The 58,525-nt window shown below is 44.4% G+C and overlaps 2 protein-coding genes across 2 annotated transcripts in view; both read left to right on the top strand.

Annotated features, from left to right (window-relative positions):
* Positions 1 to 19,433: 19,433 nt before the first annotated feature.
* LOC8033409 lies at positions 19,434 to 40,239 on the top strand. The gene is made up of 9 exons (XM_042294509.1): positions 19,434 to 19,486; positions 24,017 to 24,061; positions 26,922 to 26,942; positions 30,263 to 30,362; positions 33,408 to 33,556; positions 35,466 to 35,507; positions 37,960 to 37,995; positions 39,713 to 39,869; positions 40,206 to 40,239. The coding sequence occupies exons 1-9, from the start codon at positions 19,454 to 19,456 to the stop codon at positions 40,214 to 40,216; spliced, it is 594 nt and encodes a 197-aa protein (XP_042150443.1). The 5' UTR covers positions 19,434 to 19,453; the 3' UTR covers positions 40,217 to 40,239.
* Positions 40,240 to 56,319: 16,080 nt separating this feature from the next.
* The window catches only part of LOC8033435, a 16,850-nt gene continuing 14,644 nt past the window's right edge, over positions 56,320 to 58,525 (top strand). Inside the window, exon 1 of the mRNA XM_042286068.1 lies at positions 56,320 to 56,490. Coding sequence (XP_042142002.1) covers positions 56,451 to 56,490 — 40 coding nt within the window. The 5' untranslated portion in view covers positions 56,320 to 56,450. The remainder of the gene's footprint in view (positions 56,491 to 58,525) is intronic.

Here is a 58,525-nt window from a genome sequence, read left to right as displayed (position 1 = left end):
CTAAACAATCAGGAAGTCTGTCGCCCTGTCGTTCGAACGCCATTGGAGTTAGATAAGCGGCGCTATGCCTAAGTGTAATAAAGAGAACGGCTAAGTTTTAACTCTGGAGATAGCAGACGCCCACTGCGGCAGACGAATAAATAAGTTTTTTTGCGCGACACAAGGGCCGCGCACGGGAACATAAATTGTCAATCAGGAATAAAGGTAACGCACACTTGCCAACTCACTGTGCGACTGTGGGTGTGATGCGCGATTTCAAGAGATCAGGACCTTGGGTAGAAGCAAAGATAGCACAGCCAGGGAACTGATGGAAGCGTTTTATATAAAGAAGGGACGTAACTGTGTTAGGGATACCTCGGTTTCTTTGTTTGAGAGTGAAGTCCAGTTTTTATCCGGGTTGCTGGTGTGATAATGACTATCAGGGAGTGCGTCTTGGTGGGTGACTTTTCAATCTGTTTCCTGTTTCCTTTTTTCTTCTATGTCGCGTGCTGCGCATGCTCTTTCTGGATGTTCGTGGTCGATCGAGCACGAATAAACTACACTCTAAGAAAAAAAAGATGGTCTCAAAGGACTAACGGCAGCATTTGGTCCTCTGAACTCCCATTTGCTCCCCGAAGAAACCGGCAAAACTTGCTTTCGACGAATTGTGCCTTCTTCCTGCGACACTGCGTTTTCGTAAAAATTTCCACGTGTCCTATATATATAAAAAAAGTGGGTATTCAGAGCTAATCAAAGTCGCCGGACGTAAACAAACGGGAAGCGCACTACACGTTGCTACCGAGGAGCTGCTGATTGGTTCAGCAGCCGGGCGACTCGGCGACCGGTCCGAAAAACTGTTCTGCCCCTTTTCGACAAAAAAAAAAAAAAAATCTTGCGCGACAGTTTTGATTTTGAATGTAAACGCGCTTTTCTTCCTCAACCTTCCAGCTTTCAACACATTGTCTCGATACATCCTTTAATTTTGTTTCATTTTACGCCCATGGCTAAACAATCAGGAAGTCTGTCGCCCTGTCGTTCGAACGCCATTGGAGTTAGATAAGCGGCGCTATGCCTAAGTGTAATAAAGAGGACGGCTAAGTTTTAACTCTGGAGACAGCAGACTCCCACTGCGGCTAACTAATGCATCATTCACACTGACGGTTGAACTGCATATGCGAGGTGGTGGCGAACGTGGCTGCCTAAAGATCCAATAGAAATGATCGCGCGTTTGATGACAAAAACGAGCGGATCGGCATTGCGGTGGCGATTCGAACGCCAGTGTGGATGCACCATAATAACCGCTGTCTGAACATAAAACACAATATTTTTTTTAAAATTTTATTTTGTTTTACGGGAAAGCATTATCGATGTGTTCTCGCGATGCCAGTGCGTCCCCGAGAAAGGAGAACTGTTTCTTTGGTCATGGATGAAGAAAGAATAAACAATTAAAACAGGGACAACACAACCACATCTTTCAACTAGCAACAGACGAGTAAACTTTCAACAGCGAGCAGCCGACTATACCCAGTAGGAGTAGGGGAGAGAAGTGGAGAGAAGGAAAGATAAAACACGCGAAGTGCAAGTCAGGGTGGTAGGGTTATCTCAGATTTTAAAAATTCAACCTCAGTTTTTGTCAGCAGGAGGGAAGGGTTTGACACGTTATTTTTTGCTGTGGTCATGGCGAATGATTCTATGATTTCCCTGCCGTTTTGTTTAATTGTTTATTCTTTCTTCATCCATGACCTAAACCAACACGCTCTTCTACCAAGCAAGTGTTTCTATGGCACACGTAAGTAAACAATGGATCGCAGAGAGTTCAAACTCCGCGAGAACTTGACGCTATGGCGGCTGGGATAGAACGCGAAAGTTTGAGAATTTGAGACATGACGTCGCACGGATCAAGAGATAACTGAGAAAGACAAAAGTTCTCTGTGAACCGACGTCCCCCTAAGCCTGATACGGTCAAAACAAGAAATGACATTGTAGGCACCTGTAGTCCCATCTATTCCAGTAAAAAAATAACAACTTGTTGGTAAGAAGAGACAAACGAACAAAAAACACCGATGTCCTCTTTTGTGTTGAGAAATGATTTTCTTTTATATAAAGCGCACGACGAGTGTGAAAAGGCGGACACATGGAACCACGAGGTCCTCATGCTGCGAATACTTAGAAGAAAACTGAAAAGAGGAGGGCGTCTCCTTAGGATCTGCTGGATACCAGGTCATTCCAGCGTTCCAGGGAACGAAGTCGCCCACCAAGCGGCTAGGGCGTTAGGAGAAAGAAGCGACACCACCTCGAGCCCGAGCACACAGGAGCCGTGTCACGATGGAGATGTCCCCCCTCTTACCCTTCGATTCGAACAGGTTCCTGGCCCCGGGCTCGGGCGCGGAGGCGCGATGCTTTCCATGCCCTTATTCCGAGAGACGAACAGGACCACATCCCTGAAAATTTCGCCTGAGCCGACAGAATCATACTCGTGAGATTCCGAACAAATACAGCAATCACTCGAGCCATAAAGACGAAGATGGCGGCAACGAAAGGAGCTGCAGCTGCGCCAGGCGGTCCCGGGGGCAGGCGGCACGTGTAAGATGTGCAGAACAGGATGGATGGCAACCATGCACCCGGCACGTCTCTTCTAACTCCCCAATCCCCTTTCCTACACATGACCTCGAGTGTGAAGGTGGTGGATAAAGAAGAACCAATAAAGACGTTTGCTCTCACTCTCTCCCTCTCTCTTGTATAAACCTCACATGCGTCCACGCTGTCAGTTCTTGTTTGAACAATATATAGGCTTAGGTGGACGTTGGGTCATCGAGACATTTCGTATTTCTCCATTATCTTTTGATCCAGGTGTTCTCAAGCTTTGGCGTTCTTTCCCAAGCTTTAGCGTCACAATCTCGCGGAGTTTGAGCTTTCCTCTATGCATATTTTTTTTCTTTTACGCGGGCCTAGAGACACAGTTCTTTTTTCACAGTAACACCCGGTATATGTACCTCATGCAATACGTCTACAAAACAGCCCAGCCAGACGTATGTTTTTTTTTGTTTTTTTTAAAAACTTTACTAGGCGGCGTCACCTCATTCTGGCTTTCAATATCAACGGCTTCTCGCAACAAAAAGAAGATAGGCGGAAACAGGTGCTTGCATTTCTTTTCCTGTTTTCAGGAATAAAATATATTGTATACGAGCAGGCTTGTGCTCGTTACTTGAAAAATTACCGAGCCTCAAATGCAAATTATGTAGTGGATTACCGTTACAAATTACTTTGGCTGAAAAGTAACGAATTACTTTACTCGTTACGTTAAAAATTACTTTCACGTTACTTTTTCCGTACGCTTACCCAGAAAACAATAGAAACAATTTTGATATTTTTCAAAAATGTTCTGCAACACCACTTCTCGTTTCTCATACGCCCGTATTCTGGTTGCCCTTGTAAAAATAAAATATTGTAATTAAGAGAAAGAGTGTAGGTGCACTCTGTTCACCTGTTAGCTGACAAGGCACCGAAAGCTGCAACCACAACCGCCATCCCGCTAGGTTACGGCCTCAGGAAATGATCCCTGGAATTGTGCAGACAAAGCTAGCGGTGCGCATGCTCAGTAGCAGTGTTGCGGAATGGGCACCCCCATTCCATTTCAATTCCATTCCGGGGAATTTGAGTTTTCGATAATTCAATTCCTTTCAACTCCTAGGAATGGGGACACTGAGCCCATTCCCACTCCTGGAATGGCTGAATCGTTCCATTCCATTCCTCTAGTTCCTAAAAGTATAAATTGACACTTGACAGCTATATTTTGTTGCCGCGGCATAAGCAGCATAAAGCTGACATTATCGAATGCAGAGACAATTGCAAAAAAAGAAAAGCTAAATTCCTCAAAAAAAGCACCGATTTTTACTAAGCGGACCGCTGGCGACCGAAAGTGTTTATTTAAAATGTACTGCAAACATCGAGAACGCCCCTTGATATGTCGACGCTCGCGACCGCGTGGCTCGCAACAAACAGGAAAACTTAAATACACTAATTTTTTTTGGCAAACTTTTTGGCATTTGTCTTATAGGACATACACATACGGCCAGCGTGTTTGTTTAATAAGAGCATAAAAATACCCAGTTCGTGCGTGGCGCAGAAATAAGCTATATTACTGTGTTCTTTAAATACCTGCACAGCAACACGGCTGGTGCACTGCTGGAAGCGACTCCATGCACAGCGGCAAGAACACATCCTCTGACAAAATGCAACCTCTGCGGCGCAGCACGAGGGACCGTATAGACCATGTCACGAAACCTGTTTTAAAACGCGTAAGTTCACGCTTGCTTTAGGAATCTCGATATTTCTTGTTTATTTTCTTCGCGACTAATGTAGAAAAATGTCTTTTACGATGCCATGACTCGATTTGTATTTATCTTGTCTTCTCGTCCGAATTGTGAAGTTCCTCTTCGCGCTGATCGAGTGGCGGGTTCAGGCAGCAGACGGTACCGACCGATCCATTCTTCTACCTCGGTGTCGGTTGTTCGCGTTGTGGCGACGGGTCGGGAAGTCAGCGTTGACAAAGCTCTTCACATCAAGATACAATTAACGGGGTAATACCGCACCGTTCGAATCGACATTCCCCGTGTTTCCTCAACAACACCGTCCAACTGACTTCTCACCGCCTCAAATAGGGTCCAGGACAAGGAGCACAAATGCAGACCGGACAGCCGAGACGCGCAAAAACCTCAGTGGCAGCTAGCACCCAGCTCTCCTTCTCAGTTGCCCTCACAGCAACGGTCGCGCCTCGTCTGGCGCGGGACGATCTTTCTGCAAGTCTAGTCAGTTCGGTCACACCAAGAGCGGTGACGATAATCTACTTCACCTTACGATGGACCTCAACAGGCAGCACGAGAGCCATCGAAAGTGCTTTCCGAGTGTCGCGTGACCCTGCAGTCCCGCTCACGGTGCTGGATTGCCTAGGGTGACTCGTAGCGTCCGCAGCGGTCCATAGCAAGGTGAAACGAAGTATGCAGAGACTAAAGTCAAAGGAAATGAGCGGGAATCCGCTAGCTTGCTTGTAACCCCAACCCACTAAAATATATAACACAGAAAACAAGCATCGGAACAAAGACCAAGTAATAGGCGGACTTACCCTACAAATGCAGCATAAAAAAACAAGCCTCGGAGCAAAGCGCAAGAGGAGAAGAGGGAAGTGAATCTCGCTTTGTTTTAATGCCGAAGCAAACCGACATTTCGCGCTTCAAAGGAGTGCGCACGAATGAACGTGGAAGGCTGCAGGGTTGGCTGCCTGCTAAACAACGCGCCTCGAACTATAAGAAAACAATACCTGATCACCTTTCGACGGCGCCCGAGTCAACGAGTTATCAGAGCTCTGCGAGTTATGAGTCGCTTCCGCTCCCAGATCTCAGTCTGTGCGCGCGCGTGCATTCTGCAAACCGTCGCGACAACAACAAAAAAAGCATGACAAGAAGGACGATGAGGAGTTGTGCACGGCGGTTTCTTTCTTTGCCGCTCCCTTTTCTTTTGCTTGGTGCTTTGTTTCTTCTTTCGCTCTCGTGTAACGCCATTGAAGCCCGACGCCTGCGCGTCCGTGAAAGGCGCCACGCTACCCCTCTTTCCCCCTTTGCTCTTTGCTTTGACGCTTGTTTTTTCTGTTGCATTTTTTGGCGTATAAGTCTGTTAGGCCCGCTTCAGACGGGGCAACTTTTCCAGCAATTTTGAGGTTGCTGGCGGGTTGTTCTCTAGCTTTCCCTAGATCAGTGCGAATTGCTGAGATCGGGTCCGGCTCGAACAAGCGAGCAACTCGGAGCAATTCGAAGACGGTTGAAGCGGCTGCAGCCAATCAGAGACGCGATATTTTCACGTGACACCCCTGTGCTGGTGATGGTGACACCCCTGTGCTGGTGACACCATCGGGATGGCGCACTCACCGTCACTGTACTTACAGATCCTGTTCCTCATCACAACCCCTACCTTTGATACGGCTCCGCCGCCGACAGTACCAGCGGCGCCTGACGTTCTTGGCCAACAGCAAGCAGCGGAGGATTACCCGGCACACCCGCCAAAACTGGACTCATCGCTACCTTTTCACTGGCAACCTACGGCCACAGCGTCGGCAACAGGCAGCGTATATAACGAGGACCCACGCGCCTATCTATTGGGGCGTGACACCATCGGGATGGCGCACTCACCGTCACTGTACTTACAGATCCTGTTCCTCATCACAACCCCTACCTTTGATACGGCTCCGCCGCCGACAGTACCAGCGGCGCCTGACGTTCTTGGCCAACAGCAAGCAGCGGAGGATTACCCGACACACCCGCCAAAACTGGACTCATCGCTACCTTTTCACTGGCAACCTACGGCCACAGCGTCGGCAACAGGCAGCGTATATAACGAGGACCCACGCGCCTATCTATTGGGGCGTGACACCATCGGGATGGCGCACTCACCGTCACTGTACTTACAGATCCTGTTCCTCATCACAACCCCTACCTTTGATACGGCTCCGCCGCCGACAGTACCAGCGGCGCCTGACGTTCTTGGCCAACAGCAAGCAGCGGAGGATTACCCGACACACCCGCCAAAACTGGACTCATCGCTACCTTTTCACTGGCAACCTACGGCCACAGCGTCGGCAACAGGCAGCGTATATAACGAGGACCCACGCGCCTATCTATTGGGGCGTGACACCATCGGGATGGCGCACTCACCGTCACTGTACTTACAGATCCTGTTCCTCATCACAACCCCTACCTTTGATACGGCTCCGCCGCCGACAGTACCAGCGGCGCCTGACGTTCTTGGCCAACAGCAAGCAGCGGAGGATTACCCGACACACCCGCCAAAACTGGACTCATCGCTACCTTTTCACTGGCAACCTACGGCCACAGCGTCGGCAACAGGCAGCGTATATAACGAGGACCCACGCGCCTATCTATTGGGGCGTGACACCATCGGGATGGCGCACTCACCGTCACTGTACTTACAGATCCTGTTCCTCATCACAACCCCTACCTTTGATACGGCTCCGCCGCCGACAGTACCAGCGGCGCCTGACGTTCTTGGCCAACAGCAAGCAGCGGAGGATTACCCGACACACCCGCCAAAACTGGACTCATCGCTACCTTTTCACTGGCAACCTACGGCCACAGCGTCGGCAACAGGCAGCGTATATAACGAGGACCCACGCGCCTATCTATTGGGGCGTGACACCATCGGGATGGCGCACTCACCGTCACTGTACTTACAGATCCTGTTCCTCATCACAACCCCTACCTTTGATACGGCTCCGCCGCCGACAGTACCAGCGGCGCCTGACGTTCTTGGCCAACAGCAAGCAGCGGAGGATTACCCGACACACCCGCCAAAACTGGACTCATCGCTACCTTTTCACTGGCAACCTACGGCCACAGCGTCGGCAACAGGCAGCGTATATAACGAGGACCCACGCGCCTATCTATTGGGGCGTGACACCATCGGGATGGCGCACTCACCGTCACTGTACTTACAGATCCTGTTCCTCATCACAACCCCTACCTTTGATACGGCTCCGCCGCCGACAGTACCAGCGGCGCCTGACGTTCTTGGCCAACAGCAAGCAGCGGAGGATTACCCGACACACCCGCCAAAACTGGACTCATCGCTACCTTTTCACTGGCAACCTACGGCCACAGCGTCGGCAACAGGCAGCGTATATAACGAGGACCCACGCGCCTATCTATTGGGGCGTGACACCATCGGGATGGCGCACTCACCGTCACTGTACTTACAGATCCTGTTCCTCATCACAACCCCTACCTTTGATACGGCTCCGCCGCCGACAGTACCAGCGGCGCCTGACGTTCTTGGCCAACAGCAAGCAGCGGAGGATTACCCGACACACCCGCCAAAACTGGACTCATCGCTACCTTTTCACTGGCAACCTACGGCCACAGCGTCGGCAACAGGCAGCGTATATAACGAGGACCCACGCGCCTATCTATTGGGGCGTGACACCATCGGGATGGCGCACTCACCGTCACTGTACTTACAGATCCTGTTCCTCATCACAACCCCTACCTTTGATACGGCTCCGCCGCCGACAGTACCAGCGGCGCCTGACGTTCTTGGCCAACAGCAAGCAGCGGAGGATTACCCGACACACCCGCCAAAACTGGACTCATCGCTACCTTTTCACTGGCAACCTACGGCCACAGCGTCGGCAACAGGCAGCGTATATAACGAGGACCCACGCGCCTATCTATTGGGGCGTGACACCATCGGGATGGCGCACTCACCGTCACTGTACTTACAGATCCTGTTCCTCATCACAACCCCTACCTTTGATACGGCTCCGCCGCCGACAGTACCAGCGGCGCCTGACGTTCTTGGCCAACAGCAAGCAGCGGAGGATTACCCGACACACCCGCCAAAACTGGACTCATCGCTACCTTTTCACTGGCAACCTACGGCCACAGCGTCGGCAACAGGCAGCGTATATAACGAGGACCCACGCGCCTATCTATTGGGGCGTGACACCATCGGGATGGCGCACTCACCGTCACTGTACTTACAGATCCTGTTCCTCATCACAACCCCTACCTTTGATACGGCTCCGCCGCCGACAGTACCAGCGGCGCCTGACGTTCTTGGCCAACAGCAAGCAGCGGAGGATTACCCGACACACCCGCCAAAACTGGACTCATCGCTACCTTTTCACTGGCAACCTACGGCCACAGCGTCGGCAACAGGCAGCGTATATAACGAGGACCCACGCGCCTATCTATTGGGGCGTGACACCATCGGGATGGCGCACTCACCGTCACTGTACTTACAGATCCTGTTCCTCATCACAACCCCTACCTTTGATACGGCTCCGCCGCCGACAGTACCAGCGGCGCCTGACGTTCTTGGCCAACAGCAAGCAGCGGAGGATTACCCGACACACCCGCCAAAACTGGACTCATCGCTACCTTTTCACTGGCAACCTACGGCCACAGCGTCGGCAACAGGCAGCGTATATAACGAGGACCCAAGCGCCTATCTATTGGGGCGTGACACCATCGGGATGGCGCACTCACCGTCACTGTACTTACAGGTTAGTTATTTAGACCACTGCACTACCTATCGGTCGGGCGACTATTGTTTGTTCGCGGTGTCATGCCCCTTTGACCACCAAAGTATTGGAAAGAGAATTCGCGCGTGCTTTGTATCTTTTTTCCCTTCCTGCTTATCACGTCTAAGGCTTCTTGAGGCAGGAGATGTTGAATCGAACCCTGGCCCCGAAACCCGAAGCGCTGATGTTCAAACAACAATCCTAGCAACTGTGCAAAGAATTGAAGAAGGCCAAACACAAATTCTTAGTGAAGTGAGACTACTCAAAGATAAACAGAAAACCACAGATACTAAACTGCAACAGTTATCGGACAAAGTGACAGCAATAGAAGCCGAGCTTGCGCAGTTGAAGTCCCAATCTCCCTCTCTCTTACCCGCTGAAACCATCCCGTCATTGGAATCTAAAATTAGTCATGTACAGGCTAGATGCGACGATGCAGAAAACAGACTTCGCCGTTGTAACATTTTGTTTTACGGTATCGAGGATTCTGAAAACGAAACGTGGGCCATGAGCGAGGGAATCATTTTAGAATTCTGCATGCAAAAACTTAAACAGACCGTAAGCTCCGATTGTGTTGAGAGGGCCCATCGCCTGGGACGTTTTTCAGCGGGAAGAAATCGGCCAATAATCGTGAAGTTTTCCCGATTCAAGGAGAAAGATCGGATCTTAATGTCCGGTCCATTGCTTAAGGGGACACCTTTTGCCGTAGGGGAAGACTTTTCTTTGGATGTTCGTATTGCTAGAAGAAAACTTCTCCATTTTGCAAAAGAAAGAAATATGTCTTACAAGCTGACGTTTAATAAGCTGAAAATGGAGAACAGGATATTTGTTTACAATCCCCTATCAGACAGTGTAGAACAACTGACAGCATAACAGCGAATGAAACAAAAATCTAAGCCCTCCTGTCCTAATCGGGTCTTATCAAGAATCTCGGATAAAACGTACAATGTTTCATTTATGTTCACTAACATCCGCAGTGTAATCCCTAAACATGATTTACTATCATCATATTTGTACGATAACGATACCGACGTTGTAATCCTAACAGAGACTTGGCTTAAACCTGGTATACTTGATAAGGAAATATTTGACACTTGCGCAGACTTCAACATTTATCGCCGTGACAGATGTATCAGGAGGGGAGGAGGTATCTTGATAGCTGTCAAAAAAGACATTCCCTCGTGCATAATAAAAATTGATAAAGACATCGAGATGTTATGGATCTGTCTTCATACTTCATTCAAGAAAACCATAATTGGCGTCTGTTATCGACCACCCAACAGTGACTCATCATTCTGCGATTCGTTTCACGATAACTTAAACCTGATTCATTGCGACCATCCGAAAGCCGACGTATTTGTGTTTGGTGACTTTAACTTTCCATCTATCGACTGGTCGACACTATCATCCCAAGATAATACTGAAACAAATTTCGTGGATATATGCCTAACTTTCAACCTCGTACAAGTCGTATCCGCCAGCACGCGCGGCAACAACATACTCGACTTAGTACTAGCATCAGCACCAGATGTAATCACTTCCTTGACCTGCTGCGACGGTTTCAGTGATCATAAAATTGTGGATCTGAAATTAAACTTATCTACCCCCCAAAAGCTGCATACTATTAAGTTGATAAGAGATTACAGCAAGGCTGACTATGACTCAATTAATAAAAGCCTCCTGCCTTTTTGTTCTTCATTCACTGCCGGCTTTCACACTCGTACAGTAGAAAATAATTGGAATATGTTTAAAAATAAATTATCTGCGCTCATTGATGCTCATATTCCCCTTGTTTCAATCCGTTCCGACGTCAGTCAGCCCTGGTTTAATAAAGTACTAAAAACGCTTCGTAATAAAAAGAAAAGACTATTCCAAAAGGCAAAACAATCCAATTCTGATGCATTGTGGGCGAGGTACTCTAGCTGCGAAAAAGAATATATTACCTGTCTAGAAAACTCAAAGAAAAAGTACTTTAATTACGATTTACCTGCTCTACTTAAAAACAATCCAACTAAATTCTGGAAAAATTTATCGCCTACCGAGTCCCATGATAAGATATCCCTTATTAGCGGCTCTGGCCAACTCGTACCCGACGCGAGCTGCCCAACAGTCCTCAATACTTTCTTTACGTCTGTTTTTACAACCGAGGACCTAAGTAATATTCCGTTTGTACCAGAGCTAGACTGCCGTTTTATGGAACCCATTTCAATATCGCCTGCAGGAATTCTAAAACTCATCAATAACCTTAAAATCTCAACATCCGCGGGCACCGACATGATTAACTCTAAAATATTACGTAACACTGCTGAGGTATCATCAAATATACTTTGCTTACTTTTTGAACAATCATTATCTACCGGATCCATCCCTTCTGACTGGAAGATCGGGAAGATCGTTCCAGTTTTTAAAAGTGGCAATAAAAACTCACCAAATAATTACCGACCCATCTCATTAACGAGTGTTGTCTCAAAGTTATTGGAACATGTTATTTTCTCGAATGTGATGTCCCATCTTGACCAAAACAATTTTTTTTACAAACACCAGCACGGATTTCGTAAGGGGTTCTCGTGTGACAACCAACTCCTTGAATTCACTCACGGCATACATAGTAACATGGACCTAAACACCCACACCGACGCCATTTTCTTAGACTTCTCTAAAGCGTTCGACTGCGTGCCGCACTGCCGTCTAATATCTAAACTCTCCTCACTTCGCATTGACGACTTAACTCTTTCCTGGATCCGAAACTTCCTCTCCTTAAGACAGCAGTTCACCACAGTAGGTGATTTTTACTCGGAGCTTTCCGATGTAACCTCCGGGGTGCCGCAAGGTACTGTCCTTGGCCCTCTTCTATTTCTAATATACATTAATGATCTCCCGCAGTCGCTAACATCCTGTGTACGTCTTTTTGCTGACGATTGTGTACTGTACAGAAAGATTAACAACCCTGACGACCACTTACATCTCCAAACCGATATTGATCAGGTAGTTACCTGGTGCCACAAATGACAAATGACCCTTAACACAGCAAAATGTAAACTTGTTTCTTTTACCCGTAAACGCACAAATTCAGACTTCACATATTTACTCAACAATTCGCCCATCATCGCTGCTTCCGCTTATCAGTACCTCGGTGTCGAACTAACTTCTAATCTTTCTTGGGTTTCTCACATTAACACGATAACCGCTAAAGCATCCCGTACCCTCGGTTACTTGAAACGCAATCTTAAATCTGCGCCCTCTCACCTCCGCAAATTATCCTATGAAACCTATGTACGCCCGAAATTAGAGTACGCCTTCGCTATCTGGGCCCCTTACCAAACCTACCTTATTAATCAAATCGAATCCATTCAAAACCGTGCAGCCCGCTTCATTTCTTCATCATATTCGCGTTTCGACAGCGTGTCACTAATAAAGCAAAATTATTCTATCTGTCTACTGGAAACTCGACGTAACATTTCTCTCCTATGCTTAATTCACCGATTATGCCACAGCCCCGCTGGGACTTGGTTCTTGCATCTGGAACACCTGAACAAGGAATCACGTAATTTTAACACTAAGAGTTTTAAGCGCATCTTTGGGACATCATTGTCATTCAATAATTCTTCCCTGCCACGTGCCATCAAGCTCTGGAATGATCTTCCCGAGGCCGTTGTTTCAGTTTCCGACCCAGCACTTTTTCGTTCAAAATTAACCACATATATGTTAGCCAAATAAAAATGTGTAGCGATGTTATTTTCTTGCAAACTGGTCAATGTATCTATATCTTTACTCGAGATGTTAACGGGTGTGTGTATTATTATTAGTTTTTATTTCATTATGTGCTTTATGTTACCCAGCTGTGCAAATATTTAGTTTATTCTGTTGCGCGCAGATGTGTATTGTTGTTTGTATAGAGCCGGCGTGCTCCCTGCCATTCCTTCTTTGTGTTAACCAGATTATATAACCCCACCCCCACTCATGTAATGCCGACAGGCCTTTGAGGTACTTTGAATAAATAAATAAATAAATAAATAAAGACTTAGCTCTGGTTTGGAATGGATCGTTTTCGGAAATAAACAGCTTCAGAAAAATGACTTAGTATTCTCAACGCCGTTCAAAGATATAAGAATGCGTTTTTAGCGCGTAGCTGGGCGTCTAAATAGTGAAAGAAGAATCAAATTTAATGATGATGATGGCGAGTGGGAGCAATTCGGTTGCTGCGTGTGAACGCGGGCGGCCGGTGTTGCTGGTGTTGCGACGTCAAATTGCTGGATGAAATATTGCTTCTTCTGAAGCGGGCCTTATGGCTCCACGCGGGCTAGCAGTTTCCCGCTCATTTTATTTCTGAGCAACTGACACGCTGACTGGCTCGGTTTAGCTAAATGTAAACACACACTCAAAAAAAAAAAAAAAATGAGGAACCCGTGCCCCATTCCATTCCGGGCAAAAGGTATCTAATTCTATTCCCATTCCATTTCCCTCAACGTTGCCGCCATTCCATTCCCATTCCATTCCGGGGTCGTGAAAATTCGGAATGATTCCGGAATCATTCCAACTCCGGAGTGGCAACTCCGCAACACTGCGCAGTAGCAGCGTCCACCTCCGCTACGAGATTCGGAGCTAAAGAAGCGATCTACGAAAGCTCCCTCTTGACTCAAATGTTTTGCCTGTTACTCACAAGAAAAGAAAAAAAAAAAAGAACTTGGTTCAAACGTTACAATGCATAGCCAATGCACAATGCAGGTGTCCCAGCTTACTTTTGTGTGTTTCCTTAGATTAGAGTTGTTCTTGTTGACGACAATGTGTGCGTTTTTTTTTTTGGCAACCAAAGTATGCATTGAAACTCTAGGTCTCCGTTTTCCTTAATGCCCTGGATTTTGAACATCTCATTAGGATATGGCCATGAAGAAGACGGACACTCCATAACCGAAAACTCGACCAGTCAGAAAAAAAGTGGCGGTTACGGGTTGCCGATCGTTCATCGGTCCTCACTTTCGTACCAATATTCGTGGAGGCCAGGGTAGGGGAGGGCATAGAGAGCAAGAGAAGCGGTGGCCATCGGTCTCACAAAACAATCGAGGATCACACTACTTTCACGCCTTCTCTCTCTCTTTCTGTCAGCACTCCATAGATGGTCTAACCGCCCCCCCCCCCCCCCCCCCCCCCTCCGTTATAGTGACAGCTGACTGCAAAGTGAGGAGTGGACTCGACCACCATGACCAGACAAGTAAGCCAAAAGAAGTATCGTCCGTACCCTCGAAGACGATGCTCTTAACCTCGCGCCAGGCGCTTCTCAGCCGTGCCTGAAGAGCGTACTAGAATACAGTAGCGCACACCAAAAACAAAGAGAATACGACTCCCTCCCACGAGGCTACATCGTCTGTTACGCGAGTTGTGAGCTCGCAAATCGGGAGGGTACGGACCCGTGTTTGATGTATGTGCAGGTGGCGGGAGACGTCGAAGAAGTTGGAAAGGGTGAAATGGTGTAAAATACAAAAACAAATACACGAAGAGCTTTCTTCTTCCCGGGAAAAGAAGAAAAACACGATGCAAGGCGAAAGAGAGCCTACTCGGTGTTGTCTTACTTGATCTTTGCCTTTCGTATATTTGTACATGCCTTGCCCGTTTTTCTAGTGGTTCTAGTGACCGGTCATACAAAAAAATCGTGTTTTCTTTTCGGCTATTCTCCCCTTCCTGATGTTTTCTATTTGATTGAACTTGCACTCTTTATGCTGCTGAATATTCTGCTCGTGTTGCTCCAGTTATTGTATTATGCTCACATTAAAAAAAAAAGTAACGAGTAATTAAAGTAATCCGTTACCAATATTTTGTAACGAAATTGCATTACAAATTACTTCCCAAAAAAGTAACGTGGCAATTACAGAATTACTTGAAAAAGTAACGGATTACTTCACAAGTCTGTATACGCGTTTGTCAGGAAATTACGAAAACTTTCATATTAGGTTTCACAGCAATTCGCACCATTATTGCTCCGTGTAACTATATTTGTGTAGGCCCACTGGAAAACCCGCAAACTGGTAAATACAAGTTTTGGAGAAAAAAAAATAAAAAAAGAAAAACCGGAGACGACGGACGAAGACACGGACCGGGAAACACTGTAGGCGCTGGCGCGGACGACGGAGCGACGGTCCCGGAGCGATCAAAAGTATTTCGAGCAATTCCCGCGAGGGCGTGCCACGATCGTGGCCAAACTCTGAAAAAGGCCCATTCGTTTTAATTCAGTCCAATCCAGCCAGTTTAATCTAGTCAGTCCAGTTCAGTAAGTCAGTCAGTCCAGTCAGTTCATTCCAGTCAGTCAGCTAGTCACATTTCACGGGCTTTAGCAAAAGAGAATGTAAGCTGAAAAATTCCCGTTTTCATTGGTCTGACTGACTGACATGACTGAACTGACTAACTAGAATGAACTGACAGGACTGAAACGTTTACAAACAAACCGGAGCGCCGCTTGCGGAAGTCGCCGTTGCCGCGCATGCGCGATGGGGTGTGGGTAAGAAGCGCCGCGTTCCGCATCAACAAACCCTTGGAATCTGATGTAGTCGACATCGCGGTAAGTGTCCGTGCTCTTTTTTCGCGTCGGAATTGTTGATTCTACGTCTTAGCAATGTCTTACTACTTCAGCGGCCTGAACAAAATTAACGAGGCTCGTAACACCGCAAAACTTCGCGTAAATATTGTGACGTGGGACGATTCATTCCACGTGAACGCCGCAGAAGGGACGCTAAAACCGGATTCGCATGATGAGATTCAGCTCGCCATTTTCAGTCGCGATGTCACTCGGGCTGCCAAAGCGTCGACGGTGACTGCTATGCACGACGTCTATACTGAAAAGCGCAACGTGAATCGGACCAAGTGAATCAGTCATAACAAGTCGGTGATGGCTACTGGTAAAAATGAGCAACACATTCTTGTATCTATAGACCAGGGGTGGCCAAGCTGCGGCTCCCGAGCTGCATGCGGCCCTTCGCGTGTTAAAGTGCGGCTCACGGCTCCCTCCCCTCCGCCCCCCCCCCCCCCCCCCCTCCCGTCCCACCCTCCCGGTCACACGAGTAATTCCCCAAAAAGAGAAATGGAACGCGTTTTCAATCGAAAGACAGGTTGCGGTTTGGTAGTCTTGTGCTACTGATACCTTACGTACAGTTGGACTGCTTCTGATTCGGATAGATTGAAAGTAGTTCGGGTTTCGTGTATTGCGCTGAAGAAAATCCCCCCCCCCCCCCCCCCCTCCCCCACCGCCCCCCCGTGGCTCTTAGAAGTTTCGCGGTTTTGTTTAGATGCTTTCAGGGAGTCAATTACTCGAGCTGCCACCGATACTTTTTTTCCCTGTACGTTAACAACCTACCTAACATGTCCTCTCTGACGTAATAATGTACGCTGATGATACCGTTTTAATTTACACGGACCATTCATTGCGTAGCTTACAAAAACACTATGAATCAAGAACTAACAGTTCTTCAGGAGTAGTTTAATTCTAACAAATGGACCTCAAATATAAATAAAACTAAGTATATAATTTCCCGTTCAAATAGAAAAAAGATATTAATACCGAAAGTTTCAAAATTTGCATCGGCAATTCAATCCCGGAAGAAGTTAGTTCGTGTAAATATCTGGGAGTAACATTAGATTCTCGTCTTCATTGGCACATTATAAACACATGTAAAAAAATTAACGTACGCTTGTTATGTCTCGAAGGTAAAACAGCGCTTCGACACTTCCACGATGAAACTTGCATATTTTCCTATATTTCATAGTCATTAAACATATTGCATTGAGGCCTGGGGCGTAACTTATGACACTTGCCTCTTGCCATTGATCAAATTACAGAAGAGAGCCTTCTGAATCTTGACATGCTCCCACTATCGCCAACCGTCAGTATCATATTTTCACATTTCTGGAAATTGAACAATATAAGACTGCGTGCTTAATAAATAACATATTAATATGAAACAATCCGCTGCCAGCGAACATCTTAATTAATAAAGGGTACTCGATTAACAAGGGCAAACACATCTGGTCACTTTAACATATTATACGGTCTCCTAACGTTTCCTGCGAGCAACTGATGCAATCGTGCGGAACTAAAATCTGGAACATTTTACCATCTTCAATCACCCATTCATGCAATTTTAACAGCGCTTTAAAATACTATACTTTTCTTAATGGAACATGTCTCCCACGATTGTGAAACTCACTCGCGTATTCTGTTATGCATAACAATTTTTTTCCAACTTTGAATACACTCGTTCTTCTTATGCCAGGTCGGTATTGTACAATAATAAATTACTTGCTGTGGTTAACTAAGTCATTTTCTGCCTTTCTTTCTTTTCTCTTGTCTTTTTTTTTTCCTTTTTATTTTATTGTACTTCCTGTAATATTCCTTAAGTGTGCTGCCTTCCTAATAAGTTATTATTAAAATTGGACCAAACTAGCCAGAAGGCTATGGGCCCAGATGGTTTTCAATAATTTGTATGATGCAACTCATTACAATAAACTCGATTGATTGATTGATTGCTGATGACGATTGAACATAATTTAAGACAAAATCCCGTGACTGGGGAAAAACAAGGGACGAACACAACACCAAAACACAACTTTGTGTGTTGTGTTCATCTTTCGTTTTTTGTCCAGTCTCTGGGTTTTGTCTTAAATTAAGTTTTAGCTGATTTCTTCCATAACAACACAGGAATGCCCGTCCCGCATGGCGACTCCGCCCACAGCCCCAGACCGGCCTAGAATTTTGCGGATATGCCTATGCTGTTCCACGCAGGAAATGGGCAGTAAACTTTTAACAAAACGCAGCGGTTGTTCTACGAAGTGTGTTATGACCGCCACGTGCTTTTCTACAGGATGCAGCGTTCCAGACGAGTTCAGGTTCGTAACCTGGCACTAATGCCCTCCCGTACTTCCCGGACGTACGCCAGGCGTTGTCAAGTTTCTTCGACAACGAACTCAAGGACATGAAGCATGAAACGGAGTACGATATAAACCGGATGGCTTGAACGGACTGCCTACACACCGACCGCGCTCCGTAAACAAGACGTATGACAAGAGCTATGACGACCATTCTGTTTGCCGTGGCGTTGTGCCTTAGTTTTAGCTGCCTGACTCAAGCTACTGGTGGTGAGCAGTATATTGTTTTTTGATGTTCGAATGTGTTTTTATAGACTATATATTTTCATTCATATTATTATCGGTTGATGGTGCAGATGACCCGCATACATTTTTATTACAACTTTAGTAGAACTGCAGTATCGACATCTTCAGCTCAGGCATTCAAACGTTGATGTCTTCTCTGACTGATATGACTGATATTCTATTTATTGTGTATTCTGAACGAGATATTTTCTTTGTGTTTTATGTTAGTTATTTTGAATTTACGTTTTTTTCTTTGTTCTTTAGTAATATTGCTCTTACCATTCTTAATTGCACAATTATAGCTAGTTGCGCAACACACTTTGAATATTGTATTATGACGACATCGTTGAGCCGGCGTCAACATCTCGTAATGTGCAGTCATTCTCCTGTCAATCATAGATCCAGGGAATCTCGCTGTTCCTGAGCACACGACAGAAACATATAATTATGGTTACGATTATAGACTTATACCGGGTGTTCTATTCACAGGATCCGGAATATATATAAAAAAAAACAAAAAACTCGCCTTAGTTTTTTTTTTTTTTTTAGTGTAGCTGCGTTGGTGTCCGAGGGGCCACTGAAAGAAGGCGGTACTGGTTAATTTGTACGCTAATTAACTAAAATATTTTATAATAAGTTTTGTATTTTATATTATGTTGGGGCATAAAGTAATGAGAGAATTGGCAATAGACCTCAATATAATTTAAATTAAATGGTAATAAAATTGAATTCAGTTGCATAAGACATTCTATGTGACGTAATGAAAGCACACCGCTAGAGAAACGCCCAGCAAATTTGCTCCAAGACGTTATTTCGTGGCAGAGTACTATTCTTTGGATTTTCTGTGGTAGTTTTGTTTGGTTCGTCACGTGACTGCCAAAGTGCCAGACATGAGCCAAAGTTCTGCCACGTATAAACCAAACAGCCAACAGTTAAGCCTAATTCTGACACTTGTTTGGCAGTGTAAGGCCGAAGTTGCCAACTGAAAACGGAACAACCTAGCAGTGAAGACCGATACTGGCACTTGTTGGTCAATTTAGGGCCAAGATACCTAGACTATCTCCAAAGACTATCAGTCTTGGTCATACCTTTTTTTAGAGGGACATTTGAGGCCCTAAATTGCCAGACCGAAACCAAATTTGGTCCTACAGAATTATGGGCTTCTTGAGACAAGTCACCACTCCGCCTTTTCACCCGTCCCGGCCAAAGCACGAAACTCTCTTTATTTTTCCCCCAGGGTACTGCGTCAATATGACTCAGCCGAACGTCTATGGAATAGACTCGGTGAGTACACGACTGTCATATCTTGCTCCGTTGCATTTTTTTGCGGTGATTTATTACAAGGATAGTTGTCATCAGAGCCGTATATTGGGAGAGTTTGGCCAGTGGGTGTGGCGACGAAGGCGCCGGAGAGGAGAAAAGTAAATGAAAGGGAGGAGAGCGCCGAAGGAGCGAGAGAGAAAGAAGGGAGCACAGAGGAGACGACCGCCATTTTTGAGCAACGCTGTCGGAGACTGGTCGGAGAAGAGCACTGCTGAGGCTACGCGTCGTCTGCTACGGGCCGACTTCTTTTTCGCCTAAATAAAAGTTTGTGGCCATACGCCGAAAAATCTTAATTTATTAGCTTTTTAACCCACCGAGGAATAACAGAATGTCATTTTCTTGCCAGAGCCAGCGATATAAAAGAAAATAATCGAGATTTAGACGCCGATCCCACGCATTCCGCCGGGAGAATGATCGAAGATGGCGGCCCTCCCCACTCAGGTGGGAGCAGCCGGGAGATCACGCGCATGCGCTCATGCCTCTCGCTCTACGCCGCGTGCTGATTGGCTCACTTGGGAGGAGAGCGTTACGGCGGCGAGATCATAGACTGACCAAACTCTGCCCATATACGGCACTGGTTGTCATGAGCCGCCCTCTTGAAATGATGTTTATGTAGGGTCTTGTAGGGCTCCGTAGGAAGTCTCCAAATGCTTGAAGATAGTCCTCAAAACCCTCCAAGTTTTTCTCAAGAATCTATTTCGGGTCCAATGCTTTTGAAGCGAGCGTGCCAGCACAAAGCCACGCGCCGCCTAATAAACCGCATGCGTTGAGGAGAAATGCGTTTTTGAGTCTGGCGCAGCACCCGCTAGAGGGCCCTTCTTGCGGTAACGTTACATCACGGCGCACCTGAGCCTCACGTTGTGTCTGTTAGAGGGCTTCTGTGAGTACGACAAATCGAGCACGTCACACTCAGAGCAGATATTGGCGATAGCTCCTTAATATAAGGTGCAAGACACACAAGTACGTAATACATTAGTGGTGCCCAATAAGGTGTCGCAGCTATTGCTGGGACTCTGCTGTTTGTTTTAGGAAATGCCGAACGGTAGGTTTAGGAATGTATTCGTTAGCCACGAAAGGCTGTTTTATTTCTAATGCCATACCTTTTTCAACTGAACTGGAAACTTTTTTTGTTTCGTTTCGTGCTCCTCCGCCAGCCAGATAATGTGAAAGGAGTATATACAATCGGAACACATGTGAGGCTAGAAAAAACTGTAAAAGGGAAGGTTTCCCTCTCTATTTTGTCCACCTCAAGTCGCCTTTTAGCGAATGGTGTAGAAGGCGCCTTTACACAACCTAATTAAATGGCAAGAAGGACGACAGGATCAACTGAAGTGAGCGATACTCTCATTTAATCGCCAGAAGAATCGGTTTGTACATGGTAGACTCGCCCAGCGGCAGGGATACGCATGGGAGACGCTCCCTTGGCAAGCGTATACTCTCCCTGAATGACATTGTTTTTCGACAAATACGTTCGTTTTTATTCGCTATTTTCGGTCGGCAGGCATGGCAGCAGCGCTATAGAGTGGAAGTTCCGATAGTGGCCGTGGTGCCTGGTGGCGCTGCTCAACGCTTACACTTAAGGTCCCTATGGGAGACAAGGCTACCAAGTGATCTTAGAGAGCCCGGATTGTAAAGAGGGTTCATCTTAAACCGCGGAAAGCGCTTGCAATTTAATGGCGGATGCATCCAGCGCCGATTGGTCGCAAGTGCGCACGCGATGCGTTATAGAGCGGCGAGGAGGAAAGCAGGAGGAAAGGAAGAGACGCTCGCTCGCAAACGATCAATGCGTTCGTCACCTCCTCGCAGCTCATATGGCAAACACGTACGGCTTGTAAACCACGTGACCACGCCCGAAAAGTTGGCCACTCTCTATTACACAGGCTCTATAGACCGTTTTACTGAAAGAGGGCGAGAGAGAAAAGGGGAAAGGGCTACCGGCGCTTTCCCCCTTTCTGATTGTGTAGAAAGAGTGAAATTCCCGGATGAGAGGCTTGGCCGGTGTTGGGTGTCTGCTGTGCCCCAAACTTCTCTCGCGCTTTCTTTTCTGTTTTGAACTCGCAAACTTAATTAGAGCCACGGGCTTCGATGGCAACAGTCCCCCGGTCATCGGGACACCATTGCTCGGTCATAGGGTGCACGAATAAAAACAGAAAGCATAGAATACTGTCCGAGGACATATGTAGCTTGCAAGGAACCCGGCAAGGCGAGACGCCGCGAGAGCGGCTGCAATGTTTTTGAGCTCCATCGCTTTCCACATGACCCCTGTCTCCGGCGGCAGTGGATTGCGTCCGTAAACCGAAAAGGCGTTTCCTCCACGCCATCCTCTCGACTTCGCTCGGAACATTTCGTGAATGGAGCGCGCACCGAACGCTGTATCGCCGATGAACATGGGGTACGCTCGCAATGTGCGTGCGAGTTTTCTCATGATAACTGCTTTTTCAGCTTGTAAAATTTCGTAACTGAATTTATCTTAATAGTGATAATTTGCAGTGCTGACTGACTCGATTTTATCATCTACAACACTTAGTTAAAGGCTCATTTCCGCCGCCGGGTGAGGCTGGAAATTGTTGAAAACGTAGTTCTATTGTTTGTTTGTTTGTTTTTTTAATCGCGATCTCCTGCGCGATACCAGAGAGCCGACAAAAGTGCTCCTTGAAGTGCCGCTGGTGGGTTGTTTCCGTTGACAAAGGCGCTTTGAGGCGCTTGATAGTCGCTGCAGGAACGTCTCGTGTTGTGATCTGCGTTTTCGAGCCCAGTGTGCACGTTTCTTTGTTTAAGTCATGGCATCCGCCAGTGTGGCGACGGGGGGAGCAGCGGCAGCGAACGTGACAGCGATAGAAATTGGAGACGAGTACTTAAAATATTGCATCGAATAGTAAAATAATTCGTAGCTGCTTCGAGGCTTTCTGCGGTTCGATAAAAGTAAATCTAGAGCGTCTTTGTCGTTCATTCGCAAGGAGATATAAGAACAGGGACACGAAGATAAAAACAGCACAGCAAGACGATATGTAGGAGCTCCGGGCGTTTACAAAGTTAATTGAGGTTCCCCTTTCGTGTATCGCTTGTTGATTACAACTAAAAGCGGCTACGTTGAAATAGGCCCATTGCAAGCAAAAATGTATAAATGGTTCATCATTTCCAGTCATGCGGAAAGCAATGGAGCTTAAAAACATTCCAACCGCACTTGCCTTGCCGGATTCCATGCAAGCTACATAGGTCCTCGGACAGTATTCGACGCTTTCTGTCGTTATTCGTGCACCCTATCATCCAGCAATGGTGTCCCGATGACCGGGGGACTGTCGCTATCGAAGACCACGGCTCTAATTAAGTTTGGGAGTTTGAAACGTAGAAGAAAGCGCGAACGAAGTTGGGGCACTGCAGACGCCCAACACCGGCCAAGCCTCTCATCCGGGACTTTCACTCTTTCTACACAATCAGAAAGGGGGAAAGCGCCGGTAGCCCTTTCTCCTTTTCTCTCTCGCTCTCAAAATGGCGCTTTGTGGACTCGCCCTCCAGCGGCGAGTCCACAAAGTTCGTTGCATACCTCGTGCAGCGGAGCGCCTCCACAGCGAGATTGACTGAAGTCTGTCCCTTCGTATATACTACACCGCCTGTAGACATAGAACTGACCTTCGCTTGAGACCTTTCCAATAATCGCCTTCTGTGAGCTGCCATCTTTGCCAACTGCACTGTGGAATATGTTCTGAGCATGCGCAGTAGCTCTCTTTCATGAAATACAGAACGCAGCGCATGCGTCTATATACAGCTCAGTTATTCAGCATTTTTGGCCCAGGTGATAAGCGCGGGAAAGGACTATATCTGCGCTCCGTTGCATTTATTTTCGCCGTTTCTAGCGTACACAAAACAATGCAGCGCTAGTTCAGCAATGAGTCAGCGCTGGCTGTGCACTGATGCTGCGTTGTCTTTGCGTTATCTCAGTGCTGAGCTTCATCTGTGAGTAGATTATCGACACTCAAACATCGACTTGGGGCATTTTCTTAAACCACCCGCGAGAGTCGGTTGTATACGGCCGCCCGTTGAAACACCGTCACGATAGGACCAGTCTGCACCTTTTAGAGCGCAGCTCTTAGGCGCCCGCTTCCGGCTTGAGTGGCGTCGCCGTCGCCGTCGGGGTAACCGTGAGGTCACGTGACCCCCTTGACGTCACGAAGGTCACGTGATCTCACGGGGCCACGTGACCTCACGGGGGCAACGGGGGGGGGGGGGGTGAAGGACGAGGAGGGGAGGAGGAATAGCAGGCAGGATGAAGAGGGAAGCGGCGGGGAGGAGGGGCATACCCTCCCCTCAGTATCATTCCATCCTCCTCCTCAAGAGCTGCGCTCTAATTCGGCGTTACAGGGAGTTGTAAACGGCTTTCATTTTTATGTATCTCTATGTTTTGAGTGAAGAACTGCTTATATTCAATCACTTTTCTGAGACAGGCTGGCCTTGGCAAGGGATCAATTTCTAACTATGTGCCTTCTTTGTTAGTGCTACAGTGGCGCTGACAGCAACTTGTGCGGGAAACCGGCGGAGGTAAGTTTTCTTTTGTATCTCCTTTTTTAACGCTTTTCTGAAACATATTTGATAGGCGTCAGAACCAGGTCACTCGAGACTTAAAGTAGGTCTTCCCGAAATTCGGGTGTGTATGAGAAGACGGTAATGGTCCTTATGGAGGGAGCCGCGTATTGACCGTTAAACCAGCCTACTGGTACTGCATCCTTGTTGTAACCGATTTTATAGCTAAATTCAGCGGGGAAAATCTTGTCGATAAATTTAGTAACAATGCCTTTTGAGATTATGACGTCACGTCACGTAGCGTCACATCACGACGTCACGTGATACCATGACGGCACGTGGCCAGTGTTGCCAATTCCAAGGTAATGTTCCAGGTAGTCAGGTGCTCAAAAATGGATAGATTTGGAGTGGAAACAGCTAGATGTCAAACGTTCAGCAAAAAAATGACTGGGTACTTAATTTAAGAAAATTTACAATAATTGGCTTATTTTAGCTCTAAGAGTCATGTCTGGTCCCTATTTTAATTTTCCCCAATTAAGTGTATAAAAGAGCTTCATGCTCTCCAAAAAACCAAAAAAGAAAAACCTTAAAACTTCTATTTTTGTGTGTGTTACAAACTAATTATAAGCAAGTCAATGGTAAGAACCACTGAATAAACATTGTTTTGTTTGGTATTTATTTATTTTTATTTATTTATCCAATACCCGCAGCGCCTTTCGGCATTACAGCGGGGGGGGGGGGGGGGTTGCATACGCCAAACATTTCTTGAATACACACTAGCAGGCTTCCTGTGAAGTACAGTTAAGTGACGGCAAGAGTACTTGTATACAAGGACTTTTTAAGGATTATTAAAATACAGTCTCCATATATATTTCATTTTGTGTATACAAAAATGTCATCTTTCTTTGGTAAAATGAAAGAAAAAAGTAGTTTATATAATAGATTTACAGACAAAATAAAGTCTTTCTTCATGTCCCATGTAAATCCAGCAACAGAACAGGTCAACCATGTGGAGAAAAAACACATGCACCAATACGAACCATACCCCAATTTGAAAAATTCATACTAAGAGAATCGAAAAATTACGTAACTTTAACAACGAACTTCACAATCTTAAGCAATTCAAGTCAATCTTCCGTATCTTATACGGATAAATGCACTTAAAATACACACATAATTGTCGGTACTGTGCGCCAGATATACTTAATTAAACTATCGACACTAAAACAATTATGAGACTTATACATGAATGGAAATAATGCCACTTATGTGCCATCTAAGAGAGCAAATGTGATAGACAACCATGACCAAACCCCAAATCGGAGTGGACCAAATGGCATATAGATACCAATGAGACTTGTGAAAATACTTGGCAATACAGCTAAATTTATGCTGCAATAAACAATCGAAGAATGTATTGTTGAGGGAGAGATACCCTAGTCTTGGCGACAATGCAGGATAAGGCTGCTGTACAATGGTAAAGGCGACAGGGACATGAAATCCTACCGCCACATATCGGTAAGATCTGTCCTCTACAGACTAGCAATGCAGGTGGTGAAGGGTTAACGGGCAGAAACAGAAGAAATGTTAAAACTCCATGCAGAATGGGTTTTTCAAGTATAGGCGACTGGAAGATAATTTGTATGCTGTCACGGCATGCATAGAGATAGTGCAGACAAGCCAACGACCGTTATGGACGGCATCTGTAGACATACATGGAGCACATGATAACGTAAATCAGAACATTTTAGGACACAGCTAAAAGAATCGTGTTTAAATATGAAATTGGTGAAGTTTGTGCACGAAGCGTACATGAACAATGCAGTAACTTTAACATGGGAGGCTGAAACCACAGAGCCAGCAGCAATAAAGCGTGGGCTTAGGCAGGGATGCCTTCCGTCGCCTCAACTCTTCCTGATATACTTAAGAAAAATTTAAAAAAAGACCAGAAAAGTGAAGTGGGCTTCAGATATATCGTTAATAGAGGGAGGGAAAACAGTGAGGCGAAAATTGCCAGGCCTCATGTACGCAGATGATATTGATTAAAAACGTTCACTCTGGCTTAACACAACAAGAATGAAAACAAAACGACGTTTCGCCACCTATGCCGGCAGCATCTTCAGTACATACTGACACAACTGAGGCGAGCGGTCAACCAGACCAGTGAATATTTATCACAAACGTCCCCGTAAATGTCCGGCAGGAGGCCAGTGTGGCACACGGATGAGATTGGGGTCCTGGTGGAAATTGTCTCGGGAAAACTGAATGAATACAACTAACTAGCACAGCTGGAGAGCAGGCGGGAGAGAGGAATATTGGGACTTCCTCCCGCGTGGCTACGGCCCAAAGTCTCAACCCTGTCCCGCAGTGGGTCCGGTGTTAGGTGGCGCCCACAAGGTTCAACCAGAGGAACTCCCTCACCGGGGGGAGGAGGAGGGGGGTGATGTTTTTAATTTTTTTGCCCGTTCCCCCAAAGGTCTGCCTGGCGATCATCTTCATGACCTGGTAATAGTCAGAGAAACAGGATGGCTTGAAAGGGGAAGTCAGGTTTTTGTTAACGTTTTTAGGCTAGGTGGCGCAAGCTACCGCCCGTTACAAACGGTACAGCAGTTATCATTCATCCGTCCATCCATGACCAATGGGTTTTTCATTGAGAAAGATGCATATCACATGCGATATGGTTATTTCGTTTAGTATTATGAGACTTGGTAGTATCTGTACATATGCTTTTTCTTTTCAATAGGGAATCTAACTCTGAAAACTGGATTCGCTGTGGGTGCCGAAAATGTTTACGTATTGCACAAAAACAATTTTATTTTACACGAATGAATCAAATGATGTCTTACAGATAAATGTGTTCATTTGATTTATTTCGCAGGAAGTGATGCCACTGCTGACGGTGAGTTTAATTATAATAATAATAATATTACGCTGGGTTAATTTAAAAGAGCAGAAGGCAGGTTTGTCTAAGCCAACAAGGGCTTGTGGGACTGAACCTAAAAGTTTTAGTGTTCTCAGGAATGTTCCAGAAAGTAATAGGAAAAACTCACGAACACAAGAGAATAAGATAGCGTCAGTTTAGATATACAGTTCAGATGTAGATTCCAGACTCCCACTTCATCGAAAGCCAAATTTCGAAGGATCAGGTTCTTGTCCAGCAGATTAGTGAACAATATTAGAAAATGGGCATATAACGTGTATTGCACAGAAGCTAAAGTAGTTTCTCCTATAGCATGATGACAAAGTGTGCCACTCACAAATAAATGAGCACATTATTGATAGACAAGAAGAAATTAAGTTTCTGCACCAAGCAATAAAAAATCACGAAACAATAACTAAGTGGATGCTCACGTGGTTTCTTCGTTGATAGAAATATTGCGGGGTACTTTTTTAAGTTTCTTTTTGGAAGTAAATTTCGAGAGACTTGGTAGGAACTCGTTGAAAATGTGAGGGACATAAAATTAACGTATGATTTTCCAATACCGCGTATAACATGCTAGAACGACGTAGGGTGGAACTTTCCGCAATTGCCGCGAGACGGAGTGAGTAGATTTAAAGTCGCCCTTCCAGTTGTAATAGAGAGCTACTGTCTCTAGGAACAAAGATCGAAAGTTCGGCACTGATAAAGTTTAAAATATATAAAAAAAAAAACAAGAAAAAAAAAACTCATGCCATAGCACACGTTTACAAAAATTCCTTTTAAAATACCGTTGACTTTTTTGTGCCATCATCTCGAGCGTTCACCAAATGCAGTTATGCCATAGCGCAAATGGGTGTAGGGTAATGAATAAGCTATGCGCTTGCGCAAACCGAGGGGCATGAAAGTTTTGATGTTATAGAACAAACAGGGGACACTCCTCAGTTTAGAACATATTTGAGTGAGATGCGAATTTCATGAAAGATCAGAATCAAAGAGAATGCCAAGATATTTGAATATCTTGGCATTCTCTTTGATTCTGATCTTTCATGAAATTCGCATTTTCAGAATTCGAAATTCGGAACTTAATCACAATGGCATGAGAAACATTTAGGTGTTTGTAGAAAAAGTGGAATATTTAGCGAGACAACTTTTAAAGGATTGTGGAAGCATACGAGCTTTGTTTTAGAGACATTTATAGCAATCAGATTTTGATTAAACAAAGTTCATGAGCTCATTACAAGAACGTTGAAGCATCTCCAGTGCTTTTGAGTATGAAAGATGAGGAGTCAATACAAGAGTATAATCGGCGTATTGGTATAGAATATAGTTTGTAGCTGCGCAAGCCATATCATTAACATATAGATGTTGAACAGGAGCGGCAAAAGTATAGAGCCTTTTTGTGGAACGCCAGCTTTTAATGAGAGGTTGCTGCTATATACACCATTTAACGGCAGTAGTTGTGGACGTTAATGCAAAAAGTTTTTTTAGCAGTGACAAGAAAGTGCCCCGAAAACCCAAAGCTGAAAGCTTGTGCTGTAACGTGAGATGGTTAGCTGTATCAAAAGTCTCACAAACACCTAAAAAGCAGGAGCAGGTAGACAAGTTATGTTCGAAGCTAAAATTTAGCTCATCACTTAGTGAGTTCGGGACTGGTTGAGCTCCTCGGCCAGCAATAAAACCGTATTGATTTGGAGACATAACCTCATGTTTTCCAAGGAATGAAGACATTGCATTATATACAAATTTCTCTTGTGCCTGGGGAACTATGGACACTGGGCCATGGTTCTTGACCCTATTTCTGTAACCTCCCTTGAACAGGGGTTTGACAACGGAGATTCTTAACTCATTAGGTACAAAACCGGATTCAAGAATTGTATTGAATAGAAGAAGTTTGCTTTGAATATATCATAAATTTCTTCGTATGTAATAATAATAATACTAATCCGTTATTTTCCAACAAGAACGTGTTAACAGAGCCTTTGATTTTCCACGCGTACCTTTGTATGTTTTTCGTGCCGTGTCTGCCGGGATCATACAAACTGCTTTCAAGGGAAATGAAGCATATCTTTGCATGAAACTAAACATTCGAGAGAAATCTCTCTGGTTGGGAAAAACAATAATTAAAATATGGCAACCAACCAAGTCCTAAACGTGTAAGAGCCCCACGTTTCGAACCGACTTGGTTCTTCGTCAGGGGCGACTGTTGGTCGTTTTGAGGAGCGGCGTTTTTCGGTCTTCTTCTTTTAAGGATTTGGCGCATTTCTTGATCTTCTTCTTTCACGGATATGGCGAAGCCCGTTCATGTACAATGTTGGTAAAGCACCAAGGCACCTATTTATGTTGCCTGGCGTCGCTTGAATGTGCCAGGACTCGATGAAAAGCCTATGTCGGTTGTTAGTCTCTGCGTCGATAATGCTGGTGTTGTCGAAATCTATCCGGTGGTCTTCGACTTCGCAGTGCTCAGCGACTGCGCTGCCCTCGTGGTCGAGCTTGCGAACGTCGTTTTCTGTGTTGGCGTATTTTTTTTATTAAAGTTATTTGTCTCGCCGATGTAAGTGGCTCGACAATCTGCACAAGAGATCTTATAAACAACGCCCCGCGTTTTTTCTTTTGGACGCCAATCTTTTGGGCGGGGCATGAGTAACCCAAGAGTGGACATCGGCTTGTGGGCCACGCTGATTCCTTGTTTGGCTAGCATGCGTGCCAGGGTCTCGCTTTTTCCTTTGATGTAGGGTACGCAGATGTGCAATCTTGAGCGTGGCTGCGTACATGCTTGTGGTTGCTGGCGTCGGTGATCTCAAGCTTGACGACGGGCAACGCGTTGGATAAAGGTGCTCGTATATCCCTTCTTTTTTAGGTCAGCAGAGACGGTCTTTTCCTCCTTTCTTCTGTCCAGCCCCAGATACTGATAATCCAATTAGAAATATTATATTGCTGAGATTGTTACAGCTTAAACGAAGTAATATAAGTGTTAAAAAGTAGAATTAAATGTGATCGGTTCGAAGAGCCATAACCTGTTTCTTGTAAAGCGTTACGTACAAGTCTGCATAGGAATTCATTTTTCGCGTGACATATACGTGACTGGAGTTACCAATCACGACAAAATGGGCCACTTTGAACAACAACCGTATAGTTTTGAGATGTAGAAGCGGAGTAGGATATATTTATTTCACCAGTCCTTAGCTGTGAAGCGATTGAATTTCAGAGAATCGCCTCCGAAGAATGGCGGCACTCGCAGTTTAGATTTGGAGACAAATTTCCTCGCAATAGGAGGTGAACACTATGCTTTCGAATCTCAGTGCGCCTTGGACAAAATTCTGGATTTCGGCTTCAACGGTTACCAGTTTACGGATCTCTACCCGTTGGCAAAAGGGATATTCGGAATGGGTGGTGAGGACTGTGAGTATCTTTTTCATTGCTCTAATAGACCCTTATAAAAAGAAGTGCACGCCATTAGCTAGCATTTATTTATTTATTTAAAAGTTCCCCCAGGGCCCGAAGGCATTACAGAGGGGAGCGGATTACATCACTGGAATTCAACAACATACAATAAATAACAACCTATGAATGCAAAACAATATGTACATATTAGTGAAACGCTGAAATCTGAACATTGCTAAGGCAATTTTTGAAAGCGACGCTGTCAGATATTGATACCACAGACGCTGGAAGCTGGTTCCACAACACCGTGGTTCGGGGTTTTAATGAATTGTGAAAAGTAGTAGTGTTACATGAAGGTACGCCCATCTTGAGTCGGTGATCGAGATGTGGTGATATGTAAAAAGGAGATGCTAATAGCTTGTCACGCAAAGTATGATTGTGGTAGTAAATTTTGTGAAACAGGCACAAACGGAAGAGTTCTCTACGCGATGCAATATTAGGCAGGTTCAAACTTGATTTCATGAATGTTACGCTGGCAGCGCGGTGATAATTAGTAAATATGAATTGGACGGATCTATTTTGAATCGTTTCAACTGCAGATGTTAATACGCCAGTACCGGGGTCCCAAATTAAAGAGGCATATCCTAGTTTAGTGCGAACAAGCGTTTTGTAAAGAAGTTTAAGCGATGAGGGGGCTGCTGAAAAATTTCGTTTTAAGAAACCCAGCATACGATTGGCGTTACTTGTTACGTATAGAATATAAGTTTCCCCGGACAGATTGGATGAAATATGAACTCCCAAATATTTGTAGGTTGTTACTTGTTGTAAATGAGTGTGATTCAGGTAATAACAAGAGACATCACTGTGAAGCCGAGAAACCCTCATTACCTCACATTTGTTAGTGTTAAGCTGCATACGCCATAAGTCACACCCTTCAGATACACGGTCAAGGCCGCACTGAAGAGAAGAAACATCGGATTTGTTAGTCACTTCACGATATACAACGCAGTCGTCAGCAAACAAGCTAACGGAAGATGAAACACAGGAGGGTAAGTCATAGACATATATAAGGAAAAGAAGAGGACCCAGTACAGAACCCTGCGGCACCCCGGACGTCACAGAAGCCGAAGGGGAAGACGTGTTATTTGCAAATACAAACTGAGACCGGTTAGTTAGAAAGGCGTGAATCCAAGATAATGTACCGGACTGAGTTTGCTTAGTTTATGAAGTAGTAGGCTATGTGATACCATATCAAATGCTTTAGCGAAATCGAGGATTATGCAGTCAGCTTGGGAACTTCGATCAAGAATAAGGTGAAGGTCGTTAGTGAAAGTTAGTGGCTGGGTTTCACACGAAAATGACTTACGAAAACCGTGTTGGGCGGGAGGAACGAAGTTATCTTAGTAGACTCCAAGAAGTTTACTAAATGTGAAAAAATGACGTGCTCAAGAATTTTGCAAAGGATGCTTGTTAGTGATATGGGGCGGTAATTAGAAGGAGAATGTTGATCACCCGTTTTGTGTATCGGCACCCCTTTCCCACCTTCCAGTCGTCAGGTAAACACGCACAATTAAGAGACTGATTAAATAATTTACAAAGTATTATAGAAGAATATTCTTTGGTAGTTTTTAAGAATTTTGAATTAACAGCATCTACTCCCACAGAGCACGATATTTTTTTTTTAATTATCGATTACATTAACGATTTCACAGCCATCAATAGCAACCGGGTACATAGGAACAAATGTAGTATGTTGAAATGGAGGTAAAGATGACGCGTTGATGTCTGAAAATGAAGCGAGAAAGGCGGAATTCAAAACAAGGCACACTTACTAAAAGGCACAGCATTTCCTGAAGCACTAAACAATGGTATTGACGATTTTTCATTTCGATTAATTACATTCCAAAACTGCTTTGGATTGCTTGTTAAAAGTGGTGGTAAAGTTACATTAAAATAAGTAGCCTTTGCATTTTCAAAAGCACTTCTATAATTATTGGCTGCAATTGGGTATGCAGACCATTTAGAGTCAACATTTGAAAAATTAGCTGCTCGAAATGTTTGTATTTTTTTGTTAGAAAGCCTCTTTAATATGGAGTTAAACCATGGGTGATTGCGGAAAAACGGAACTTTTTGCGCAAAGGTATATATGTATTAGTAAGATGCACAACCTGCATTTTAATTTACTCCCAATTTTTATTAATAGAGCGTTCCGAAAAGAGCGGCAAGTAATCATCAAGAAAAAGAGAAACTTCGCTGTTGATGGCCTCGAAGTTACCTTTCGCGTAGTCGCGTATTTTCTTCTGATTCTTTGGAGCATTTCTAACGGGAACATCGGTGACAAAATGTATTAATATATGATCACTTATGCCCTGCATGGTGCCAATTGAACATATTAAAGAAGGTGACGTTGTTAAAATTAGATCCAATCTGGTGGCCGTTCTATGGGTAATTCTAGTAGGAAGAGTCATCAATTGACTGAAGCTGAAATCGTTACAGAAGTTTATGAAGTCAGTCCCGTCAGATAAAAATGGGTGACTAAGCATGTAAGCCAGTCCAGACTATATTTGGGTAGTTAAAGGCACCCAAAAAATGATTGGAGCAGAAGGAAAGCGCATTAATAATGAGATTGCGTCATGAAGACTGGTAACGAAGGAATGATTGTTAGATGGTGAACGATAGCATACGCCCAAAAATAAGTTTCTGGTGATTCAAATGAAAACAAACGCCAATGATTTGCGCCAGTGATTTGAGTCCAACATTGTTCGGACATGTACTCTCAGCATCTATAGGACACGAGGGCTGCATCAGCGCTCGGTGTGAGCTCGGCTGAGCTCGTATTGGATACGAGTGTGACGTCAGCATTCGGCGAGGACTCTAAGCCAATCACACGCTTCGCGTGCCCGAGAAATGGCGACCGCGAATCTTGCTCGATAAATATAGCACGTTTATTGATTCTTTAGCATGCAGGAACTCCCAGGACTCTGAAGACCATACTGCTTGTGATGCTGGTATCAGACAGCCATCTTTCTTTAACGTTGCTTGCATTTTCTGACGTGTGCGCAGTGTCTGCGCTCGACTTCCTCGCTTCGTACTGTGTGAACGGGGCCCACGCCGACGACTTGTTCTGTCAGGTCGACCCGAAGATAACCGACGCCACTTGCGGAACGCCAATTGTGTTGCAAGTACTTGCGCCTCAACCCGACGGAACCATGGTAAAGTGCTGCGTGTATTTATTTATTTATTAAAGCCTGAAACACTTAACAATTCAAATCCCAAAATGTTCTCCGTCCGTCCGCCCAGCCATTTACCGCTAAATTTAGCGCGGGAATTGACATCACGTGGCCTATCCACCAATTCAGCTAAGTTTAGCGCAAACATTGATGTCACCTGTAAGGGTGGGGAAATAGCGGTTCGAATGGAATGGTGCAGCGTCCTTTTCTTCTTCAGCACTGCAAAGAGAGCCCGTATGACGTCAGTTTCACCAGCACAGCGAAGGCTATGAATGACGCAGCGCTATTTGATTCGAACCGCTATTTGCACCCTCCTCCTAGTCACGTGATCTGACGTCACGTGACTAGGGGGACCGTAAAGCTTTTCTCCCCAAATTTAGCGGGAAATTTGAAATCACGTGGTGACCGATACGCCGATTCAGTTTTCCCGCTAAAATGAGCGGGGGAATTTATGCCAGGTGAGCAGACGTCATCTGACCTATACACCAACTTAGTTTCCCGATAAATATAGCGCTGAAATCGAGGTCACGTGACCCTTGTACCGAGTCAGTTTTCCTGTTTGATTTAGCGTGGGAAATTAGAAAAAATAAATAGGTTCTTCTATATATCTCTATACAATGTCTGAGGCATGCCGATGCTTATTGCGCAGAAGTTTCTGTGACGTCAGAACGACACCGAGCTATGATTGGCTCTGGTTGAAAATAAAGCGGGTAGACTCAATGCTAAATGTCTTGAGGTCTACCTACTATTTTTTTTTTTCAATCAGCCAATAAGAGCTTGGCGTTCTCACGTCATTGCAGCCCCCATGTAAGAAGCAGACGAATTTGCGCTCCATATACGCCTCAGACAGACTGTCTTCCGTATGACGGAGTAGCGACGTGATCGCTGTTTTAGGCACGTTCACCGGAAATGAACCGTACAGCAGGCGCTTTTTAATGTACCGTTTCCGGAATTCAGTGCCATCTGGTGACTCAAATGGCAGTTTAACTTTTACAGTACTAATAGTGGCAGTGAACCTGTGGTCCGCAGTATTTTATGGGGCACCGTCACCTCCGCAAGTCAATGGTAAACGAGAATGTGCGCTTCACTGTACAGTTCTTTTTCAATCTCATTCAGTGTCAGTGGCGAAAAGGATGCAACCAGTCAGAACGATGCGCCAACCTACATAGACGCCTGGATAGAGTTTTATACATCCAGGGGCTTTGAAGCCGAGTGTGCGCACTAACAGATTGATAGGGCCCGAGTTAGAAGTGAACGCTCACGCAGATCTTGCATCCGATTCCTGCTTCACGTCGCCCTAACGTCTAGAATATATAGGCCTCTAATCATTTGTTTAGAAGCATCTTCAAACCTCTTCCTTCATCAGTAAACAGAAGACCGCCGTTTTTGAGATGATGATGATAGTGATCGAAGTGACCAGACTGAATTCCGGAAAGGGTCTATTATCTCGTTTAAAGCACAGCGTATAAGCGATCCATGATTTCGTTCCGTTACTCACATAGTCTTCTGATTCTGGTCGTTGCCATGCCTAAGGCAATGAATGGTGCCCCATCTGTTGTATATGGTATTGCATGTTTTGCACGCGAGACCTTCTTACTTTGGAGACAGATACCATAGAACTACGAGTACATTGGAACATCTAGCTTGATACTCTGAGTCGAGCACAGAAATAGTGGAAGCAAGAAAACAAAAGATATTGCTCGATGGAACCCTTTGTTCCCTTGTAATTTCACACATATACAATCAAATTATACACCGCAATAGCATAAAAACTCTACATTGCAGGTAATGCAGAAAATAAGAATTTATGACATGTAATCGACAGTGTTGCACCATCCTAACTGCATTTTTTAAAGTTATGCTTCAAATGCTTTAAACTATCTCCTTCCAGTGTGAGCAGAGCGAAGCCTGCACGAGTGTACTGCCGACCGACGTAAGTTCTTATTTCTTAGATTACAGAGTTAGGCTACAAAATGCATCTTGTAAAGCACCAATCAAAGACCATATTGTTATTATTTTCGTTTGCTTTGAATAAAGATTATTATGATAATAGCAAAGCCGAAAATGGATTTAATATGATTGATTTCTTGGTTACTTGCTAACTTCACATTGCTGATGTAACATAAAGAAGCGTATTGCCATCCTTTGACATATTTTCGGCCTTAATTAGCTCACTCAAAATGCTAATAATTCCTCAAAAATTTTGCTAGTGAAAAAATCGGCATGTTCCCATGTTCCACAATGACATACAAATAACGCATATAAACAAAAAAATCTAAATATTGCATAGCTGAAAACCCTGAGAAAAGGGGAAATAAAAAAAAAACGGACAAGACAACACAAGTTGTCAAATGCAGCTGAGTTTATTGACACGGAAGCACCAATAAATGCCCCTTGAAACGGAAAAAAAGAAAAAGAGGGATGTAATGGGGCAGACCACGACTCAACACGACCAACAGTCAGACCGGCTAACCTCTCTCTCTCTCTCTCTCCCCCCCCCCCCCCCCCCCCCCCCCCCCCCGATGCACCTGGTGCGGAAACACACATACCCAACGAACTTAAAAACAAGACCGAGGTCACCTGTTGTAAAAGAGCTTTCGTGGTTCAACTGACAGGTGACCTCGGGCTTGTTTTTCAGTTCGTTGGGTATGTCTGTTTCCGCGCCAGGTGCGTGGGAGGTTGGAAGCGGTCTGAATGTTGGTCGTTTAAAGGGGCCCTGCAAGGACTTTTTGACTGGTTTTTAATTTGCACCGAACCTGAGCGCACTGAACGGAGTAACTTAATGAAACTTTTCTCAAATTTCGCTTTATTCTAAAAGTTATCAGCAAATTAAAATAATAAAAAAAAGAAAAACAGGCAAACAGTATACCCTCCATTATGACGTCGTGGTCGCTTGAGTGGCCGTGACCTATAGGAAGGATAGTGAGCTCAGAGAGAGCTCACGGCTGCCGCACTCCGTGTCGACGGCTCGAGAAGGCGCCACTAAAGCATGTTTTGGATAGGCTGTATGAAGCGGGAAGCCAGGGCGGTTCGCATTGCATCTGCTGCGCGATTAAACACTAATTCGGCATTGACACTTTATTGGACACAAACGAGAGCAAACACGGGGTAAAGATCAGTTCAAAACGGGAGCCACTTCGCGCTGGCATACCGCCAAACGGCCAAACCGCAAGCCAAACTTACTCGCCGAAAGCCTTCGGAACGCTCGGAACCGGTCGGATCCTCAAGCCCGTATACGACCGCAGCGCCGCCGCGTACATCCGGGACCTTTCTACGCTCGCCGCTCGTCGGTGCCCGATCCCACTACCCCTTCCTAGTATGCGCCTCCTTTTCCACCGCTTGGTGGCGGGTATATCGACGGGTCATTTCTTGTTTTCGTACTTTATAAACTGCATTTATTTCCTTTCTGATCTAAAATACTGAAGAAAAGCTACCTTCATAAATAATTGAAACGGTTCGCGCCACTTACACTTCGATTTCGACTAAAAAGAAGCTTCCAGCGGCACTGACCAGTAGTAAGCCCAAAACCAAAGACTTCACATGTTGCACGCTTTCGGCACCGCGGGTCGCCCCCGTAGGTGGAGGAGGTTTCCGCGTCGCCCGGTTAAAATGTGACGCACTGATATTTAGATCCTCTCTCCGTGCCCACTGGCTTGCCCGAACCGCGAGGTGAAAACCGCAAAAGAAGGTAGACGCTTAAATATGATTCCAGGTCCCTCTTGTCCTTTTTTTCCCTCTCAAAGTGCATTTATTTGTGCTTCCGTGTCAATAAAATCAGCTACGTTTGAGAACTTGTATTGTCTTGTCCGTTTCTTTTTTTATTTCCCCTTTTTCAGAGTTTTCAACTGTGCCGTTTAACCAGCTCGCCTGCACTCTTTCCCTTATGGCAATGCTATATAAAACTTAAGTGTTTTTATCAATGCACTTCAAAATTTTACATTGTTCAAGCAGACATTCCCCTATCGTATACACGTATATGCATACGCATAAAACCCAAAATAATCTCGGTGCTGTAGCCTCATCTAGCTAAATAAAATAGCGCTAATTTGAAAAAGGGTAGGTGGACGAAAGAATGCAATCTGTATGTCCTTGGACAGGGAGAGGATGCAGATACGGCGAAATACTCAATCGAGTTATACGTTCTACAGGATTAAAAAAAACATATATGTTTTTTTTTGTTTAGCCTCTTTCATATGGTATTATAGGGCGTACCTCGTATCGGTTCATATGGACATTTTATTTTAGTAGAATTGTTAGGCTCCCTATTTACTAATTAAAGTGCTTTCTTGTTTTGAATTTTTAGCAATAGAAGTGATGGCCGATGTATAATGGTGCATTAGAAACGTTAAACAATGCGCTGATATTTTTTTCTAATGTATTTCCAGCCGACCTTCTCCAAACTTCTTGTCGACCAATTCGTGGTAAGATTTCCGGAAGATCCAGTGTGTCTTCGATTACTTCTTGCTTCTGATAAAATACTTCGTTGCTTGCTTGACTCAGACAAAGATGTATTTCGCCGCCATCATCAGCCACACGGGGGATTATTGATTTGAGTAAGACAGTTGGGGAAGCAGTTAGCGTGCTGTATTAATCTGGTGGTTGGAACATACAATTCGAGGGTACACTAGAAAGGTCGTAGCAGAGCTATGGACGGATTTGGTACGAAGAGCGTGCTACAACATGCTGTTGTTCATTATTTCAATTTAGACTTCCGAGTTTTTTTTACCCCCCCCCCCCCTCCCCCTTCGAAAAAGTTCCTAAGAAATTTTTGATCATAAAATGTTCAATTTTGTGCTGAGAGGTATCTGTTGAAAACAGATAAAAGAATATTTAGAGAGCAAAAGCTCTAAAGTTTCGAAGATAAAAAGAACCTTGCCAATATTTGAACATTTCTCCAGATGGAAAAAGCTGCATATGCATTAACACATGAAAATAATTTAATGACGGCTGTTGTATCAAAATGGTGTAAGTTTATAATCATATACGCTTTTACCAACCAGATTAACCTTGCAGAAAAGTGCTGTAATATCGATAAATGTATTTTCTTTCAAATGTTACTATGTAACCATGTAACCATTCTAAACAAACGTACCACTGAGAAAAGCAGTCCTTCAGTACTTGTTAGTGCGTGTGTGTATAACTCTATTATTGCTTATCCCCTGTTATTAAGTAAAATGACATTCCCTATACAATAGAAACAAAATAGGCATACGATTATTTTTTTTTGTTACCCGTGTGGCCTGAAATCTGGCCCTCCATTGACACGAATGCACGTTATGTATACGATAAGTAAAATAACTATGACGTGGATTTCTTCACAGCTATCCAAAATTAAAAAAAGAAAAAATGGTTTACACATTGTTAGTCGTTATAGACATATTTTGTTTTACACTCATGTACAAAAGTGTCTCCTTAGCAAGTTCTCGGCTTATTTTCGAAGCTACGTAATTGTCAGGACAACAAGCCACCCACAACCTGCACGGCGTCTGAACGATCTCCATACAAAAAATATTAGCCTCTTCTAAAGTTCTCGACTGTTCATGAGTGATTTCCTACTCTCCACTCGCTTTCTGCGCAGCGCTCACTCTGCTAAAACAAAAAAAGTGTAATGATTTTTTTTAAGAGTCTATTTTGTTTTTTTATGCTAGTCTGTCCACCTTTCTTTTCAATTTTGGTGTCTATTTGTGATATACCAAGCAGCAAGGCTTCCCCTTGACGAGGGGGTTATGCAGCGGGTTCATATTACATATACTGGGACCCCTTGTGCCAAAAAGGTGGTTTCTCGTGTACTGTAAAAAGCCAACAGTTAATCTTCGGTAACAAGTGTAAGGATGCACCTACTTTTGGCAGAGCACCGCGATGCAAGCGATGGGACATCGCAAATGCATTTCACTACTGAGATACAAATGCATCTTCCAAGGGTACCTTAATACAAAGATACGGATACTCGAAAGCATCTAGCTCTGAGGTGGTGTCGCGATACTGCCCAGTCCTGGTTTCTGTCCTCCTGGTCATATCGTGGTCATGCCCCGAGATTCGAGATGTCCTCGATTACAACCGGCATTTCGCTCTTACAATTTTAGTCTTTCCACGATTTCAAGGGGGAGTGTTTAATAAATTCTACTTCTTTCGATGTAGTGCATCGTGAGTTTCCAGTCGCCAGATATAAGCGAAGGGATCTACAAGGGCATTGCCTGCTATCTCGGCCAAGTGTTGGAGGAGACGGATTTGACGGGGTATGCGGTGCGAGACCAGGTGGAAACAGTCAAGTCCCAGCTGCTAACCGTAGGCGGTTGTGAGTATGTCGATTGTACTTAGAACACCACGTTTCAGCAAAAAAAAAAAAAAAAAAAAAAAGAAAACTATTGCCACAACGTCGCAGCTTATTTTTCTCACGAAGTCAGACCCCGATAGTGCATTTTTCAGAACAAAGATCGGGTTGGTGAAAATATAAGAATCAACGAAAGAACAAAATCCCTTAGGGACCAAGGACAGACTGCACAGTTCTTTCAACTAGCAGGGAACATTTACTGATGTCTCCCTGAATGTGTACATATCATGTCTCCCTTGTAACTTTGGTAACTCTATGCAGTTCGTGCTTACTCACCTTTTTGGTTTTAATTATTTTCAGGCAGTGCTTAAAGAGGGCCAACGGTAAGAAAAGGGGCTCCAAGGACTACCTTCCCTGATTGAACTTGAACCAGAAATGCGCCAAGACATACCGAGGACAAAACGAAGACAACAGGAACATATTTATTCAAGATTCACTGCCTGAGTGCAGAAGTGTTTTTTTTTTTTTAATTGTAAAGAAATTCTTATTCTTCTGCTTTCAAATTCCGGAAAAATTCCCTTTTATATTTTTATTTTTTGATATTTACGTTTCTCCTCATGTTATCAGGAAGTTTGACTTTTTCCTTTTGTTTGTTCGCACGCCATTGGAGTTAGGTAGAACGCTGTGTAAGCCAAATAAAGAGAATGACTTCGTAAACAGTCGTTTCCTGGTCGTGTCTCGTACGGTGCAATTGACCCCGTAAGTGTGACGTCACTGCAGTAAACAAACCGTTGCTAGGGGCGTTGCTATGGACGAATACATAGGACTGGATTTCGCTTCAAAAGAACTATCGTTTAAAAATCCGGACGTGGAATTTAAACGTCGTAAACAAATATACATAGGAAGGCTAGATTTAACACTTACATCGACTGAACGTTGCCGAAAATCGGTTGTTTCTGAAATAAGTGCGACGGCAACATCCGGTTCTCGAGCCGTCTCGAGATGCCTACTGCAGACGACGAATGCACACGGAAGGACAGAAGTATGTCGTCTGCAACGGTTTGAATTGTTTGCATAATGATGCGATTTTTATCTTCTATTTATGGGGAACATGCTAGGTCTAAGAAAACTCATCAGGATTATAAAAAACGAATGGTATCTGCGTGCTTTACGAAATACTGTCTGACGAAAACCACGCAGATCTTCTAAAAGTACAGCAAGAGAAGCATATGTACAAAACATGTTTTTAAAGCAGCGTCAGTACCTCTTTTTGGTTTGCAGTTGTCCTGCGTTGAAATGAGGAAGCCATTATATTGACCCTAACGTGATCAATTCGAGACCCCAAACTTCGTTTTCTAAAAAAAAAAAAAAAAAAGTTTTGCTTATTTTTTTTGTTTTTAATAGGACCCCGCGTAGCGAAAGAGCTGGATGAAAGCATCAGGTAAGCCGTAAATTATATATCCGTTACGGAGAGTTCGTTTGATCACAGATGTTGTGCACTGATGCAACTTCTGTGCCGTCAGAACTCCTCGAAACGTCTACTGGCGTGCACTTGGACCTCGATACACTTCACGTCGTTGTCGCACGTGATTTGGCTTTACGGTGTTTTCACCCTTCTAAATTACTGCGGAAGCCTCCACGGCAGGCGTTCGCGCGGTCACGCACCTGGAGCGTGGATCAAAGCTGTACACCTGTACTCTTCGCTTCCAAATCCCTTCAGAAAGTTGATCGACCCCTGGAAGAGAAGTTTCGTCTTCTAGCAAGGCAAAATCGGTTGTGAAACTTTATTACGAAGGTTCATCATCGCTTTATGGGACTGAGACAATATAAAGGGTATTCGTGTTTCGATATTGAGAAGGCTTACAAATAATATTCACTTTTTTTTTTATCGGACGAATTCTAAGTTTACGTCGAGCCACCATAGATTTGTCCATAACAACGACCCTAGCAACGGTATGTTTGGAGCACAGCGCAATGTCGTGACGTCATCACCTACGGGGTCAGTTTACAACGGCCCCGCCTGCGACTCATTTAATTCCTCTGAAAGTCAAATTTTGGGGAATCCACCATTCATACAACTGATTGTCTAAAAATTTTTCAATAAACATGTAGTTTATATCGAGTAATCATATTCGGGGATCTCAATGTACACCAACGCTCTGTTTACAAAGAAGAGCGCGTTTATCAGGTGCAGGGCACCGCGCTTGCGCAGAAAAAAAACTCCCGTGAGAAGAAAAGCGCCTGCACATGCGGGGACAGCAGCGCCGCCGCAGGGCCGCTCCGACGGGCGCGGGGGAGGTGACCTTGTCTTATCTTTCTCGGCTTCTGATTGGTCTATCCGCAAGACATTGGAAAATTGAGCTCGGCTCTACTCTCTTGTGTCGCGCTGCGGAGCGCTGCGGAGCGCTGCGACGCAAGCTAGTTTCTGAAATATTTGTGACGGCATCTTCCGGTCCTCGAGACGTCTCGAAATGCCTACTGCAGACGACGAAAGGACTGAAGTATGCCGTCTGCAACCGTCAAACATTGGGCGGGTTTCGTGCCGCAAGCAACCGCTTCCTGCCGCAAGGACGCCGTTCCGCATTCAAACATGTTCAAACCTGTGAGCCTTTGCCCCACAGCCAATCAGCTATTGCGGCTTTGCAGACGAGAGCGCCGCAATACGGGGCAAGAACACACTTTTAATAAGCGCCCGCCCTCTGCTTGGTCGTCCGCTCGCCCTCTCGCGGACGGACGAACCAAGAACCAGAGGAGCGGGGACGGCGGCTCTTAAGTATGTAGAAATCCTGCTTATTAATTAAGGTGTTTTTTTTTAGAAAAGTTTATCTTGAAAGTTACGTTATCATTATTCTTGTTTTGGCTTTCTATGTTGGTGTCGGCGTTTTGGAGGAAGCATTTGCGAGGGCATCGCGGCCGAGCCTGCGCTTGGAGCTGCCTTTGGCTTTTAACCGAGTGTGCCTGTGTATAGAGGGTTTCGCCAGTTGGTGTCAAATTGTCGCTTTTTGCCCGGTGTAATAATTGAGCTGTTGGCGCCAGCCAGACTGGGAAAAATGCAGGCAATGACTCTAGAAGGAATTTGGTTTTGGCGGTTGGAGCGCCAGGCTGACAGCTCGCCGACCATTGGGTAACAGTGTACCACGGGAGTGGTGGAATTTGAAGTGATTGGTCCGTCCCTGAGGGGAAAACAGGCACCCAGAAGTCTACAAAAGGAGTGCCGAGAGGGTTCTCCGGGGATTGGCTTCGATTCGATTTTTGGAAACTGGGGACAAAAGTGTGGGGTTTAATTTTAATTCACTGTTGAGTTCATGTTTTGTTTTGAAATAAACGTGGCAAGACTGGCCACTGTAAAGCCAACCAACGTCGTAATGCACTCAGCGGGATCAAACAATTTTTAGGTTTTTTTTTACATTTTTTTTTTATCAACTTCCCGGGGCCTGTCATCGGGCGAGCACCACCCGGACCAGGACCCCCCCCCCCCCCCCCCCCCCCCCCCCCCATCTCCGAGGAAGTTGAGTGCGGCGGAGACTATCGGCTTTGGTGCTGCTGTTACCGTGTGAATCTGATTGGCGTGTTTTCGCATCATGCAGTTTTAACGAAAAAAGAAAGCAAAAAAAAAAAAAAACGAGTATGTTAAGATAGGAGTAATTGTGTTCCGCTTTGCAACTTCTAAAAAATCAACATGCGCGCTTTTTTATAGCGCGTCAACATCTCCGTCACCCGTGATACGCTCCTGCCTGACCACTTCGTATTTTTTTGCCAAATAAATTCCTTTTCGTACACTGAGAAGCTGTCAGTGAGCAGGCGCACGGGAAATAATAATAATAATAATAATAATGCATTTTATTTCCATCAATGGTACATCAATGGAGGAGGCCATGGAAAAAATCTGTGTCGAGACAGCTTGACGAGCCCATGGCCCCCTTATTGTCAATGAAATACAACTTGGTGGAGCAAAAAATGGTACAAGAGCAAACATGTAGAAATTATACAATCATAATACAAGCACTGTCTGAAAGCAAAAATAGTGGATTTATTATGGTTTCAGATCTAAAAACACACCGCGAAGTTCAGAGAAAGACACTTCTGCAATGTTAAATTTTTTTTTTCATCTAGCCAATTTAGTATTTTAGGGAGCGTGTATTTTAACATTTGACACCCATAGTTATTACTACATTTGGAAAATTTCCAGCATTCCACGTGTCGAGTGGTGTAGGTAGGTATACGGCACTGTAGGGAGGCTAACTCAGAAAAGAAGCTTGAGTGTCTACTTTGTTCCAACTTAAAAGAGGAAGTCAGCCTATAATTATATAGTTGTTTTATATCAAGTACTCGGAAGCGTTCAAATAATTGTTGAGTGTGATAGGAAACATTTGAAATAATTGTCAACATTTTTTTCTGTAACAAATATAGTTTCTCTAGGTTTATGAACGTGGTAGTGTCCCAAACAAGGTGGCAATAACTTAGACTGGAATAAAACAATGAGTTGTAAATTAATAATTTAACGCTAGTTGGGAGTATAAACTGATGACGATGTGTTAGACCAATAACACGTGATAATCTTGAAATAACACTATGTACATGTGTGTCCCATAACATATTTTCTAAAAAGAGAACTCCCAAAGTATTAAAGGAACTAAGCATTTCTATTGGGCATGAATTCAAAAAATGTGTTTGTTTAATTATATTATTTTATTTTTTGGCCGAAAAAGTACTGCTTTTGTTTTATTAGTGTTGATCTTCAAGCAGTTACATTGTGCCCAAGCCTCAAGCTGAGTTAAAGCCATGTTCGCCCTGTCTATCAACTCATTTCCGTTTGTACCTGAAAAAAAAAAAAAACAAAAAAAAAAAACACTAGTAGCATCTGCGTAGATGATGAATTTTGTCACGGAGTTGATATTGATAATGTCATTTATGTAAATGTTGAAAAGGAAAGGTTCAAGTATGCTGCCTTGTGGGACTCCGGCGGTAATATGTTTGATTTCAGAACTATAACCAGCTATATTTACGTACTGTTTACGATGTTTCAAGTATGATTCTACTAGTTTTAAAGGAGTTCCTCGAATACCTTGGTATTCTAATTTTTTAAGAAGAATGTTGTGGTCTAAATAATCAAACGCTTTCGTAAAGTCTATAAATACACCTAGCATTAAGTGCCCCCTCTCAAACTCCCGCAAAATGCATTATTTTTGTTCAAGCAGTGCTTTCTCGGTTGACTTATTTTTTCAATACCCAAATTGAGAAGAACTTAATAAATCATATTTATCAGAAAAACTTACTAGGCGATATTGCAACACCTTTTCGATGCATTTTAAAAATACCGGTAAAATTGAAATTGGTCGATAATTGCTTATTATATTTTTATCTCCCTTTTTAAAAAGCACAGTTACTTTAGCTATATGAATATTTTTGGGGAATGTACCGCTAGTTAAGCTCAGATTAAAAATGTAAGTTAAGCAAGGGGCTATAATATCCGAGACATATTTGACCGGTTTAATCTGGATATCGTGTGGGTCACAGCTGGTGCTGTTTTTTAACTGTGAAATACTGAAAACTACTTCAGCTTCATTAATTGGATGAAAAAAAAAATAGAACTACGAGATTTTAGATATTTGCAAGCGTCTTCTGTTGAAATCATATTCACCGGGTCTACAAAATAGTAATTGAAGGCATCTGCCAACGAACATTGGGCTAGCCGTGCGCCATTATGAAATATATGGTCAATTTGGCAGTGAGTCTCAGAACGGGCGAGAACCGAGTTTAATATGTTCCATACACGGTCCGTGCGCTCAAAAGTTGCTTTAAAAGAATCAGAGTGGTACCGTGATCTTGCATTTCGTATTTCCTTAGTTAATTGATTACGGTATGACTTGAATATTTTAAGTTTGACTGGGTCTCTTGTTTTAATAAATTTGTCGTATAGGACATTTTTATATGAGTCTTACCTAAAATATCTGGTGTAATCCAAGCCTTACGAATGTTCCGTGATATTTTTAGTTGCTTGTAGAGAAATTTCTGTTGCTAAAGTTTTTTGAAAATAATGATAAAGGTATTATTCGCCTTATCGACAGTTTCCATTTGATACACTGCACTCCAATCTGTATTTGACAGTGTCACTCTAAAACTCTCCAGACTGTCAGGTGTTATATATTGTAACTTAGCAGTTTGTTTCATTTTCGGCCTATATAAACTGTGTTCGTCTACGGATACGAATATTGGAAAGTGATCGCTAAGCTCGCATCTGACCACGCCAGCTTTCACATTAATAGAAGTGAAATTCGTTATAAATAAGTCGAGTAGTGTTTCTGAGTTTAAGATGATTCTTGTAGGGCTCGTTATTACATCCATACAGCCATTTAATTCAATAGTATTTTTTAGTTCTCTTCGGTGGGAATGATCAAATAACATATTTATGTTGAAGTCGCCTCCACATATTAGGTTATACCGATTCGTGTTTGTAAACATTAGGAATTCTTCCAGAAACGAGAAAAACTTGGAAAATTTACCGTCTGGCGGGCGGTAGAACACTGAGAAGACAGTTCGATTTGCTAGTGAAGAAACCACTTTTAGTTGTACAGCAGTATTCCGGGATTTGCTCACAATCGATGCAGTCTTTGATCAGCATCGATATGCCTCCGCCACGAGACCTAGTACGGTTCACGAGATGATTGGTGTACATAGGCAATTTGAAGACATTTATGTCATCGGAGTACCGCGTCTCCGATAGCATTAGTACTACATCAAAAAAATTATCAAACTGAACAAAAAAATCTTCAAGATCTGCTATCTTATTTTTTGCAGATTGCGTATTGAGGTGGAAACATTTCAACAACGGTTTGCATCCAAGATAATGCTTTATTTCTGACGGGAGAAAACTTTCCATGACTGTGCTGTATTTAATCTGGCTAACGGTGCTTTCATAAGTTACACAATCAAAGCGCGGTCAGCTTCACTAATTATTTGAACAACACCAGACTTTTCGACCTTCCTCATGAGAATTTTTCCTAGTGACACCCATAAGTACTTCCAGTTGTTGGCCTTCTTTTTTACAGTGGCTTTTCCATGCAGCAGTTTGTACTCCGGGCATAGATGTTCATTCACATACACCGGTCCTGAATGCTCAAAACCCAAATCGGACGTTGTCAGCCTGTTTCGTTTCGCTGACAGAAGGACCTTGTCACGGACGTTGTGGGAGATGAACCGTACAATCACGTTCGGTTTTGCTTTGTCTTTTGTGGGCATACGGTGGATAACATCGATGTGTGTGTTTGCAATTTCTACGCCTATTTTGCTTCCGATGTCAGTCATCATCTCAGCAAGGTTTTCGTGAGAGGTATACGGAAGCCCTTTAATTTCCAGGTTATTTCTGCGACTGTATTGTTTCATCTCCACAACGCTGCGCCTCATATGCCTTCCAACTCCTTTGCAAGATCATGGTTTTCTTTTTTAGTTGTTGTTGCTCGGTTTTTAGTTCCTTCATTTCTTTTGTGACAGTTGTCATCGTTGTCTTAAACTCTTCAAATCCTTTGTTCATGGAGTCCATCGCCATCGACATTCCCGATAGCTCGGTGTTTCCTTTAGTGCTCATCACATCCAGTTTTGTCGAAAGTTCCGACAAAATCTTCGCCAATTCTTTTACAGTGGTCATTTTGAGCCCTTGCACAAACTGACACCGCGCAATCCAGCAGGCCATCCAGACAAGTATAAGCGAGAGAAAAAGACCACAACAGTGATGAAAATAATCCCTGGAGAAGCTCGCTTGCACCTTTGCATTTAATTGCATTATAATTACCACAACAGTACCTGTAAAACACGATACGTAAGTGCTTGTTCTCCGATGGTGTGCCTGGATCGCCCGCTGGAGTGGCGTGAACTGTCGCGGGTCGCAGCTTTCATAGGGATGTGCCAGGAAGTCGGGTGACCGAGTCTTGGTTTAGCTGGCGCTGCGGTCTTGGAAGGGGCATTGCTAGAAGTGATGTCGCCGAACCAGGCTTGTGACGCGAAACTTGTGTCACTACCGATGACAGGCGATAATTCGGTCAGCGGCTCCGTAATCTGTAAAACACGATACGTAAGTGCTTGCTCTCCGATGGTGTGCCTGGATCGCCCGCTGGAGTGGCGTGAACTGTCGCCGGTCGCAGCTTTCATAGGGATGTGCCAGGAAGTCGGGTGACCGAGTCTTGGTTTAGCTGGCGCTGCGGTCTTGGAAGGAGCGTTGCTAGAAGCGATGTCGCCGAACCAGGCTTGTGACGCGAAACTTGTGTCGCTACCGATGACAGGCGATAATTCGGTCAGCGGCTTCGTAATCTGTAAAACACGATACGTAAGTGCTTGCTCTCCGATGGTGTGCCTGGATCGCCCGCTGGCGTCCTGGAGAGTCTATCCTCGTCACTTCCGCCATCTTGAAAATACCGCCACGCCATCTATAGTGAGTTGAAGTTACGATACAGAGGTAGTTCGCCTAAACTTCGGAGTACGATTGCGATGGTTACGATCAGCTATTGGCGACGAGATTAGAGCCCGAGTTGTGCGTTCGTCCCCGTAGCGCCGTCTTTCCTGCACGGCACGTTGATCCTGCTCCTCACGTGACTGAATTCGGCGAATAGCGGCGCCGCGCGTTCGAGGCGCGCGGCGCGCTCAAACTGACCATTTGCGCCTATCCCCTATCCCTCCAATCAGAGTTTGGCGCCTTGACTTCACTGCACGCTCCCGTCTCCTCCTCTCAACCTCAGTTTTAAAGCTTGAAACGCTTACGAACGCTCCCCTCTCCCCTCACCCCAATCCCAAAGTTTTGTCTGTCCGTCCGTTCGTCCGTCTGTTCGTGCATCTTCCGCTAAATTTAACGGGGAAAGTGGCGTCACGTGACTTATACACCTTGGGGAAACTGACGATACGTGACCTATACGTCAACTCAGTTTCCCCGCTAAATTTAGCGGGAAAATTCACGTCTCATGGCCAAAACAACAAATCAGTTTCCCCGCTAGATTTAGCGGAAAATCGACGTCTCGTGACTTACACATCAGTTACCCACTAAATTTAGCGGGGAAATTCACGCTTTGTGACCCCGACACCAACCCTGTTTCCCCCGGTATGTTTAGGGGGGGGGGGGGGGGGGGGGGGGGGGATCGACGCCACGTGACCGTAACGTCATGTGGCCTAAACAACATTTCAGTCTCCCCCCCCCCCCCCTTAAATTTAGCGGGAAAATGTACGCCATGTGAAGCTCAGACTCCCTCATTATTTTTCCCGCCAATTCCATGTAATGCTTTTCATGCATGTCGTAAGGGCTTTGAAGGTAATCAAGATCGCTGCCAGTTCTTTTCTTCTTCTTACACGATATGTACAGTCGTGCTTTCTAGAGTCAGGTGGCGAAAAGTGTGGCTGGCGGACTTCAGTGGCGAAATTTCCGAGAACTCGCGGTTCGATTGTCGTCCGGCAGGCTGTTCCAATGACGCAGCACTTTGCAGCCACCCCCGACGAGTTTCAGTATTTTTGCCGCTTGGGGATCCCCTAACAATGACGTCTTGCGCAAAGATATCAAAAATAAATACTACAACGTTGACATTTATTTCGAGAATGAGTCTGGACGGTGGATTTTGTTTTAATATCAAAGAGAAAAGATTTTTAGTGAACTGTTACAACGAAACAAAAACAGCATAATTTTTCTTCGGAACATTATAAAATTAAACCTTTTCCTCGCCATTAAAAAAAAAAAAGAAGTTGTGAGCGTTTTCGGACGTTTGATTTAATAAAAACTAAAAATAAAGAGAGTGAAGTACATCACTTTGAATTTGCTCTCATTTCCTGTTTTGTCCAATAAAATTATCCCGTTTTGCAGAACAAGGATTTCCACTTCTATTCTGAAAAAAGGCTAACTCTGTACTGAGCCATAAGAGCATTTTGAGTTTCATGTCAAAGTCACGATCGAGACTGTCGAGACAAATGGTTCTTTCAATACTGTTGAAAAAAAAAATGTTTTTTTTTCTCCATAATATTCGGTGGCACATTTCTCCACAACTAATAAAAACATTCAGAATTTGCCACATTTGCAAAAATTACGTTGTCACGTGACGTCACAAATCCTCGCTAAATTTAGCGGGCAAAATTTTGCTGTACAGTCTAGCGGGCAAACTTTGACGACACGTGATAGAGTAACTCGGTGACGTCATATGACTGTCGTCAGTGATTGTGACGTCGCATGATTGTGATTTTACATAGTCGTGTATCGCTACAGTGACGTGACGACGCAACTTCCCCGCTAAATTTAGCTTAGAAATGGTTCCTTAAATTGATCTATAGGAAAGACTTCAATTGACGTCGCGGTGTCGGATGATGACGTTGGATATATGATGTCCAAATTTTCTCACCAAATTTAGCGGGGACATTTATCCGCTCAGCTTCATTTCTAACATTACAAGTTAACTCAAACGCCTCAAATGATGATAACCCAAAGCCCCAAAGGCCGAAACCAAATCGACCTGATAATTCTGCCGTTAACGTAGCCGTGATTAAACATAACGCTTTTTTTTTTTTTTTTGCTTTGAGTTTTGTTTTGAAGGCTACCAGCAGGTAATGCCGGCTTATTTTGGTTTCCAGTTTTCATGACTACATACACCGAGGAAATTGCACAGTAGAAAGCAAAGAACAAAGGAAATGCTTTGTTTTGTTTCTTTAGTACGCGTAAAATATAGAGTGAACGCATCCGTAAAACGGAGGATGTTGCACCGAAAAATCCATAGAGCTTTTGGGCAATCAATGCATCCGGTAGTTACATTTTTATAGGCCTATAATAAAGATCGCGCAAAACATTAAGATTTCTTTTTTGTAACCATGCTGTTTATTTAGGCACTTGAAATACAATCATGTCGCGTTTATATGGCTCCCGTTAATACGAACATCCCCCAATACGAACACCATTTTCGGGGGAGCAACTGAGCAAACACGTGCATTTTTCTGTCTCGTTAATATGGACAACTCGTATTATGAACGGTTTTCTCGGAGAACGGAAGTGTCCATATCAAAGTGGAGTCAATGTAGTATACCTCGCAGGGCGCAGGGACTATAATGTCAAGTACACTGTGTAGCATTGTTTTTTTTTTTTTTCTGTCCCATTTTTTATGATCACAAAGTCAGTGATATTGAATGGAAGTGAATTTAATAGACCCTTTTCAAACTCCGTCAGGCAACATTGGCGTTTACCATTTCTTGATCACGAAGCGTGCGATTGGTCCCGAGCCCTCACCGATTGCAGACGCAGCGCTCGATTTCGATGGGAGCTGAGCCGAGATCGCACCGAATGCTGACACAGCCCCGATCATGTCCAATGCATGCTCAGAGTAGAAATCCAAACAATGGCAAGCTCAAATATTTGCCGCGCATTCTTGAAAAAAAAAAGTTTAATAAACGTTGAGAAAAAAGATGAAGAAAAAAAGAGGTTTACTGCAATTGTTCTGTCTTCTCCCGCGGTGATTCCGGCCGGAACATTTTGTTTATGGGAGAATTCTTTCGTTTGTTTTCGCAGCATGGTTAAAGTTTTTCTTTTATTTATTCCAAGAGAGTGTTTCCAAAGGAGTCAATGCAAAACCTCTCAAGGTCGAATGAGCTACTGGTTTCTACTGAATTCCGCTTAAGATATAGTGGCGAGGAGATGGAACAGCCACGCCCCTAGCGGCTGTGTTGAGAACTCAACCCATGGGAAGAACAACGCGAAGCATTCTTTGGTGTTTTCTGATGCAGCTCTCGGCTGGCGTCTCATAACGATCGCGACGCTAGCACACGGTGACGCCAAGACGAAAAGCGTCTGCCACTTGGCGGCGTACTCTCGTCGAACTGTAGCACCGTGTTGGTGCGCTCCGTCCTCTAGTCCTCCGTTTTATCGCAATGTTTTAGAGCGCAGCTCTCAGGGGCCCGTTTCCAGCCTGAGCGGCGTCGGCGTCGCCGTCGGCGTAACTGCGCCCCTCCCCCTCCTCGTCCCCCTCCTCCTCCCCCTCCTCCTCCTCCTCCCCTCATTGTCCTCCTCCTTCCCCTCCTGTTCCGCTCCTCCTCCCCTCCTCCTCCCCCTCCTCCTCCGCTCCTCCTCCTCCCCCCTTCTTGTCCTCCTCCCCTCATTGTCTAGTATGGTCCGGGGGGGTCACGTGACCTCGGGGGGAGGGGGTCACATGACCTTGGGGGCGAGGAGGAGGGGGAGGAGGGGGGTCACGTGACCCCCCTCCCCGAAGTCACGTGACCCCCCCCCGGAGCATATTAAAGAATGAGGGGAGGAGGAAAAGGAGGAGGGGTCTACCCTCCCCTCAGTACCCTTCCCTCCTCCTCCTCAAGAGCTGCGCTCCAATTCGGCGTTACAGGAAGTTGTAAACGGCTTTCACTTTTTTTTTTTTTTTTTTTTTTTTTTTTCACTCGTAGGCCGACTTACCGAATCGTCTTCTGCCGCGAAGGAAAACCGGTTTCCAGTTTCCTTTTCTTCGTTCTCTCTCGCACACTTCTCTTTCCCGTTCCCGTGGAAAGAGGAGGGGAGAGAAGAGTGCGAGAGGGAATGGAGAGAAGGAAACTGGGAAAAGATTTTCTGCCCGGCAGAAGACGATTCTGTAAGGTAGAAGGGGCTCTGAAGTTTTGTCACGTTTACCGCTAGGGGCGGGTAGGGACTCGATGACGTCAGGAATAGGCATTGTCTCCTAGGAGCTGTTGGCTCGATTGAGGAAGATGACTTAAGCCTAAGGGATCCAGCCCACAGAGCTTGTGACGGGTAAACACCCAGCTGTGTTAAAAAAAAAAATGCTGGACAATGCGTCCCCACTGGTTCGATCTCGTCAATTGTTTCAAGGGGAATATTGCGTACTGCGTTAGAAGCACCAATGATAATTTGATTAATCAATCAGTCAACTTATTTATTCGTTGTTCCTTAATAATTTTTTCTCATGGTGCAGAGGTAGACAGAAAGCGAGAAAGAGAGAGAGAGAGAGGCAACGAGGTAAGGGATACAATGTAGAGAACACTGCACATGTTTCGTTTTTAGCTGAACACACAGGAAACAGACAAGGACTCGAGCGACAAACTCCATCACAGGTCGTCCAACCCACTGTTCTACGGCCGCCACGTGTTCTCTAGAGGAAGCAGTATTTCAGGAGGGCTGAGTTCTATGACCTTACACCAGTGCCCTCATGCAGTGACCCGGATGCACGTCAGATGGTACCAACTTTGTTCGAAAACAAGCGCACTGAACTTAAGCTTGAAGCAGAGTATTTAAACCGCGTAGCTTGGAAGAGTGCCCGGACAGGAGGACCACGCTTCCCGGTGCAAGAGGTGCAGCCATGAAGACCCTTCTGCTCGTCGTTGCGCTATGCCTGACTTTAAGCTGTATGACGGAAGCTATAAGGGGTGAGTCTTCATCCTAATTATTTGAGTGTCATCTTCAGAGATATACTGAAGGATGGTATAATGTTTTAGATAAAAAAAAAAAATAGCTTTTTTTCTTTTTTACAGGCAATATCTTATATGTTACCATTGTCTGTTTATGTTGCAGACAAATCGTATCATATCACGTAATATTACGTCCTACCTTATAATATATTTTCATACATACATTTTTATGTTCTTGATTCAAATGGCTTGTTTCATCACTAGAACGCTTAGAGTTACGGAAAATTTACATGCTGAATTTCTGAGTTTGCAGACACGCTAAAAGTCTTGCCGCCCCCCCCCCCCCCCCCCCTCCCATATGTCTTTATTGTGAAGGAGCCACATATGTAAAAAAAAAGTAGATAAGTGCAATGTGTAAATCTCTTGAATGATCAAGTGAATCAAGGGATAGCACAATTACAGAACACATTTATTGCGTTTATCCCTGATAACCACATTAAGAGTGAAGTAGTTGATAGCGCATACTCCTCTACAAAAGAATAACGTCGTAAAAAATAATAAAAAATAAAACATATCAGTGTTATTAATACCTCATTTTAAACTTCAAAAATAATCTCAACGGACCCTCCCGTACATACCCAAGGCAAAGCCATAAGAAAAACAGGTTGTCATCGATACACGCGCAACAAACTACACACAACTATATATGCAAATATATGCAGTGTGGAAAAAAAAAATTCAACACATAAACGTGCGAGTCAATACACGCGCAGAACATAGCAGGTTGTACAGAGCCCATACAATTTGTCAACAAAAAAACAAACACAAATAGTACCAAAAAAAAACAATTTACTAGCGTAAGAGTAAAAATCCACGAAAGCACTAATAAAGCCGTAAAAAAATGAAATTGCAGTAAGGAAATTAAACGAAGTACACGGGGCAACGGTAAGTTGAGACGGTATTTTTGCATGCCAGTTTTTTTAAATCTTTTCCTGGCCTTGGGTTGAAGTAATGAACTATAACATAAACTTAAAAATAGAGTAAAAAGGGTAGAATGCTGTGTCGCCTTTTACCTGCTTCAAAACAAACAAACAAATTATGATTTTTCTTAGTGTCTAAATTTCGATTACCATTTCTAAAGTATCTTATAAATAACAATCCACGAAAAATTATTTATTTTTCCTGAAAACGCAACAGAAAGGAAACCGTCCCATTTGAAAGCTTTTTATCTATACCCGTTTTCCCCTCAAGAAAAAAAGCAAGTTTTACGCATTGTTCATACGCGGCGCAAAGTAGTCCTTACGAGATTTGGTTTTCGGAGGAAAAAGCGATGCTTTTCGGCGTTTGGAACGCGTGCGTCTTGATAAGGTAACATATATGTAATCTAAAATTCGCCTACATATGTCTTAATGATCCACATGAAGTGCGAAATTTGTAATACTCCGCGAGGAGTCGGACTTGCTTTCCTTCGGTTCTTGAGGTGAAAACAAGGATAGAAAAGAATTTTAAAGGAGAAGGAGGCGTGCACGAAACACGTTTTCACTTTAGACAGCTAGTGCCTAAAACGCCAGAGTTCGTCATGTTTACAGAGTATGTTCCAGGCGCTAGTTTTTGATTTCACGCACTATTTCGGGAAATAAAAAAGTAACAAAAACTGCATGCTCGAACCTTTCTTTTCTCTTTGGCTGAAGTTGTTGTCCTTGTATCCGACGTTTACGGTGCACATAGAGTTCAATGCAGTTCAAGAACTACAAAAAAAAAAAAAAAAAACTAGTACAGGGTTATTTGTAAGAAAGGAGCAAGTTTCAAATTTTTTTTATTTCGAGCAAACTGTAAAAAAAAAAATATATATTTTGCGCTTCACTCCACAGAGGAAAATTCGACGTCTTTAGAGATACAGCTATAGAAGTCCCATTAAAGGGGCACTGACACCCCAAGGGTCGTATTTTTTTTATTGTCTAAAACGATGCAAATTGTAGTCATAGACAGCAAAAAAAAAAAAACGCATCGCAAAAAAAAAAAAAAAGCTATATTCCTACGCGCGCCCGCGCCTCTTTATTTTTGGCGTCCTCCTCTGCCGCTCTCCTCCTCGCTTCTTTTGATTCGTGACGTCAAAAATCATGAAATTTAGAAGCTTTGTAGGCGACATTTGTATAACATTTAATAACGGCAATCGTAAAACACATTTTTTTAACGCAATTGCGAACGCACTACGGCCCTCCTTTTTGAAATACCAAAAATCGAAGTCCGGTGTGCTGTCGTCTCCTAGATTTGTATCCTCCCTCGGAAAACATGCTGCCTGGGCAGGCGACACCGCTCAAAAACGTTTTTTTTTTTTTTCGGTGCACCGCGGCGCTTTCATCTGCCGCTCCTTTCCTCCTCGCTTTGGGTCGCGATGGCAACAGCAGGGAGTCGTGAAAGAAAGTGGACTCTCAGGACTCTGCAATATTTGACGTCAACGCACCGGTGCGGATCGCGCGGGAACTTCGAATTCGGCGTTTGGAAATTGTTTTTTTACTTCACAAATACTGAATTCCCAAGTTTCGAATTTTCAGGGTAATGTCTCGGCATCGTTTTCAATCGTTTCGTATAATAAAAAAAAATATTAATTTGATGTTTCAGTGCCCCTTTAAACGGCACCCAGCAGCGCTGTTGCTTCTTTATAGGGAAATGGCGACGCCACAGGAGAAGTTGCGTTCTGTGCTACGGTTTGCAGTGCGAATCGATTGAAGCATAGGAATTCATTAACTAGGATATATTGTATTCGAGAGTGACAATAAATGGACCATATGGCGCACCCCCCCCCCCCCCCCCCCCCCCCCCATGTTGGGTGCAAAAAACTTCTAGAACCGGAGAACTTAGAACTTTGAACCTCCTTTAATACATAGACGTGCGGAATGTGCTTCTGTTTCTTAAAGTTTCTTTGAAATAAAAACGCTAATTTTGCCCCTTTGTAATAATTGTGGAGACAGCGTGCCTTCTATGTGCTTTCTATCGTGAATAAGGCAACTCAAATTCTAACGTCTTAAACATGATCCCACTTATCAAAATATCTACCCCATTTATTTTGGAGTTACATTTGAAGAAATTAATTTTCGCCCAAAGACATCTGTTCCGCGAGTGAATGCAGCAATTGTTTTCTTATAGCGACATGATTCATGGATTTAAACCCATCCCAAACTAAACCACGCGGATTAACAAGAATTCTATTCGCTTACAGCACGAGCCTATCGGCGAGCCAGATTGGGGTCTATGTACCGTGCTCTTCGGGCCGAGATCATGCAATCTGAAGGTAAGAACTGCCCGTCACTCCGGTATTATATCCCGTAGCTATTCTCAATGCATATCATTTATAGAGCATTGACGTCATGGTGAAACTTGCGGTCATGTTTTCCCACGGAGTTAGGTCACGTGACCACGTGGCACTATGGCGCGTCACACTACACCGTGACGTCACGTGACCAGGTAACGTGAAGTCCCCCAAAATCATTATATCTAATCGTTAAGCCGCGGTGACCCTGCTAATACATCATACAAAAGGCAGCCTTGTACGATGGTCCCGGCACATTGGTCATACAAAAAGTGTCTTTGGGCATGTTAGGAGCATACATGCGAACCAAGTCATCATGCTTGAACATGCATGAAGCGTGTACGAAGATAATTCAGTCCTCAAGCCTGAACCGACCACCGCATCTTTTGAATGATGTATGGTCAGTGTAACGGCGGCTCTAACGTCTGAACTCACCCTTGCGGTGGCTATACGATCAAGACCTAGCTGGCAACTGTTAACATCCGTTTACTCTACTACTGACTACTAGCTTCTGGTTAGCTCAATGATTAGAGCGCTCCGCTCTTCAGGGAGACGTACCAGAATCAAGCCTCGAACCAGACGGATTTTGTTTTTGTTTTATTCACCGGCCACCACTTGCCTAGAGGGCGCGAGCTACGCTCCACTTCAGGCGTGTGTATGTGTGTGTGTGTGAAAACTTCATTGTCGAAAGGACGCCCCGTCCGGCGCCCTTTTGTGGAAGTCAGTTTATTCTTGCATAAATCTTCTCCACCTTGGGGACTTCCCCTGAAAATCATTATACACGGCGTGACGTCGCCCGTGACACTGTAGCGTCACAGCGTCATGTGACGTCATCATGGTGTTCGCGCGATGACGTCACAATGTTCACTCGATGACGTAACGATGAACCTTTTAAAATGCGGATGATGTCGCGTGAAAACTGCGATGTCATCGGCGTGGCGTCACCATCGAGGCTACAAGTCACGGACGCGAAAGCGTCAAGAGATAGTTCAATAAATCCTACGCATTTAAAATCACCAAAAGGGCGTCCCGCACAATTGTCTGACGTGTTCAAAGTAAAACACGAGAGGGATGAAAACTGAACTTTAATAAACTTTAAAAAAAATAAGAGGCTTAATTTTTTATTGGAACTTGACTGAGAAATACTTGACTACAAATACAAAGAATGAGTGCCTTAAAAATCTTGTTTGGAACTCTTACGGCGAGAAGGGGCACTGGTTGCGTCTGTCGGGTAACCGTGGTGCACTTGGCATTTAGGTAAATTTCCTTTTGTTTTCGCGCATCCGTATTTCTTTCTTGGTATAAAAAAAAAAAAAAAAGTTGACAGTGCTATAAAGCACCACTTCTCCAATGGTATGCAACATTTGATTACGCAAATACCGCAAAACCTTCGCTCTAGTGAAATGCAGTTCCAAGGTCAGCCCAAAGATGACGCGAGCGTGCCGGTATGTGTTCTCTCCTCGGAAGAGATCACGAGAACGCAAGTGTCTGAACGGGCATTTACGCGAGAAAAAGGCCTGACCAACAGGGGTCACGCAGGCCAACCGCTGGCATTGAACTTCAATTTCAATACACAACGTTTTTTGTTGTTCTTTTTTTTTTTGCGGGATTATAATTGCTTTGCTTTACATGTAGATCACTCATCAAATTACTTTTTCTTTTTGGTCACGCTGAAACAATTGCGATCTCAAAATATAAAAAAAAAAGAAATAGAGGAATGTGCATATTAAAATTCTCGGTTTGCCTAAACGGCGATGGTGTGTGCGTATGCTACTAACCGAGCCGACAGCCGTTCTATAACGTGTACGTATACATAGTCTTAGGCCAGAGTAACACTGGTCATGCATCATGCAGAAGGACACGGCGTTCGCTAAAGACAAAATGGCAGAATTACCTGAGGACAGACCTCAAGCACCTTCGACGTCTGCTTCACACATTTGTATGCTTCGTGTCTGCAGACGGTTTTTGCATGACCAATGCGACGCGGCCGTCGTAGAAGGAAGAGCCTCAGAGACTG

The sequence above is a fragment of the Ixodes scapularis genome, unplaced genomic scaffold (assembly GCF_016920785.2).
Source record: "Ixodes scapularis isolate PalLabHiFi unplaced genomic scaffold, ASM1692078v2 PGA_scaffold6__148_contigs__length_123643588, whole genome shotgun sequence".
Lineage (NCBI taxonomy): Eukaryota > Metazoa > Arthropoda > Arachnida > Ixodida > Ixodidae > Ixodes > Ixodes scapularis.
This window is presented reverse-complemented; position numbering and strand designations above follow the sequence as displayed.

What these genes read in the sequence shown, in the direction of transcription:
- LOC8033409 (XM_042294509.1), top strand. Translation starts at nt 19,454, where the DNA reads ATGACTCAGCCGAACGTCTATGGAATAGACTCG. An exon ending in CTCAACCCGACGGAACCATG is followed by an intron (nt 33,557 to 35,465) that starts GTAAAGTGCTGC and finishes ATCTCCTTCCAG; the next exon opens with TGTGAGCAGAGCGAAGCCTG. An exon ending in TTCTTGTCGACCAATTCGTG is followed by an intron (nt 37,996 to 39,712) that starts GTAAGATTTCCG and finishes CTTTCGATGTAG; the next exon opens with TGCATCGTGAGTTTCCAGTC.